Consider the following 72,089-nt stretch of genomic DNA (forward strand, 5'->3'; position numbering starts at 1 on the left):
CAAGCTGACAGGGAAAATTCTCTATCAGTTACAGCATTGAGAGGATCACAGCATTGTGTGTGGAGTAGAACTAGATTGTTTCCAAGCTTTCTTTAAGTGTAAAAGTCCTGTTTGTTGCAACATATTTGCTGTTCTTAAATAGTGGATGGGCTTAGCCTCATTGATCAATTTACTTAATGTCGGCCATGTAAAAATTAGTGAAAAACTACCAAAATATGTGTTTGAATTTAGAATAATTGACTTAAGCCATACCATCTAGGATTAGCTAACTTGCTATCTATCTTAGTCTGTTCTGTTTTTGCTATACAGCAATACCTGAGACTGGGTAATTTATAAAGAAAAAAGGTTTATTTGGCTCACCAGTCTGCTGGCTGGAAGATTGGGCATCTGGTGAGGGCCTCAGGCTGCTTCTACTTATGGTGGAATGTGAAGGGGAGCTGTGTAGACATCACACAGAGAGAAAGGAAGCGAGAGAGAAGGGGGAGGTGCCGGGCTCTTTTTAACAACTAGCTCTCATGGGAACTAATAGAGTGAGGGGTCCACCCCCATGGCCCAGACATCTCCTATTAGGCCCCACCTCCAACACTGGGGATCCAGTTTCCACATTAGATTTGGTAACATCCAAGCCATAGCACCTTCATATTCCATTGTGTCTTTGCATGACTCCCAGAAAAAAAGCAGTTAGGTCATGTAATTAGCATAAAGAACAATGCTGGAACTTCATAGACCTTACAGGAATAAGTGGAATAACTATATTTGTACTTGTTTGTTATAAGATGTCGGTATGTGCAGCAAAGTTTTACATGAGAGTTGCTTTTATTATACCATAGTGCCTAGTGATAAGGTTGTAGAACTAGAGCTTGTGGGGCAAGGTTGTAAAGTCACAGATCCCCCACATGTGCCAAAATTACCTGACAATTATAAAGAGCCAAGTTCCCATTCCTGAAAGTTTTTCTGGAGTCTTTTCTGAGAGATGGAACACAGTAAAACAGTATTGGTATCCAGCTTTCTGTTTGTAAACAGTATTATTTTAAAGAAACAGATTATAAAATGTATTAGAAAAGAGAAGACTTGAGTTTTTAAAACAGAGTCAATAAATCCAAAGATTTTATTTTGAGGTAATCAAAGATTTTAAAAAATATAGAGTAGGCCATACTTCAGTGCCTATTATAAAAACATATTTTAAAATTTTGGTTTTAAGATTTGGCAAGGTCTTGTGCTTTCAGCACATAATAGATTTTGCATCAGAGATATTTTCTGGGATCAGCAAAATTTGTGTTATTAAATACAAAACAGGAATAACAATTCTAGACAAGTTCAGGTTAAAACATTATTATGTGATTGAAAATAGAATAGGGAACTCCAAAACTAACTCCTTTCACTAAAGCGATGATTATGCAAGCAAAAGTTGTTACAATTAGCTTTTTCATATCTCTGGAATTTAATTTAAAAACTTACAACAACAAGGAGAATGATTAAAGAAGGAAGAAACTGTTGAAATTTGTGAAGAGATTGTGGTAGCATTTCAACACATCTGTCCATGATCCTTTGTTCCAGAGCATGGCAGTAGCCATGAACACAGAACCTGTGTTCATGGTGCAGCTTGTTGGTGCTAGCTAGAGCAGTGTGGGCTTGTTCTTGGAGAACTGTGTAGGTGGACATTGATCTGCCTGGTGGCTCCCTGAGGGATTCGTCCATGGGGCTAAACTTTGTTTTGCCCACCATAGAGTTTTCTCAGAGATAAGTGGCTTTCCAGGCAGTGTTTGTCAAATGCATTTAAAGGTAAATATACTAGAAGTAGCCCCTAAAGGGCAGGCAGCAGGCAAGCCAAAAAAATCTTGGAAGGAAGGAGTTGGGGAAAGGGATACACAGGGGAACAAAGGCTTTGAAAAGCTCCCATGCATACCAAGGAAACTAGAAGGATATACTAATGCCCAGGACCAGAACTATGTTCACGAAAGACCAGAAAGGACCCTAAGCTTTTACTTCTGGCTGCTTCTATGCTCTGTGCAAGCAGGAAGTGAGGGCTAAGGCAGAGTTGTGAACAGCCTGGCTAAACATGAAATGAGTTCCCTCAACAGAAATCAATCTGAAAACCCAGGAGTATTTTTTTTTCTTAGTGGGGGGTTGGTGTTTTTTTTCCTCTGGGCACTTAGGGAAATCTCTAGCTAACAGCTAAGCTAACAGAACAGACACTTCAGTGACCATGTGCAACAAAGAATGCAGTCTTTACAAAAATAGTTTGGAAACATGTCACTAAACAAACCACTCCAACCCATAACAGGCAGCAAAAATAAACCCTGGGCAAGGGTAAAAATCTGATTTCCAGAATTATCACATAATATTTGATATATCAATATTTGAAATACCCAATTTGCAACAAAAATTATGAGGCATGCTAAGAAATAAGAAAATAGGGCCCATTCACAAGAAAAAAGGAAATTAATGAAAACTGTCCCCAAGGAAAGCCAGACATCGAACTTGCTAGACAAAGACTTTGAATCAGTTGTCTTAAATATGCTCAAAGACATAAAGGAAATGAGGAGAATAATATCTCACCAAATAGAGACTATCAATAAAGGGATAGAAATAAGAAAAGAAACCAAGTAGAATTAGAAATCCTGGAGCTGAAAAATACAGTAAGTAAAATGGAAAATTCACTAGGTCAGTTCAACAGCATATTTGAGATGGCAGAATAAAAAAATCATTGTTCTTTTTAAAATTTTTTTTGTTTTTGTTTTTAAATAAACATAGAAATTAAGAGAAAAAATCAGTGCTCTTGAAGATCTTTCAGTTAGAAACAGTCTGAGGAGCAGAAGGAAAAAAGAATGAAGAAAAATAAACAGAACCTAAGAGACATGTGAGACACATACCAACATACCAATGTATACATAATGAAAGTCCCAGAAGGGCCAGGCATGGTGGCTCATGCCTGTAATCTCAGCACTTTGGGAGGCCACAGCCGGCAGATCACCTGAGGTCAGGAGTTTGAGACCAGCACAGCCAACATGGCAAAACCTCGTCTCTACTAAAAATACAAAAATTAGCCAGGTGTGGTGTAATCCCAGCTACTCAGGAGGCTGAGGCAGGAGAATCACTTGAACCAACCTGGGAGACACAGGTTGCAGTGAGCCAAGATCATGCCACTGCAGTCTAGCCTAGGTGACAAGAGCGAAACTCTGTCAAAAAAAGGAAAAAAGAAAAAAAGTCCCAGAAGGGGAGAAGAAGTAGGTAAAGTCAGAAAAAATATTTGAAGGGAGAATAACAAAAAGGAGCAGAAAGAATATTTGAATAATGGCCCCAAACTTCCCAAATATAATGAAAGATATGAATCTACATATCCAGCAAACTCAATGAACTCTAAGTAAAAGAAACTCAAAGAGATTCACACTGAGACGTTATTACATGTTGAAAGCCAGAAACAGAGAAAATCTTGAAAGCAGCAAGATCAAAGTGACTAGTCACAAACAAGGAGTCATTAATTAGATTATCAACTTATTCCTCATTAGATACTACGAAGGCCAGAAGGCAGTTCGATGGCATTTTTAAAGTGCCAAAAGAAAAAAAAATTGTCAATCAAAAATTATAAATTGGCAAAACTATCCTTCAAAATGAAGGAGAAATTAAGACATCCCTCGGTAAACAAGGCTAAGAGAGTTCAATAGTAGTAGACCCACCTGCCCTACAAGAAATGCCAACATGAAGCCTTCAAGCTGAAATGAAAGAACACTAGATAGTAACTGTAAGCAACATGAAGAAGTAAAGAACACCAGTAAAGTTAACTACCTAGGTAAATATTAAATCCAGTATTATTATTTTTAAAATTTGTAATGCCTCATTTTCCATATATAATTTTAAGAACAAATGCATAAAACAATAATTATAAATCTGTTTGCATAGGCACACAATATATAAAGATGTAATTTGTGACAATAACAACATGAGGGGAGCAATATAGATTCAGAGTTTTAGCATACTATTGAAGCTAAATTGAATATTAATTCAAATTAGATTGTTACAAATTTAAAATTGTTAATTGTAAACCTCAGGATAACCACTAAGGAAACAAATACAGAAATAATAATATGAAGGAAATCCAAATAGCACACTATAAAAAAATCAATTAAACACAAAAGAGGGCAGTAATGGAAGAATTGAGGATTCTTTTAAAAAGACATATGGAAAACAAGTTTTTAAATGGCAAAAGAAATTTCTTTCTTATTAGTAATTACTTTTAAAGTAAATGAATCACGCTTTCTAATTAATAGTCCAAAATTCACATAATGGATAAAGAAACATGCTCCAACTGTATGCTATCTACAAGCTACTCGCTTTAGATATAAAGACACAAATAAGTTTAAAGTAAAAGGGTAGAAAAAGATATTCTGAGAAAATACTAACCAAAAGAGAGCTGCAGTGTCTATTCTATACTAATAGAAGATAAAATAGACTTTAAATAAAAGTTGTTACAAGAGACAATGAAGAACATTATATAGTGATAAAAAGTCAATCCATAAAGAAGATATTATAATCATAAACATATAGGCACACAACAGAGCTCCTAAATATCTGATGCCAACATTGACAGAATTGAAGGGAGAAATGGACAGTTCTAGGATAATAGTTGGAGATTTCAATACCCCACTTTCAATAATGGATAGAATAACTGGACAGAAGATCAGTAAAAAGATATGCAACTTCAACAACACTATAAACCAACTAGACCTAACAGACATATATAGAACTTTCCACCCAACAACAGCAGAATATACACTCTCAAGTACAAATGAAATATTCTTTGAGATAACAATACGTTAGGCCACAAACAAATCTCAATAAATTTTAAATGACCTAAATCACACAAACTACATTCTCTGACTACAATGGAATGAAACTAGAAATCAATAACAAAGGAAAACTGGAAATTTCACATGTACATGGAAATTAAACACAAACTTGAACAACCGATGAATCAAAGAAAGAATTTCAAGAGAAAATAAGAAAATACTTTGAGACAAATGACAGCAAAAACACAACATACCAAAACTTACAGAAGGCAGCAAATCAGTGCTCATATAGAAATTTGTAGATGTTAGTAGCTACATAGAAAAGAAAGAAAATCTCAAATCAATAAACTGTAGACTTTCAGGAACTAGAAAAACAAGCTAAATCCAAAGCTATTAGAAGGAAAGAAATAAAATGATAGAATAGGAAGAGTGAATCAACAAAAGCAAAAGTTAGTTCTTTGAAAAGATCAAGAAAATTAACAAACTGAAAAATAAAAAGAGAGTAGATTCAAATTACTAGCATTAGAATTAAAAATACAACCTTAAAGAAACAAAAAAGATTTTAAGGCAATACTATTAAAAAGTGTAGGCCAATGAATTAGATAATCTAGATAAAATGAATTAATTCTAAAAATAATAAACTATGAAATCTGACTCAAGGAGACACAGACAATATCAACAGATCTAAAACAAGTAAAGAAATTGAATCAGTAATAAAAAAACAAGCCAAGAAAATCCCAGTACCAGATGACTTCATTGGTGAATTCTACCAAACATTTGAAGAGTTAAAATTAAACTTTCTCAAATTCTTCAAAAGGTAGAAGAGAAGGGAACACTTCTAAATATTTTATGAGTTCTGCATCACCCAAATACCAAAGCCAGATGAACATGTTACAAGAAAAGGAAACTACATACAAATCCCTTACAAATACAGGTGGAAAAATCCTCAACAAAACTCTATCAAGCTGAATCCAGAAACATATTTAACAGATTACACGTCAAGATTAAGTGGGATTTATCCCAAAAATGCAAAGGTAGTTCAATATAACAAAGTCAATCAATATAACACACCACATTAATTGAAGAAAGGAAAAAGAAAACAACCCATATAGTCATCTCAATTGATGCAGCAAAGGTATAAGACAAAATCCAGTGGTCTTTCATGATTTAAGAAAGAAAGCAGTCAGCAAAACAGGAATACAAGGAAACTTCCTCAAGATGGTGAAAGGCATTTATGAAAAGCCTCACAGCTAACATCATATTCAACTGAAAAACTGAACGCTTTTTCCCTATTATCAAGAACAATACAATAATTTCTACTTTGACACATATTCAACATTTTACTGAATGTTCTATTCAGAGCAATTAAGCAAGAAAAGAAATATAACACATTTACACTGTAAAGGAAGAAATCAAACTATCACTATTCACAGATGACATAATCTTATATATAGACAATACTCAAGACTCCTCATAAAAATTATTAGAGCTCATGAATTCAGCAAATTGCAGGTAGAAGACACACAAAAGTCTAATATATGTCTGTACACTAGCAATGAACAACCTGAAAGGACATTATGAAAACAATTCCATTTACAATAGCATTAAAAAGAATAAACTAGTTTGGAATAAACTTAACCAAGAAGGTGCAAGATTTGTATACTGAAAACTATAAAATATTGAAAGAAATTAAAGAAGACCTAAATAAATGGAATGTATCCTGCATTTACAAGGTGGAAGACTTAATATTATTAAGATGACAATACTCCTCAAATTGATCTACAGATTCAATACAATCCCTTCAAAAATCCCAATAGTTTCTTTCTTTGTTGTTGTAGAAAAACAAAAGCCAATCATGAAGTTCATAAGCAATTGCACGGGACCCCAAATAGCCAAAACAATATTTAAGAACAAAGTTGGAGGACACACATTTTCCAATTTCAAAACTTACTACAAAGCTACAGTAGTCAAAACAATGTGCTACTGGCATTAGGATATACCATAAAGGTGTAGGTTAGATCAGAAACATATGGATCATGGAATGTAATTAAGATTGCAGAAATAAACCCAAACATCTATTATCACTTGATTTCAACAAGCATGCCAAGATCATTCAATGGGAAAAGAATAGTTTCTTCAATAAACAGTGCTGAGGTAACTAGATATCCACATACAAAAGGATGTTGGACCTTGATCTCACATTGTATACAAAAAATAACTTCAAAGTATCAAAGATCTAAATGTAAAGGCTAAAACTATAACACTTTTAGAAGAAAAGATAGGGGTATGTCTTCATAATCTTGGATTTGGCAGTGGTGTCTTGCCTATAATAACAAAAGTACATGCAACAAAAGAAAAAACAGAAAAATTGGGCTTCAAAATTAAAAAGTTTTGTGCATTAAAGTGCACAATCAAGAAAGCTGGGCATGGTGGCATGTCCCTGTGGTCTCAGCTACTTGGGAGGCTGAGGCAGGAGGCTGAGGTTGGAGGATTACTTGAGCCCAGGAGTCTCAGACCAGCCTGGGCAACACAGTAAACTCTGTCTCCACAAAAAATTTTAAAAATTAGCCAAGCTTGGTGGCACATACCTGTAGTCCCAGCTATGAGGAGACTGAGGCGGGTGGATCACTTGAGCCTGGGAGGTGCAGGCTGCAGTGAGCCATGATCACACCACTGCACTCCAGCCTGGGTGACAGAGTGAAACCCCAACTCTTAAAAAAAAAGAAAGGGGAAAAGACAGCTCACAGAATAAGAAAAAATACTTGCACATCATATATCTGATAAAGATCTAGGATACAAAATATATTGAGAACACTTACAATTCAACAACTAAAAAACAAACAACAACCCAACCCAAAAATAGGCAAAGAACTTGAATAGATATTTCTCCAAAGAAGATATACAAATTGCTAGTAAGCACATAAAATGATGGTCAATATCACTAGTCATTAGGAAAGTGCAAATTAAAGCCACAATGAGATACTACTTCACAACCATTAGGATGGCTATAATAATAATAAAAAAAAAAAACTGAGACTAACAAATGTTGATAAGGACGCAGAGAAGCCAAAACCCTCATACACTGCTGGTGAGAATGTCAAATGGTAAAGCTGTGGAAAACAGTTCGGTAGTTTCTCAGTTAGTTAAACATGGAACAACCCTATGACCTAGCAACTCCACTCCTAAGTATACACCCTGAAGAACTGAAAACGAGCATCAAACAAAAACTGGTATATGAATGTTCATAGCAGCACTATTTGCAATAGCCAAAAGATGAAAACAACCTAGATGCTCATTAACTGATGAAGAGCTAAATGAAATGTTGTCATCCATACACTGGAATAGTATTCAGCCATAAAAAGGAATAAAAAGTCCTGATACATCTATAACATGGATGAACCTAGAAACATTATGCCAAGTGAAGAAGCCAGAGAGAAAAAGCAACGTAATGTCCGATTCCATTAAAATAAAATATCTAGAACAGGCAAATCATAGAGACAGAAAGCAGATTAGTGGTTGCCCAGGGCTGGAAAGTGGCAATGGGAGTGACTGCTTAACGGGCACAGCATTCCTTTTGGAGTGATGACAATGTTCTGCAGCTAACTAGTGGCAAAGGTTGCATAAAGTTATAAATGAACACTGATTGTATACTTTAATATGGTTAAAATGCTGAATTTTATATGATTTTAACACAGTAAAAAGTTATTACTCAAATGGTTATTTATAAACATTGTCTTTGTCTACATCAACTATATGTTAAATTTTTCTGAAAGTGATTAACTTTCAGAAAAACAGATAACACATTGCCTTAAATGATTATTATTTCTGTTACCTTATCATCAGTATTCAATTGCAGCCTCTTGGGAGAGGAGTCAGTACGTATTAATCTCCGTAGTTCTCACAGTGCCTCTTTCAATGTCAGGTATGTAATAGTTCCTAAAGTAAAATGACTCATGGTGAAGAGGAAGGCGTCAAAACCACAAGATGCGCCATGACAAGTTGCAGAACATCACCCTCTCAGAACTCCTACTTCTTAGGCATCTACCCTGTACCATGCACACTCACTTCTAATCTCTGTATCAACTCTGTGGGTAGGTCCACCAGCATGCCGCAGGGATAATAGTTGGTCTGCTAAGAAAAAGAGTGAGTTGAAGTGAGAATACCATAAACAAACAGTTTCAATATACATTGAATATTTTATTTTAGTTAAAAACATGTAAACATACATTTATGCATCAATCTTTTCATAACAGACCAGGAAGATATCTTGGCCCATAGTTGTACCAACTTCCTGCATACATCTCACTTGTAATGCATGGTCTACAATTTCCAGTTTGAGTTTCTTCAATGAGAAGGGATAACTTAGAGACATGTGTGAAATCATTAGAGTTCAGATTCCTTCTATATTTTTACATTCCTCCACCTCAGTCAGTAACTAACAGTTGTCTTATTTATATCTTACTCAATAGCGATATTTTAAGTCACTTTGCATATCGTCTTTCCATCACATTCACCTTGGGTTTCACGGAGACAACAACTTTCTTTACAAAATAAATAAATAATTATTTTATTTATTTATTTTTTGTTTTCATCCAAAAATTAACTTTTAAAATTATTGTACAATTATAACAAAAAGAACAGCAAGCATACAGAAGCTTGGGAATTAAAACTTACTATGAAGGGGCATACAACTTAGCTGGTGGCAGTAGAAGTACCTGGGTGTGCTGGAGTCAAATCCTGCCTCTCCATCTTTCTTTTGCATAGGAATCCCCTAGAGAGCTTAATGAAATGCATATTCTGGTTCAGCAAGTCTGGAATGAACCTGAATTTGTGCAATTTTAACAAACTCCCAGTTGCCGCAATGCTGCTGGTCCAGGGTCTGCAGTGTGGGGAACAAGTTGCTGTATCAGGCCGTGCACAGCAGCCAGCATACTTTTCTGCAGCAATGGGAGTGCCATTAACCCAGAAAGTTGGTCAATGTAAGTCCAGCTTCTGTTCTACTGGGTTAAGAATCCCATCATATAAGTGAGGAAGCTAAGCACAGAGAAGCCGAATGACTTACCAAATGGGCAAGTGCACAGTGTATGAGCAGGAATTCAAACACGGGCCTGTTTGGCTCCAAAGCCCATACTCTTTCCACTTCACATCTAAGAAAGCCAAAAACAGAGCACCGAAGAGCCCAGGCATCCACAGAGGGACCTGGAGGAAGTGGATGGCAACCCTGCCCAACTCCCTCAGAGAAAACAGCAAAGGGAGAAACAGGCTCCAGGGCAATAGGTTTTACTTGCTGGCCATCTTTAATCATTGTAAGAAAAAGACTTCACATTATCTTCTTCTATTTATGTATTGTCACAAGAACTTTGGGCTTGCAGAATTCATATTGCTTTTTAATTATTTTTATCACCACCATTTCCTCTAACATCCTGGTGTTTGTCAAGTGATTTGAAACTGAAGTTAACTTATTGGCGATCTGTTATTTGGGAAAACGAACAGAAACAAAGCACAAGTGTTAAATTGGGCACAGTACGGTGATATTAGTGCCTCCATCATTCCCTAGGAGAAAGGTTGTTCCAGAAATAGAAAGTATTGCTATTTTTTTAAACTAGGCTGATCATATGAATTCATATTCAGTGCTTTATTATACTGAAAACTGCACATGACTTCTTTGGATCTTTGGCTAAATAATCACTTTGATGTTTTATTTATTGATGCAAAAAGTACTTTCCTTTCAAGTTTGTTATCTCTCATTTCAATGGAATTTTTCAAAGTATTAAGAAACTAGTTCCACAGTACTGTCTATCCAGTTTTAAATTGGCACAAGATTCTAGTGTTACTAGTGCCCCTGGGTGTTTCCTGCCATTTAGTTTCAAGCTAATAAGGAAATGCAGAGGTTGGCTAGAATTTGCTATGAATACTGTAGATAGACATTTGTGCTGGAACACACTCAAAGAAGGTTGAGAGAATGCATTTTATCATACCAGGCACTTTGTTTTTTTGCCCATTGAAATGATTTGTATTTGGAAATCAGAGCTATTTTTTGTCTTTGGCCAAATCTTTCATGAAGTCTGAACTTCCATGTTTATGAAATCCATCTGTGACATCATTGAGTGGTTTTCACAGTGAAAAAGTAATTGTCAAGGAAGACAATATGAAATGTAATATTTTTTGGGAAAAATGTTTATTCCAGTCTCTCACCCATTCTTTCAAATAAAGTTACTTGGGTTTTGATGGTTTGTTCTGCTGTTGCTATTGAGTGTAGGAATTCTTTATATATCTTATTTATGAATCCCTTATCTGATGAATGGTTTGCAGATATTTTCCCATTCTGTAGGTTGCTTCTTCACTGTGCTCATTGTTTCCTTCACTGTGCAGAAGCTTTTTAGTTTGATGTGGTCCCACTTGTTTATTTTTGCTTTTGTTGCCTATGCTTTTTGTGTCACGTCCATGAAATCATAGTCAAGACCAGTGTCATGAAGCTTTCACCAATGTTTTCTTCTATGTGTTTTACAGTTTCAGGTTGTATGTTCAAGTCTTTAATTTACATTGAGTTCATTTTTGTGTATTGTGTGAGATAAAAATCCCAATTTATTCTTTTGTATGTTGATATCCAGTTTTCCCAAAACTATGTATTGGTGAAACTGTCTTTTCCCTATGTGTACTCTTGGTAGCTCTGTAGAAAAGTGGTTGACTATATATATATGTGGTCTATTTCTGGTCTCTCTATTATGTTCCATTGGTCTGTATGTCTATGTCTTCATGTCAGTACCATAGTGTTTTGATTACTGCAGCTTTGTAACATATTTTAAAATCAGAAAAAAAAAATGCTGCCTCTAGATTTGTTCTTCTTTTTCAATATGTTTTGGCTATTTGGGTTTTTTTCATATAAATTTTAGGTTTGCTTTTTTCTACTTCTGTAAAAACTGTGATTGGGATATGGATAGGGATTGAATTGAATCTGTAGATCACTTTGGGTAGTACGGATGTTGTAACAATATTACGCCTTTCATTCCATGAGTAAGTAATGTCTTTCTATTTAGTTGTGTCTTTTTTCCTTCATTAATGTTTTGTAGTTTTCATTGTATGTCTTTCATCCTTAGTTAAGTTTATTCCTAGAATAAAAAGCCAACCTACAGAAGGGGAGAAAACATTTTCAAGCCATATATCTGATATACAGATATATAAGAAATTCCTAAAACTCAATAGCAAAAAATCCTAATAACCCAATTAAAAAGTGGGTAAAATACTTGAATAAACATTTCTCCAAAGAAGACATGCAAATGGCCAACAGGAATATGAAAAGATGCTCAACATTACTAATCATCAGGGAAATGCAAATCAAAACCACAATGAGATATTACCTCACATCTGCTAAAACGGCCATTACTTTAAAAAAAGATAGCAAGTGCTGGAGAAAATGTGGAGAAATTGGAGCTCCTGTGCAAGGCTGGAAGAAACGTAAAATGGTGCGGCCACTATAAAGAACAGTATGGAGGTTCCTCAAAAAATTAAAAATAGAACTATCATATTATCCAGAAATCCTACTACTGGATTTCTATCATACTGTCCAGAAAAACTGAAATCAGATCTTGAAGAGATATTTGCACTCCCCCTTTCATTGCAGTATTCAATATGTAAGATATGAAATCAATGGAATTGTCCATCAGTGGATGAATGGATAAAGAAAATGTGATCTACACACACAATGCAATATTTTTCAGCCCTAAAAAAGAGAAAATCTTGTGTATGTGACAACATGGACGAACCTGGAGGACATTATGTTAGGTGAAATAAGCCAGTCACGGAAGTACAAATACTGTGTTTTTCACTTACACGAGGAATCCAAAATAGCCAAACTCATAGAAATAGTGAAATGGTGGCTTCCGGGGGCTGGGGTGGGGGTACTGTTCAAAGGGTATAAAGTTTTGTTATACAAGATGAGCAGGTTCCAGAGATCTGCTGTACAGCATGGTGCCTATAATTAACAACATTGTCTTGTGCACTTAAAAATCTATTAAAAGGGTAGATCTCATGTGCAGTGTTCTTACTACAATAAAAAAGATGTCTTTTTAAAAAACACACTAAATGTCTTGTCATTGAACTTTTCACATTGAAAATAAGAGTGTTGATTAGTTCAAAGTCATAGTGATGCTATACATCATTTTTGGGAAGATTAATAAAAAATGGAGACACATAGAAAATAGCTTGGGGTAAAAACATGAAACTTAACCTGAATTATCAGATATATAGTCTGCCACTAGAATAGAGAGTGAAGTTTACATAATGTGGAAAATATTTTTCATCAAACTTGTCCATGTGGAACCTGGGCAGTTCAGCTTGTTGTGTGGCATCACCTCTTCTCTACTGTCCATTCCTCTTGCCCAGTAGCTGACCTGCCTACACGTTAACAGGGTTTGTAAGTGCAGGAGAGGTGACTTGGGGTGGAGACATGCACCAGAAGATTGCGTTTGCTGAAGAAGGATTTTACTACTTATGAAATGAAACACATCCTCAGAAAGTCTGGCACCAAATTTGAAGCAGGAAGTCCTCATCTGAAAAAAGTGATTCTAGCTTATATTCACTTGTTCCCTCTAATAAAATCAGATATGCTACAAAGAGAGAAAATCACTCAAGAGTCACTCATCAAAAGGGAAAAATGAAGATTATTTACAAAAGTAGGGACCACAAATTTAGAAAAATCAACTAAAGCTAGTGCAGTTCTCTAGGGCCAGCAACAGTGGGAACCAATATATCCAAGACCTGAAGGGGCAAAGGAGGAAGTGGCTGTTGGTAACCTAGACAGGGAGGTCTTGTGGAGAGAACCGTGTGATGGGAGTGGGCACCTCTACCCTCTCCTCCTGCCAGGGATCACCCACCTACACCCTGTTAGCTGAATCCAGTTAGAAGGCAGAAGGCAAGGGAGCCCGCTGCTATAGTCAGTGTGGAGAAGGAGGATGGGAGGGGGTGGAGAGGAAAACTGGAGGGACCGGTAGGAAATATCTTCATAACTTACTATGGAGAGCATCACCTGGATTTTCCTCAGAGCCTATTCTGCTGAGCTTGGCCTCCCTTCCTGAGTACTTCATCCTCAAAATGTCGGCAAGCCTGCATATTTGAAGTGACCATACCATGGCCCAACTCACAGCACTGCCTTGCAGATGGAAGCAATGGCTGGATGTTTGACTTGGGTGCAAACATTGGGAGAAGTGACGGAGGGTTTGAGTAAGTGATGACTAGGCAACAGATACTTTATTAACCATGTGCAAATGTGGCTTTACACAGAAGGTAGGACAGGCCAGGGCCAATATGAGAGTAGTGTGCTAGAACAATTCACTAAAGTATACTGGTGGCCCAGAAGAGTGCAGACATGAAAGGGTACACACTTCTGCCCAGAGGATCCCTCACATAACTGTGTGTCCACAACACACAGTTATGTGAGGAGCTTCATTAAGGACATTAGATATTTCTCCAGCTTGACCTGAGATGTTCAAATATTTGTCACTTGAAATGGAAAATCAAGTGTGTGCGTGTGTGTGCAGGAGCTCACCTTGAAGACACCTTCCCTCACTGGCCTGGACACCTTGGGCCAGGAGAGATCTGGAAGGAATTGTTCTTGGACTGGCTCAGGAGCTTAGGGTCACTCAAACCTGAGAATGTTTGAATGGTGAAATCGCCCACCTGCTGTAGGAGGGCACCCATTGTTCTGCCTGGACAGTTTCTGGGAGGAAACAGTTTCCTCTGACTTTCCTCAGCCTGGATCAAGGGACTGAGATTGGTGATTCCCACTCTCATACTGAAAAGCAGAGTCTGAGGCCCCACCGATCTCTACTTTTTCTCTCCCCAAGTCAGGAGCCAGGCCAGAGGCTTTGTAAGCTTCACTGAGTTCACATGCTCTGGAGGGGTCAGCGGTGGAGGCCTTAAAAATAAAAAGCTGTTGGGGGTTGGGGCGAGAACATGGAAAGTCATAACCAGATTTTTTAGTAAGAATTTAAAATTGTAAAGTATCTTGCTGTAGTAAGTTGTTATGAAAATTAATCAAGTATGCTTGTATGGAACTGAGTACAAGACCATATGATTAAGTGTGCATTCAAGAAATGGCTGTTGTTGCTGTTTTTGAGAAAGCCAGGCTAAAATTCTGGGGCAAAAAAAGGAGAGCTAAATCAATGCTCTTTGGCTCCTTGGCCCTTAACTTCAGAAAGCTCCACTTTTATCATCTATAACATGAGATTAATGATCCTTGTCAGTTGGTTAAATTTTCCAAGGCATTCAAGGCAGTATTCATTAGCCTTATTTTAGTAAATATTTTAACAGCTAGCCAGATTTGTTGGGCTATGTAATCCAGTGCATGTAGTGAAGAAGAGTTGTTTTGTACATTGGCGAAATACATATGCAACTGCAAGAGGAAAAGATCTTCATGTCAACAATGGACAAAGGTCTAAACTGGAGGTAGGATGCTGCCTGCTTCTCTTCCTACATAAATGGCAGAGAATGCTGTGACAAATAGTATTGCTTTTTAATGGGCTCTAGTACCTGCATTGCGGTGCTCTCCATTTGATATTAGGAAGAAAACACCTCCTAAAAGTTGTGCAAAAGCTGCGCAAATGACTGTCAAGACAAACCAGCCCCATGTTTTACTAAGGTGCCTTTCATGTTTGTCGGGCATAGTACAGCAGCAGTGTGGGAAGAGAGCTATCTTGTTACAGTTCTGTTTCTCAGACTGTCTACCCAAACTTACCCTGCCAAACTGCTTACTTCTGATATAACGGGGTATTCCCTCTTCTGCATTAGAACCCATAGGAGACTATAGGGTCTTTTAAGAGACTTTAAAAAATGCTATGAGTTAAGGATACTATGAAGCTGATGAACTATTTTCTTTCATATAGGTAATGCTAGACTCTAGATATAAAATAGCTTTATTTCCTAAATGAGTTGGAGAATAAAACTTCAACATGCAACAGATATCTCAGTTTTTCAATCTAAATAAACTGATCTCAGGGCAGATGTATTACCCTAGTCCTAGCCTGTGAGAACTTGGACTGTTTTATTGAGGAGACAGAAAGATGTTCTGTACGTGAGCTCTCTTAGTAGATAGTGGTCCTCACTAGTTTGCTATCATCTTGATTTTCTGAAGGTCAAAATCTCTCAATTGTCTTGCATATGTAGCCTCATCAGCTGCAGAAAGAAGACTAGGCCTCAAATGCCTAAAGCCCTTGGAAAATACAATTTCCAACCTTCTGGAAGTTTCTCCTCTGCCTTTCATTTCACTCGAGAAGAAGCAACTTACTGAGAAAAAGGCTGGAGCAACTCCTTAGGGGCTGGCAAGAGTGTCAATCCTTCCTCCAGCTCAGGAAAACAAGATTTTGATCAAGACAAGACTTTGTTTCAGAGGCTGAGGCTGCAAAGCATAGCAATTTGTGCCCACAAACTCTATTGTGTTTCTGAATTCCAGTGTAACAGCTGCATGAGATTCATTAAATGAAGAGGGGGTAGAAATGCTCATGGAGTGTTTCAGAGGCCGTAGGCCGTGGAGGTGGTTGTTCAATAGACATCAGAAACAAAGCGACCAAGCTGAACCTATGGAAACCATGGCCTTATTCTTGGAATGGGAGGCTAGGAGTCAGACACTGCAACCTGCTTTCAAGAGCAACTGTGCATTGGAGTAAACGAGGCGCATGTGCGTGCAGTTTCACAGCTTGGGTGGTGGGCCACTGGGCCTCAGGTTGGTCTCTCTTGACTAGGTATGACTACATAAAGTGCAATGTGTCAATCTGATCACATCTCAGCCAATGGAGAAGTTGGAGGTCATACTTCTCTAGCTTTTTTCCAAGACAGTGTTACTTCTGCCTAGTCAAACACCAGGAAAATGGGATTGTGACCAAACAGGAGCCCAATTTTATATTTAGAGATTGTTGACCCAAGCCAGGAACACTCAGGAACAGTCTTAGACTTGGGGATTTGAAGAATTTAATTCTTTTATTTAGGACATGTGATTCTTTTACTGGTAAGAAAAGAATACTTGGCATTTTCTCATAAATCTAGAAATTGGTGGAAAACATTGATCCAAACTGCATTTGTTCTTGATGCAGATATTTCCATGAAAGATGTTTGGACTCATGAAAGCTCAGATGTCTCAAGAAAGCCAGAGAAGGCTGTATGGGTTAGGGAAGGTCTCTGCTTGTGAGTGGACCCACTCTCTCCCTATCCCCAGGCTCTTGGGCATTTTCCTTTGAGGATAGTGTCCCGCAACGCCTAATTAGATGCTGTCTGTTGGCTTTGGTATCCCATCGCTGTGTTCCTAGTTTGTCTTACAAGGATTGGGTGTACCATGTTAAGACAAAACATTGCAATGTTAAAACACAACATTGTTGTGAAGATCATCTTTGTTTTCAGAAAGTATTTTAAGAGCTAGTGGAGCAGAAAATGGCTGGTTTGTTATCAGTAAAGCTCTTCCTTCACCCAGAAACCACAAGAGCCTGACAGTCAAGTCATTCCCACAGGTGCGTGTGTTCCCTATCAGGGATGTGCTGGGCTGCCAGCCTCCCTGACAGGCCCTTTGTGGTGGCGCTGCTCAGTTACCCTAGCATGCCACCATGGGATCAGACTACTGCTGCAGACTGTTACGATGACGTCACCCGGAAGTGGCAGGCCTGAGCGTGAAGTGTGATCCTGCTCTCTGACACAGGAACTTGTCATGTCTGAGCAAACTGGCCTTTAGTTCTGTACCAGCTAGAGTCAGGAGGCCAGGAATTTCCTTTTGAGCCCCAGGTCAACTTGGATTGTATGAAGTAGAAGTCTAAGTGACACCCAGATTTTGCTATTGACCAAAGAACAGCTTTCTGACCTGGCCCTCATCAGCCTGCTCCCCAGGGGAGGAAGCCTGGTCCCAGCAGGTCTTCTTCGCTCTTCACCACCTTCCCTGAATCTGGTATTCCCACATAGAACGACCTGCTTCTAACTGAGGGGGAGGCTGGCCAGCACTGATTGCATGCTGTGTACTTTAAGCTCGTGATGGAATATTTAAGGGCCAGACATGCCTTCCTCAGATGGAGCGCCGTGGTCTTGAGTTAAAATTTCTGACACTCAAACCTGAATGGCTCTTAGAGATCAATCGCTGTTTCTTGGAGGTGATGGGAAATCCCGTAACGTGGAGATCACTGTGAGACACTGGGGAATTTAGAGTCTTATTTGTGCTAACATGACACAACCAAGATAAGATGGAGTGTATGTGGGTGAGATGGCAACAGGCAGAAAGCTAAGGTGCCAGTGATCCGTGAGTAAATTCTATTGTTTGTTGTTGGTAAGGATTTATATTGTATCAGAAAGTGGTAAGGCCACAGGAATTTCATATCATCCCTAATAAATATATACGTACATTGTATACATGTTAATATCTATATATTTGGGTATATGTGTATGTGTGTATATGTAGCATATTTTTAAGAAGCACAAATAGCTGAGTCTAGGGGAGTGCTTGTGAACTGCATTGTGGTAAATCACTGAGGTATTCTTCAGCAGTGAATACAGTTTTTCACATGATTTTATAATGTCTTTTAAAGATAGTATCAGTTGTATTTCTGAGAGTATTTTTAACATCTTTGTTTATTGAACTTGGTAGACATTGTTAGTATTTTCATTTTGAATAAGCCCCCTCAGTCTGCATCACAACTTAAAATATAATCTAAAGCACTTTGGTACTCTATGTGGTCATTATAACTTAATGCCACACTGAATGCTGTGGCATTTCATAAACTTACTTCCTTTTTTTTTTTTGAGATGGAGTCTCGCTCTGTTGCCCAGGCTGGAGTGCAGTGGCACAATCTCAGCTCACTGCAAGCTCCACCTCCCAGGTTCATGCCATTCTCCTGCCTCAGCCTCCTGAGTAGCTGGGATTACAGGTGCCCGCCACCACGCCTGGCTAATTTTTTGTATTTTTAGTAGAGACGGGGTTTCACAGTGTTAGCCAGGATGGTCTTGATCTCCTGACCTAGTGATCCACCCGCCTCGGCCTCCCAAAGTGCTGGGATTACAGGCGTGAGCCACTGCGCCCAGCCAAAGTTACTTCTTAAATACAAGGATGGCTCTTCGCCGTGATCATGGTTTCCATGTTTGCTTTCGTTCCATCTGGCTTTCAGTTACTCCCGTTTCCCTTTCCCAGTCTTTGTGAGCAGTAACACTTGGTACTGGATAGCGTCATCCGCGATACTGCAAAGGAATGGGCAGACATGGACTCCTGCGCCCTTCTAATGTCCTTGGGAAAGAAGCACACTGACCCCGAAACTGCCAGCACAGAGCCACACCAGCAGCAGGAAAGACACTGAGTGAGCCAGCATGTGCAATGACAGGACGGCTTTACACAAAGATTTTGTTGCACGCCAAGTCAGGGTGTAATGGAGCAAGCCCCCAGGGCAGACCATGCTCACTGCACTCTCTCTGAGCAGCTGAAGTTCTGTCTCTGCGTGTTCATCTTAGAAGGTGGCATGGATGCCAGAGTGCAGCTTCTTCCGCCTGCCCCTAATAAGACAGTGTGAGTCAGGGCTCAGGTCCCCCAGGAAGAGGAAACTGCAATGAACGGGTACTTTATCATTTGTGTGGCATGTACCACACTGCAGCCACCCCTCTGTCACTGCTCCTGTGTAACAGGATTGATGTTGCTATTTTCCCAATCATCCTGTCTACTGAGAAGGCTAGGAAGCCACATGCCTCCTGTAACAACCAGAAGCCAACAAGCGAGTCTCCTCTCTCAACAAGGTAAGACAAATGATGTAAAAATAGGTTAAATTACTTCGAAACTTTAATTACAGATACTTTTCCACGCAACATTTCTGAAACGAAAGCTTTGATTCTCCCCTTTTTTTTGCACAAAGGCTGGGAAGGTGGTTTAGCCAGACCGTACATCTTTTTGTATATACATATCTACACCTGTGTCTCTTCTTTATTAATAAAAGGTGTCTTGATCACAGTCCCAAACCAACTCTGCATTGGATTCCAGCACATAAAACTCAGAGAGTAAAACAATTTCAAAGGAAGACAGGCTGCAACCACAGGAAAATGGCAGGGAAAGTTGCAGCTTGATAGTTGTTTCTTCTAAGTTTAACTCAGAAATATAATAATAATTCAGAGAAAAAAAAATAAGAGGCCCTAGCTTTCATCCCTGCTACCAAACACGCTCATCCAGAACTCTAGGCTGTCTTAAAGTGCAATTACTGTTGTGAAGTCGCTCAGGCCAGGGATCAGGCTGGACAGAGTTCAAAGCAGAAACTTCAAACACTCCTTGCTGTTCATGACTCAGGGGCTGGGAGGGAGGGAGAGGAGAAAAAGAAGGACAGTTCTCTGGCATTCAAGTGCATCAAAAGAATAAATGTCTTTTCTTTTGGTAAAGAAAATCTGTCAATAGTAAGGAATCCTGGTTTGGAAAAATATAACTTTCTAAAACTTCTATCTGCGGATGTTCCAATGCAGCAGAGTGACAAGGCAGGCAAGTGCAGCCAGCAGCAGGGGCCAGGTGTGCCTCCCAGGGGCCCGGCCATACAGGCTGCTTCCACTGTCTTCTGCGAGGTCCTCTGCCCTCGGCGAAGAGGAGGCACACTGGACCAAGGGCATCTGGTAGGACGTGGCTCTCTTCTCTGGCCTGTCCGGGCTGGACCCGTCGCTGGGTCTCTGGCCGTTGAATAGCAGATAGCGCCCCCGGGCATCCTGTTCCATTTTGAAGATCTCGTACTCCGTGTGAGGTAGTTTGATGCCCAGGGCCACGCAGCCATTGGTGTGGGTCACATCCTGCTGGATGCCCACCTGCCAGGAGCCCTCGGCCCCGCACTCATTCCCGTTGAAGACGTTGAGCAGTGAGGCTGTGGCCGCATCCATGGGGGTGACCTTCATGTGATTCACTGCAAAGGAGAGAGGAGAGTTCCATGACTCCAGGGAGTAGGCGTGGGATCCAGAAACCCACCCAAAAAACACTGGCCACACACTAACTAGACAAGGCTTTCTTTTCCAAAAACAATCCCACCTACAGACCCACCCATCTGACCGCAGTAGTCATCAAAGCACTGTCAGGCAGAGAAGAGTTTAACCTGTTGATTTGAGTGGCAGTCACACCGATATGCTGCAGGTGTGGCCACGCAACACAGACCATCTGGTGTAGAAACACTGAGCCCAGAATACAGCTGGGAGTGCCTGCAGGCAAGAAATAAAACTACAGTTCGGAGTGCTCCTAAGGAGTTTTATTTGGTGATGCTGACTCCTTGGGATTGAAAAAAAATATTCAACAAAGGCTGGAATTTTGCTTTTATCAAAAGGTTTTCGGGTTTCTAAAAGTTTTGGTGTCAAACACCTATTCTAGTTGGCATTCTCACACATTCCTATGGGCCCATACATCAGGCATCTAAAATAAGTTAGGCTGCAAGTAAGAAAAATGTGAGTGAATAAATACAAATCCCAGCTTTTGTGGAGAATTGCTTTTGAAGGTCCCTCTAGGGGGCCACTTCCGTGTATAACACGATGAGCTTCGGGGTGGAGTCAAGTAAAGATTGCTTGCTTTCAATTAAGTTTCTCAAAGGGCCTGTATTCCTGAAGCAAACCTTGCTACCCAAAAGGAGGGTTAAAGTCTTCCAGGACTTTCTGGGTTAACAGAAACATTTTATAGTAATGGGACTGAACCCTAGAATGCCATCCTGGAGGAGTCACCTGGGATTGAGGCTATCCCTCTTTATTTGGCATGATAGGGCTGACAACATTTTACAAAGATGCTCAAACTTAAAAAAAAAAAAGCAACCTTTAAAAAATAGCAACCACAAGCCCTGCTTTGTTGCTAGCAGCCTGGTGCAGCTCCTTCCTCCTCTCCTCGTTTAGTGATAAAGACACAGCCTGAACCTTCCCACAGATGCTCCCACCTCCAAGCAGGTGACAACCTCTCCATTACATGACAAGCTCAGGGTTGGAAAGGACAGCTCTGAGCACCTGAGGTGTCACTAACACCTCTTTACTGCTCACTCAAGAAAGCACTGTGGCACGCAAGCAAACGCGGTGTTATTAGAGGGGCAGCATGGAATCCGTCAGAGTCGTGTATAAAGAACACAAAGTGCAGACTTGAGATTTCTTTTTTTGTGTTTTAGAGACAGGGTCTTGCTCTGTTGCCCAGGCTGGAGTACAGTGGCACGATCATATCTCACTGTAGCCTCAACTTCCTGGGCTCAAGAGATCCTCCTAGCTCGGCCTCCAGAACAGCTGGGACTACAGGCACATGCCACCACATCCAGCTAATTTATTTTATTTTTTTATAGAGTTAGGGCCTCACTATGTTGCCCAGGCTGGTTTCAAACTTCTGGCCTCATGAGATCCTCCTGCCTTGGTTTCCCAAAGTGTTGGGATTACAGGCATGAGCCTCTGCACCTGGCCAGAGATTTCATTCCCAGCAACATCCTCCCTGGCTGGCAACTTCCCACATGCAGTGGCGTGGACTCCTCCCGCATTCAGGCCTGCAGGTGGAGGCTGTCCGCCTGATCCATTTTGAGCAGAGAGAAACTCAGAGGGTGTTGGGAAGGACCGAGGCAGAAATGACTCCCCAATTTCTTTCCTAGGAACTCAGGCAGAAAAGAGGTCCTTTCCCTCAGCTCTGCCTCCACAAAAATGTCACGGGGCTGTTTATCGGCTGTGATACTGCGACTCGAGATGGGAATCCTACCTTTGAACACGAACTCGGTGCCTCCCATGACCCTGGAGGAGAGTACGCCGCGGCTGTAGCGGCCCCGGGCGTAGATGGAGAAGGTGGGGTGCTTGCACACTGGGTCTGAGTAGTGGTGGTAGTGGCCCTCCCAGGTGTTGTTGTTGTCATGGAAGATGAAGTGGCGGGTGAGGAAGAGGACTTCGGGGCGCACCTCACAGCGCTGACTCACCCACTCCCCGTGCAGGCCGATGGTCAGGTCCGCCTTCGGGGGCAGGATGGGAGGGTGGTGCTCGTCTGACCGATAGATGATCCGACAGGCGATGCAGGCGTGGTCATGGTTCTGAAGCCAAGAAACAAACACATTCAGAGGCCTCTATCTTCCCAAGGGAGCAGTGCACACATGCTTCCAGCAAATGGGGTCTCACCAGGTACCAGGTCACCATCACTGACAAACTCGACACCAAGAACCAACTGGATTCATGCTCCGGGCACAGACAGAGGTGAGAGTGATGTGTGCCTGTGTACTCACAAGTGCACACGTGTTTGCCTGACAGTACAGACCTATGCAAACATTTCAGATGTGATGTGGACTCTTTAGAATCCTATGAAGTTTTCAGACCACACGCACTGGACACTTGATTTCAAAAAGAAATGATGGCAGCACCTCACACCCATTAGGATGGCTACTATCAAAAAATGCTATCAAAAAATCACAAGTTGGCAAGGATGTGAAGAAATTGGAACCCTTAAACACAGCTGATGAGAATACAGAATGGTCCAGCCACTATGGAAAACAGTAACATGGTTCCTCAAAAAACAAAACAAAACAAAACACAACAAAACAGAATTACCATATGATCCAGCAATCTCACTTCTGGGTATGTACCCAAAAGAGTTGAAAGCAGACCCATGTTCTCATGGGTTATTTACAATAACCAAAAGGAAGAAGCAACCCAAGTGTCCACTGACAGATGAATGGATCAACAAAATGCAGTCTATCCATACAACGAAATACTCTTCAGCCTTAGAAAGGCAGGAAGTTCTGACACCCACTACAATAGGGATGAACCTTGGGGACATCGCGGTAAGTGAAATAAGCCAGACACAAAAGGACACTGTATGATGTCACTTATATGAGGTTCCTAGAGTGATCAAATACATAGAGACAGAAAGTGGAATGGTGGTTGCAGGGGCTGGAAGTCGGGGGACAAGGAGTGGTTTAATGGGACTAGAGGTTCAGTCTGGGAAGATGAAAAAGTGGATGGTGGTGATGGTTGTATAATAACATGAATGCGCTCAGTGCCACAGAACTGTACACTTAAAACTGGTTAAACGATACATTTTACATTATGTGTATTTTACCACAATTAAAATTTATTTTAATAAAAAAAGTTAGGAGACACAAAGGAAAAAAAAAAGGCCAGCACTCCACTGGCTGTGGATGAAATGGAGTTGTGTAGGAAAGGCAAGGTCATTTAAAAGAGGGAATGGAGGAGGCAGCCTGCAGGGAGAGCTGGAGGCCGCAGAGCAGCAAGCACACATGCACACTGCCCTCTGTCCCGGTCTGCCCGCCTCCAGGTTCAGAAGGTTTCTGCGTTCCTCATCTGCTTCCTGCTTTCTCAGCTTTAAGCAAGACAGCCACAGCTCTGACCTTCCAGAAGACCCTCTCTTGCCTAGTCTATTTTATAACACGAACACAGCAGGGAACAAGGGCTGTCTAGGTTTGTGGCACAGAAAGTCCTCTCTGGTGAGGGATGCACACGTCAGAGATGCTGGAAGTCAGGGCACAGGGTGCTTGAACACAGTGCCAGTGCCTCGCTGTCTGACCAAGGTCTTCAGACACCTCTGAGTCCGGGCTGCCTCCTCCTGCACCTGGGTCATCCCTCCGCTATTCTCCTCCCACCCAGGGGGTGAAAAGCTGGTAGGCTAGCAGAACACTGACCACTAGCAGCACGTGCCGATTGGATCAGGCTGTGGTGGGGAGGTAGAAGTTGGTAGCTCAGTGTTCTGGGGACAGCTGGGCCACCCCAGCCCTGCGCTCCCATGCCCTCAGTTCATGGCCTCACATCTGTCCTGCGGCCAAGGCTGAGGGGCACCCACTGACTGGGCAGGCACACACTTGTCCTCTAGCAGTTCTCTAAAGTTGGAGATCTCAATCACCAGGGTCTTTGGGTTTACAGCCCTCACTCAACATGTAATTTCGTTGTGGTCGCTGTTTGGTTTCCCAGAGAGGGGAGGAGGAGCCATGGGCTTCCCAGCTGCTGCTCGCTAACTTGCGCTGCTGCTGTGTGCATTAGATGGGCATAGAGTTGCACTTCATGCGAGAGAATGTTTCCTTTGCTAACGTGGTCTGTGGCTTGTAGACAATTGGATCAAATAGCTCCAGCACTGAGATGAAGGCCAAGTCCTGGGCGTCCCCAGGCTCTACGTGCATTTTTTGGCCTGCGGTTTCCTACAGACGGCTTAGGGGCACACGGAGAAATTGCCTGCAACCTGTGCTCAGCAGTGAGCTGCCCTCTGCATGCTACAGGAGAAATGGAGACGAGCTCCTGCATGAGGCCCATTAGGCCAGTGCTTAATTACGTCACGGAAAGATGTCTCCGGCCAGTTCCTGGGGGCCGAGGCCAGCCCTGGCCGCTTCACAGCTGGTGATTTTGGGCAAGTTATTCATTTCTCTCCATTTCAACTTCCTCATTTATACAATGGTGATCATTATACTTACTTGCATAACTGCTGCAAGAAATGAACAGCAGATTAAGGTGGTTCCCACTCAGTGCACCCACTTGGTGTGAACATTAAATAAAGGCCTATCTGCCACCCTATGTGCCACTATCTTTCAAATGCACCTTAAGGTGAAGAAAATACAAACTGAGTTAAAAGAAAGCATCACTGAGTACAGTAGCTTTGCCTTTATGTCTCCTTGGTCAACTACTATGGGGTAAAGGTTCCAGAGTTTTCACCTCAACAAGAGTTCTGATATTCAAAACACAGGGTGGAAAGTTAATACGACATAGTGTGCCCAGCCCAGGGCTCCTGCATAAGTGCTGGAACAGTCGCCATTGAAATCAGGCCTGTGGTCCTGGTGTGGGGACCAGTGACACCCCCTCTGACACTGGCTGGGAACCTGGATTCAAATCACGAAAACTTCACAGCCAGGAAGGTGGTGTTCTCCTGTGATGCATGTTATCAGACACAGGCTGTGCAGGAGCCGGCCCCTGGCTCAGCTCCACCTACAGGTGAGCTCAGCACATGCTGAAATAAGAGACGCCACATGGAGCACTCGTACCATCAGGGTAAGAAGAAGCGTGGAGTCAGATCTTCCCCAGTCAGCCAGGAGGAGCTGCGCACTCCTACCATTTGCAGCTCATCGCTGGTAGTGGCTACCCTCTCCGCCTGGGCAGGTCCCCAAAGCCTAGCTGGCAGCCCCGCTTCCCCAACCCCAACCTTCACCTCCCCTCTGCGCCATTCCCCACAACTTGGTTTGCCACCTGTAATTTGGGAATTTAAAAACATCAGTTGCGACTCCTTCATTTCTGGTCATCCTAAGGAGGTGAGAGTCTCAATTCCTGAAGATTTAATTCCTCAAATACCAGGATCAATTCAGGAAGAGCTCAGAGAGCTTCTAAGTTGGGGGTGGGAGAGAGAAAGGAAATAAGGGATGTTAGTTCTTGCAAGAGATGCTTCTGGGACGACGTTGAGGAGCAACTGCTGTTTGGCTCAGACAAGGAAAAGGCTCGGGGGAGGGGAGAGGGCACTGTTGTCACCCGGGCTGTTCCAGAATGAGTGTTTTCGGAGGTGCTTTCCTTTAGGAATAATGAGGCCGGGGTCCTGAGCTCCGAGATGAGGACCCAGTGGGACTTGGTCACTTCAGGAGAATGATGGTTCTGGCTGAAGTGTTGCTGTTCCGTAGCAGAGAAAAGCAGGCCAGGCACGGTTTTTGTGTTTTTGTTTGTTTGTTTGTTTTGTGGGGGGCACAGGTGCAGGGAGGCTTGTTTTCCATCAGGCGGGCCTGAGAATTTAGGGAGGGTGCAGGGAGTGGGAGAAACCTGGCTCTTGGGTATTGGTCTTGCCAAATCCCTAAACTAGATGCTTTTTTTAAAATTATTGTGTTAAAAAAAAAACCTAACATAGAATTTGCTATCTTAGCCATTTTAAAGTATATTCACACTGTTGTGCAGCTACCCCTGGAACCTCTTCATCTTCCCCAGCTGAAAATCTGCACCCACTAAACACTAATGCCTCATTCTCTCTCCCACCCCTGGAAACCTCCATTCTCCTTTCTGTGTCTGTGGATTTGACTATTCTAGGTGCCTCATCTGAGGGGAACTATCACTATTTGTCTTTTTGTATCTGGCCTGTTTCACTTAGTATAAGCTCCTCAAGTTTTATCGATGTTGTAAAATGTGTCAGAATTTCCATCCTTTTAAGGCTGATATTCATTGTATGAATATTCCACATTTTGTTGATTTATTCATCTGTCGATGGACATTTAGGTTGCTTCCACCTCTTGGCTACTGTGATTGATGCTGCTAGGACCATGTTTGTTCAAGTCCTTGCTTTTAATTCTTTTGGCTATGTACCCAGAAGGAGAATAGGTGGATCAATTTGGTAATTCTATGTTTAATTTTTTGGGGGAATCACTGTACCATTTTCTGGAGTGGCTCAATCATTTTACATTTCCATCAGCAATGTATAAAGTTCCAATTTCTCCACATCCTTCCCAACACTGGATATTTTCTAGTTTTGATTGTTTTGTATTTTGTAATAGCCATCCTAATGGGTGAGTTGATATCTCATTGTGGTTTTAATTTACATTTTTCTTTGCCAATTTTTTTTATTTTTTATTTTTTTTGGTTGTTGACTAGTTACCTTTTTTTTTTCTTTTTTTGAAACAGGGTCTCACTGTTAGAGGTGGGAAAGAGAAAGTCTGGGGGTTGCCCACGCTGGAGTGCAGTGATGTGATCTCAGATCACTGCAACCTCCACCTCCCAGGCTCAAGCAATCCTCCCACCTCAGCCTCCCAAGTAGCTGGGACTACAGGTGTGCACCACCATGACTGGATAATTTTTTTTTTGTATTTTTTGCAGAGACGGGGTTTCACCAAGTTGCCCAGGCTGGTCTCAAACTTCTGAGCTCAGGGCAATCTGCCTGCCTCAGGCTCCCCAAGTGCTGGGACAACTCTTTAGCAGTCATGAAGAAGCCAAAGTTATCATAACAAGCAGAGTTGTTTCTGGCCTCTGTGGATACTGTCAACGAGGGGACAATTTTAGCTACCATTGAATAAGGAGACACCTCTGTATTGTAACAAATTTTAAAAATATCATTTATGCTAATTCTCATAATCTTTGGCCTGAATAAAAATTAGAGACCTACAGGCACAACTACAGAGAAGCAGAAATTAAAGCCTGTATATTGTATTCGTTCTAAAGTTTCTCTTTTCTAAGATGTTTTTCGGAAACAGTATTCTTCCAAGATGGATACATGGAAAGAGAATTACATATGCAGTTTTTAAACATGATGAGTGATTGGTATTGTGGAGTATCATTTGCTCTGTAAAATTATTCCCTCTTTTTTGGGGATCCATGTTCCAAGACATGACTCTCATTTGAGAAGTGTCCTCTCCCAGGCTCACCAACTTGGCTTCCACGGCATCCCCTTTCCCCGAATCTTAGAAAGGGCTATTTAAAGCCAGAGCTTCTGTACCCAGAAGATTTGAAGGTTAAAGCAGAGGAACCAGAAAGTGTTTCCTTGTTGCTATTCTTTACACACACTATAAAAAGCTTTCATCAGAAAGGGGAAGGGAGAAAAAAGATCCTATGCAAATAATCTCTGGAAAAAAAATTAAACTTATTCTAAAAATGAGAAAGAAACTTATACTTTATAAATGAGCAATGTTTTAGGCAAAGAGTGGCGTTCTGCCTACTCTGCTCTCTGATTCCTGCTTAGCTCTGGGTAACAAGTTAAATAACTACAGCTTGCATTTACAGGATATTCGAGTCTCGGAGGCTCAAGTACAGCATCTCCTTAGACTTTACAACCTCCCAGGAGACCATGGGTACATTTTACAGACGAGGCAACTAAGGCATCTGGAGAGAAAAAGTCAGATGACTTTACAAACCCAAAGTGGGGCCAGGATGGTAATTTGGTCTTAGTACTTGCTGAGTGCTGCCTCCCGGCCAGAGCTGCCTCACAGGCTGCAGAGAACAGACGTTTCCCCAGCAAGGACTCCAGCCCAGGAAAAGGTCTTGTCCGGCTGATGACTGATGGGGATTCTCCAGGCTTTCTCTGTTCCCTGCCAATATTTATTTCTGGAAAGGTGGTTCGTCAACAACATTTGCTGACAGTATCTGCTTGTTTTCACCATCTTCCCGGAATGGAAGAAATTACTTGATGTGATCTTGTGAACAGATCAACTAAGGAGGTAGGCTGCATGAAACACAAGTCTTCAAAAGCAGTGTTCCTTGAGCTAAAAGTTTTGTTCAAGAAGGGGGAAAAATGGGAGTAGATGATGGAAACTTCCTTTCCTAGGGTTTTGTTCCCTAGGATAAAACACACACAAATGTTTCTCACAAAGAAAACTGCAGTGGCCAATGGCCCACATTGAAAGCTTTCTTTGTAACTGCGATGTGCCAAGTATTTGATTAAATTTCTGCTGTAGATAACCCTGCAGGTACATCCTTCTCAGGTCTTCTGTATTACGAGTCCTTTGAGGCCAAGACCAAGTATTCTCTCTTTGTCATATTTCCCATGACATCCAGGAGAGAGTTGTACAGGGTTCTCGGCTAACAGGAAAATGGAGAGAAAGCTGGCACTGGACATGTAAAGAGTTAAATGGAGTAGCTAGCATTCATCACAAATGATGGGCACCCTCCAACTCGGGGTGCTTTTCGTATCTGGGATTCTAGGAGCTTGTGAATTCGGGCTCATTTTGATCACCTGAAGGGAGCATGATGATGCCACTTTCAGAAGGAAGTGGGTGAAGAGCTGTAGCTTTAGGTACAGATTGCCCAGGCAGGCTTGCTGTCTATCCAACACACTGAATGTTTGTGTCCCCTCAAAATCCATGTTAAAATCCTTACCACGAATGTGAGGAAATTAGGAGGTGGGGCCTGTGGGGGGTGACTAGGTCATGACGGTGCAGCCCTTAAGAAGGGGATTAGTGCCCTCATAAAAGAGGCCTGAGAGTTCTCCAGCTGTCTTGCTGCCACATGAGGATACAGAGGGAGGTCAGCAGTCTGCAACCTGGGAGAGAGCCCTGACCAGGATTCCAGCCTCCCACCATGCTGGTGCCTTGATCTTGGCCCTCCAACATCCAGAACTGTGAGAAGTGAGTGGCTATCCCCAGTGCATGCTGCTTTGCTATGGCAGCCTGGATGGACTGAGGCACCTGCTGCCCAGCACCCGCTCTCCGCAGGTGAGGGCAGCCCCTCAGTGTACAGACCCCGTGCAGCTGCGTCATCCCTGCCAGGATGCAGGCACCTCTGTGGTGCCAGGGGGACTCAGAGAGCCTCAGGGAGGCTGCACAGCCACCCCGGGCCTGTTACCACTGTCCAGGAAGAGGCCTGGGCCAGGGGGACGAGGGAGAAAAGGAGAAACCAGGCTGCTAATTCCTGAGTCTGTAGTTGGCTACGAAGCAGAGGGGAGCGAAACTCAGCCAAACACTTCTGCGCCCTGGAGTTCAGCAGGGGCAGCTGATAGGTCCTTAAGAGCAACATTAGCCTTCTGGAAATGGGCTTCCGAGGCAGCTTAGAATCTGAGAAGTGAGCTCACAAAGGTCTTTTCTGTTTTAGTTAACATTAGAATAATAAGAAAGACCATTTTGCCTCTACCTTTCCTATACATTCACATGATCACTGACCCAGCAGCTGGAGAAAAAGGACCCTAAGAAGATGGTTCTTTAAGAGAAAAAGACTTTAAGAATGGTTTCAGAAAAGAATTTTTATTTATTTTTACTTGTTTCTTTCTTCCACTCCTATGCATTTTGATTCATTTAAATAATTAAAGTAGACTTATTAAATCTGCTGTAAATCCACTGGGCACTCCTGGCTGGCCCATCCTCTTCCTTTCTCCCCTGGGGCTCAGCGAACACTCCCTGGAGTAGGGACCTCATGAGTACTTTTTAAATGGCCAATTTCCTGCTTTTGCAGGCTTTCCTCATGTCCTCTGAGCTTTCTTGCCTTTTAAGGGATAAAATGTTTACCACTTACATTGTCCCTGACAACAAATATTTCCTGGTCCCCTAACTCCTTAAATAAAGCAACCTTGCATGCCTGTTTATCTGCTGAAATACTCTGGAGTCAAGAAATATAATGAGCTGTTTCTGCAATAAAAGTGTGTATCAGCAGCCTTGTAGCCCAGCAATTGTGACACTGCACACCTCGGCCCAGATAAAATGTCCACAAAAGCAACCCCTTCAGGGTCAAGACCCCCTCAACCTATCCCAATTGCCAGCTCTGTTTTTTCATAGAATTGTGCAACATTTGCTGCCTTATAGGAAACACCTGGCTCCAGGGAGCAGTCACAGTTTTCTTCTAGAGTTCTCCTTCCTGTAAGACTAGTTCTTGAAACTGTCTTAGGTCATGACTTCTTGAACTTCTGGTCGTCTACCACCTCCTCCATCTCCCATCACCTCTGCAAATCCACACTAGCAGAAAGAAAAGTGGCACGGAATTCTTCCACAAGCACCTGGCTCTTTCTATACCCCAGAGACGCGGTCGCCCACCCATCCAGGAGCCACACCAAGCACATGCTCAGGAGACGTCCCTCCATGCTGGCTCCTGCAGCTGGGCTGAAAAGTCCAGGCCCCAAGGCCACCTGACTCAACACCCCCATGGTGTCACTGATATCAGGAAGCTGCACAGGTCACACATCCTCTAAAAAGCCTCTGAGAGGCAAGCTACCTCAAAAACATATGCTGGCTCACAGCCTAGCGGCTCCTAAAGAATTTGAGAGAGAAAGCGCAGCATGCTCTTTTCCTGCAGTGCTCAGGTACTCCCAAAGCCCGGTGCTTTTCTCCCTCCCGTGTGTAGCTCCCCTGCTGTACGTGTGCTGGGATCGAGTATTTCAGATGCGCAGCCTGGGAAAGGCTGTCTGGTTTTCAGACAGCCCCTTTGATTTACGATCCTGTGGTTAAATCAGTGCAGGATTTTGGAGAAAGACCAATTCCATTTGCTTACGAGTCTGATCCTGAGGCTCTGGCATCTCTAACGACCTTGGCAATCATTTGCTTTTAATTACCATTTGATTCCATCCCTGAAAGAATGAGCCTGGCTTCTACCCCTCCAACTGCATAGTTCTGAAGAATCTCGGCAGAGGATTATGGCTGCTCTGATGCTAAACTTGATTCAGGCAAAGCGTCTTCTTTCAGGGTTACTTTAGGCTGTCTTGACTTTTTTATAATGAAGAGTACCAATTCCATCCTGAAGGAACCCTCCCAGCACACCTGAATCTCTTCAAACATCACTTATTTGCCAAAGGACTCCGGACCTCACAGCAAAGCTGCATAAAGCTTAGAAAAACAAGTTGACTTAAAGTTTCTATTTTTACACGGTGTCCTGTTTCTAGAGGGGCTGAGGCTCGTGGTTTGAAACTCAATTTAGCATTTAAACTAATTTTCAGCTTGGTCTCTATGGACCAGCAATTAGGGAAGGAGAAGAGTTCAAAGGAGGAGGTTCCAGCCTCTCCTGGGCAGGCGTGTACGGTCTTTGAAGACCTTCTCCCAGCCTTTCTTCCTGTCTCCGCTGGCGGCCACAGACAGCTCGGACAACCTGCTGTGGCTGGGCCCGCGTGGGCACACAGTGCCCAGTCTTTCTGGTGCCTGGGTCTGGAAAGACACCAATGGCTGAGTCCATTTTGTTCCTTCTCAGAGCTGTCCTGGGGAAGGATCTGAAAACTTCCTGAAGACTCCGCTGCACACTGCAGGCCAAGAGGTACAAGGAGAGAGACAAGAGAATAATGGACCCTTTCAGCTCCCAGAGCCACTCGGCCTTCCACTGACCCCCCCAGCCAGCCATCTTGTGAGGCAGCCGGGCTGGCTCAGGAAGCCTGGGTCCTCCTCCCAGCTGGGCTGCCACCTGCATCTGTGGCCACAGCATTCCTCTGGGTCTGGGAGTGTTTGCTGGCTTTTTTTTTTTTTTAATCTAAATTTTCTGTGATGACTGTGCTTAGGTAATAGAAGATCACAGCACAAAATGCAACAGGTACCAAAAGTGAAGTCTCTGTCCGACCATCCCAGATAGACAGCTCTGTCACTTCCTCTGAGGCAGTCATTAATTTCCTCCATAAATATCTGATTCCTTTGCAAAGAGTCCCTCTTCTTCTCCTTTCATTATTAGTTTTATGCACATGGTATCATATTATTCATGCTATTTTGTAACTTCCTTTTTTCCTACTTAACAATATGTCTCGTGTAGTATCTAAGGTCCTAAAGCTCTTTCCACCTTAATTTTCTGTCATCAAGGAATCAGGCCTGGGATTTAAAGAGTCTACTTCTTAAGAATCTGGGTAAATGTTCCCACAACTGCCTTAGCAGAGCAGGGAGGAGAAAATGGGAGGAAGTGTTTTATGGCTAGGCATCATGAAACACTTTGATGTTCCCTGGTCAGTCGACATTGTCATTTTCATTCCTCTCTGAGCCATTGGCCCAGAAGGGCGACTTACTCTAGGTTAAGAGAGATGGAGCTTTGCATTCAGGCCCTATCCTGATGCCCACAGGATTCTGCACATCAACCCTATTGATTCTTATATTTTTGCCATTTTACAGAAAAGGAAAACGAAGTCTCTAGTAGGTCAGATAACTACCAATGCCACACGGCTGATGACAGCAGAACTGGCTTCCAGGATTGGTTACTGTTTCTGAAGTCCACATACTTGCCAATTTGTCCAAAAGGTGTTAAATTCTAAAAAGGTCAGCTTTACAATTGCTGTCTTTAATTGCCATGCCAATATTTAATCATTTTCACTTGCAGGGCATTTTCCCTCCAGGAGCCACAGACAGGTCTGCTGAGGGACACTGACGGGAATGAAGTGTCTGCTCCTGGAGTACCCCTGGGCGCCAGCCTTAACAATGCTGACTGGGTTTTCAGACTCCATCTGTGGAGCCATACCCAGGAGTGCAACGGGGTAGAGAAGCAGGTAAGAAAATAAACGTGGTGATGGTTAATTTTTCCCCCAGTACTAAAAAGAGCAAAAGAGATCAGAGCCCATGCAGGCGCATGAAGGTGAGGAAAAGGAACCAGAACTTGAGTGGGTGCAAAGGACTAGTCCAAGGTCAGGTTCGGAGCCCACAGCCCGGCCCACGCCGGCCCAGCAAGTTCCCTGGCCGCACCTGCCTCCTCACTCAGACCTCGCACTCAAGGCTCCCGTGCTTTTTGGTGTTTTGAAGCTCCTTGGTGTCTCTGCTAGAGGGTGGGCAGGCTCTTCCTATTCAGCAGACCTTCACAAAGGCCCCGAGGGAATGGCGGGTTGTGGGGATGCTCCTGGCTAACCCCAGGTTTCTGGATTATCTGTGGGCCATTTTTATTCATGACATTCACACTTTCCTCCCGTTACCTGAGATCATTTGAAAGATGGAGGCTGGGGGGACGGTGGCTTATGCCTGTAATCCCAGCACTTTGGGAGGCCAAGGCAGGCAGATCACTTGAGGTCAGGAGTTGGAGACCATCCTGGCCAACATGGTGAAACCCTGTCTCCACTAAAAATACAAAAATTAGCCGGGCATGGTGGTGGGCGCCTGTAGTTCCAGCTACTTGGAGGCTGAGGCAGGAGAATCGCTTGAACCCAGGAGGCGGAGCTTGCAGTGAGCCAAGATGGTGCCACTGCACTCCAGCCTGGGCGACAAGAGCAAAACTCCGTCAAAAAAAAAAAAAAAAAAAAAAAAAAAAAAAAATCCCAGAAACGTGGCTAGACTATACTCAGAGTGAGCCAAAGGTAGGTATGAAGCCCCTTCTGCTACTATCTCCAACCAAGTGGACCTGGCCAGTATAAAACAAGAGAAATGCTATGCAGCTATGGTGTCCAGTGCCGCCTTTGGGCAGTGCTGCCAACCAGAAAGGTCCCAAAGTATAATTCGAAGCCCGTTATTCCTACCCATTTTCCCAAGACACCCACTCAAGCCTGACCCAGAAAGCACACCTCAGTCCAGGTATCACCCTATGAGCCGATTCTCCTTCTGATACCTGCCCTGGGGAATCAACATGTTGAAGGGCAGAGTTTTGGTCTCCTTTCCCTGTGTCCCATTCTAGGAAAACCTCTGAGACCCCCTGACAGCAGCATCAGAGGCTGCCCTCCCTCTCTGCCCTAACTCATGTTGGCCTCTTCAGTGCATTTGAAACTTACAAGGCAGAATGAAATGAGCCCGGCTCCTGATCTGTGTTGGAACAAACCCCCAAGGGCATCCTGAGCCAGCAGGAATGCTGGGCCTGGGCACATGGGCTGAGCACAGGGCTTCATCTCACATGCGGGGACACAGCCATGAAAAGATTCATCCAGAGGAAGCAGCCTCTACCAAGTGGGCTTTCTCAGCAGCTATTTCATACTTATAATAAGAGCCACTTGCATTGCACAAGCTCACAATAACATAGATTTAAAAAAGATAACACGGAGCAGTCTTTGGCAGAGGAAGTGCCCTGTGATACCTCTATTGGTTATGAGTAGTCTTGGAGGACTAATAAGAAAAAAGATTTTTAAAAAATGAAGAAATCACCAAACAAAAGTTAAGCAGGGCTCCACAGTTACAGAGCCACTGTGCTTGAGAGGGTTCCACGAAGTCAATGGGGATGGCTGGGGAGATACTCCACAGAGACCTGCCCACCGCCCACCTGCAGCAGGCCCGGGTCTGCACGTTCACACTGCGCACTGGGCAGAAGCCCACTCCCCTCCTGCCTGGGACTTCACAGGCTCTGCGGGGAGATGGTGGAGGCGATCGAGTTACACATGCGCATGTACTCTAAGATTGCGGGAAGGAAATGCCTTGTGAATTCCAAATATAATTACTAGGATATCATTCAAGGAAAAGACATTATAAGGTTTAATTGTTTCCTGCCCTCCTTAGTCCCCTCTTCTGATTATGGTGACTTTATATTTTCCTTAGTGAAATGAAAAGAACGTGGGGTATGGAAGAAGGACCTTTGGACTCATGGTCCAGCAGGAAAACTCAGCTGCGTGGCCTGGGTAGGAGCCATAACCCCTGGGACCTCAGCAGGCTGTTCTGCCTAAGAGTGTCGGGACTCACCAGGGTGACTCTGGTGGACAGTCTCCGTGGAGTCTAACACCCCACACAAATCCCACTGTCACCTCCCCTTTCTGTCCCTCCCCACCTCCTCCAGGGCCCGGGTAGCTGCTATTGTTTAGTATCTTTTCCAGGTGTGGTTATGACATCGCCTTCACACTGTCCTCTTGGAATCACTGAAGAGGTTCCTGGGATGGGAGAGCTGAAAGGAGCCTTAGGAATTTTCTAGAACCATCATCCCATGCCACCACCCACTTCAGTAGGATAACCAAGGTTCCAAGTCACAGAGCAAGTTGGTGGCCGACCCAGGTCTCCTGACTGGCTACAGCCCCCCCCAGCCCCAGCCTTCCCCATCTCCTCCCACCTTGCAGCAGCCCCACCTTGGCCTGCCCTGCCATGATGCAGAATTCCCCCTTTCAAGGGTGCCCTAGAGCCCCCATGGCAAGCCTTTAAGAAGGATCACCCACTTTACTCAATAAAGAGGAGAACACAGAGCTCTGAGGTACCTTGGCATTCTGCAGAGGGGGCTGGTAACTGGACGGCCGGTAGAACATCCTCTGGGTGGCATCAGTGTGAATGTCACCAAGGAAGAGCTCCTCGACCAGGTGGTCGAGGTTGTGGTGAAGGTACTGCTTCTCCACCCGGATGAGCTGAAGCTCATGCATGGCAAAGTTCACGGCCTTGGTGCACTCACAGCCATTCTCCTCTCGCCAGAGGTCATAGGCCACGTCCTGCACCCAGGGACCCCCGTCTGCGAGGAAGCCCGGGCATGTGCGGTTCACCTGCTGGCCGAGCTTCTCGGCCACCGCCTCTGTGTGGCAGATCACCTGGACGTTGTGCAGCTGGTAGTCGGCTTCCGTGCCCCCTCGGATGATCCAGGAGGCCTGGCGGAGGCGGATCTTGCCCCGGATGATGAGAGTATAAGTGGGATTTGTGCACCGGTTGCTGCCATAATAAAACTGGTAGGCCTTGAAGGTGTTATTGTGGTAGAATCTGTAGGACCTTGTGATGAACTCTGGACCTGACCTTACTTCACAGCTGGGAAAGAAAAGGGGAAGAAGAGACCTTCATAAGCCTGAAGGTATGGGAAAGAGATTCATTATAGTATTAAGAAATTATACAGAAATAATAATAAAGTGCTGACGATGGGCCAGACACTGTTGTCAGCCCTTTATAGATACCAACTCATTGACTCCTCACAAAAACCTAGGAGTTAGGTATTATCATCACCCAGGTTTTACAGGTGGGGAAACTGAGGTTAGGGAACATGCCCAAGAGCACACGACCAGCAAGTATCAGAGCCAGTCCATGAATCCAGGCAGCCTGGCTCTGATGCTGTACTCCTAATCACTCTGCCTCAGCCGGCCTTCCACTCGCTTCACGAGCAGGCCAGGAGGGCAAACACCTGCTGCCCTATGCAGGCATTTCTTTCTGGATAAGGAAGATGAGTGCTGTGCTGGCCTATAAAAGAAGTTCCCTTACGCTAGTGCAAAAATGTTCGACTTCCTGAACACTTTTATTTTATGGACCTTGTCTACAGTAGGCAGGTGCAAAATGTCTGTCATCCTGAGACAGAATCTAGTCACCTAGCATCTTCTTGTCCATTCAAAATTAATTTTCTCTCTAGTAGAAAAGTAAAGGGGCAATTAACTAAAAGCAAAGCTGGCACAACAGAAATAAGGGTTCCTTTTATTTATGATGGTTGCCAGTGTGGCCTTAGATGAATGCTAGGTTCCTGAGCCAGAAGCACTAAGAATCTACAGAGCGTAACAGCAGCAGGATGGAATTGAGGGATCTCACAAACGGTTCTGTCAGCCATTCGTATATACTAGCTGAGGCTGCAATGGGGGTACGGGGAGGTACTCAAAGCCCTGGCCAAATAACCTGGCCTTAGCCTTTTGTTAGCTCCTAGTCTCAGTTACGCCATGACTTTCAGCTCATCAATTCTGGCCTTCCCAGTCTGCTCTCATCTATGATACTAACACAGATTCTGGTTTGAACTGACGAAGCGTTGCTAAATCAAGCAGTCAGGCTAAAATGCCAAACACAAGTGGTTTTCAAAATTGCTAACATTTTAATTTGTTCATTGATGGATTGCTGAAAGATAAGCATTATTTAGACGGGGGTACCGTTGCTATGTAATGTTTGACAACTGATGTCGAGTAACATCCTATGGACATAAAGCACTCAACAGTACCTGGGGTATCTGTAATCTTAGAAAAAACAGAGAGCAAACACCCCAGATTTCTCCCACAAGGAAAGAGAAGTTTAGTGTAAATAGTGATTCATGTTAGATGAGGTTTAGAAAAGAAGATCCCTTTTGTTTAATTTTTTAATCTAAGCATCAACAGTCTGTTGATTCTGCCTGCCACGTACAGTGGATCTCAGGCCCACTCACTTCTCAATTGTTCCTGCAGCTCCTCTTACCTAAGCCTCTGTGCTCTCTAACCAGAATGGTTGCAAAGGTCTTTTAACTGGTCACCCCCAAATCACTTTTTCTCCCGTCCATTTGCCAAACAGCAGCCAGAATGCTCTTTCAAAAAGCTGAATCATGTTTTAAGCATGGCCCCTGCTGAAAGCTCTTCAATGATTTTTCAGTTCTCTTAAGTTAGAAGATCTGGTCTGCAAGATGCCTTAGAGCTGGCCTACCCTCCCCAGCAGCCTCATCTGAGGCTGTCTGCCCTGGTTTACTGCATCCCAGCCACAGGGCTCTCAGCCAGCCGGTCCTCCAATCTAGCCAGCCTCTTGCTCACTCTGCATCTAGCCTGGCTTCTGGTTCTTTAAATACAAAGCTCTTCCCACAGTCTTTGCACAGCCAACAATGTCTCAGCTCAAGGGTCCCCTTCCTTGGTAGGCTTTCTGAACTCCGCCCTGATCTTAAAACGGGGCCCCCTGGTATTCTCTTTTAGCACCTGTTGCTGCCCCCACCCCTCCACTTTCATAGTACTTCTTGTGTATTTACTTATAAAACCCTTGAAGACAGGGACCAGGTCTGTTTTGTTCACTGCTATATAAACAAAACTTAAAATAGTGTTTGGCATATGGTAGGCACTCAATAAATATTTGTTGAATAAAATGATAAATATTTTAAAAGTATGTAACATGAAGGTTGTTTATACAAATTGTTTATCGTGGTTATTTTGAGAGACCTCATTTTTTGAAATAAAATTCTGGGTCTTCATCATCTTATACAATTTCTTTTTTTCTCTTCTCCATATTCATCTGATCCCTCCCCAAGGAACTTGGAGGGTGCTATCCATATCCCGGGAACAGCGCACAGGGAGAAGTGATCAGATCCCAGAGTTAGTCTTGTTAATTCTCAGCAATTTAATGGGTAGAAAAAAAAATCGCAGATCTGCCTGTAGGCTATTTTTAAAAGCTCTAATGGAAGATAAGCCAGAGCTCAAACTGGGATAAATCTCAGCTTCATAGCATGGAAAACAATCCAAGAACTGCACCCTGGCTAGTAGAGGTAGCTTTTAACTTACTCTTAGAACCCTGAAGCCATATATTAAATTACCAGAATATGGCTAGAATATTTAGACCATCCGAAGCTTGCAAGTCATGTTTCAGGGTTGGTGAAACACAGACTCTTAATTTCACTTGCTAATGGTTTCTTTTTATACACAAGTGGTCCCATAGAGTTCAGTAAACAAGGATCTATTCACTCACACTGTGTGGTTAACGGGAGTACAATATAATCTCTGCTTTAGCATAAGATTTCTACAGTACTTAGCTCTTTTTCTTAACCAACCATAATTTCAGAGTGGTTTGGTTCTTCATTAGAACTTAGACAACACCTAAATCATTGTAAACGATATAAAGTCTCTGCATCTGAGAACCCATAAGAAGGGTTTTCCATAGTGGTGTGTTCTCTGGCCTCTCCCAGACCCCACCTGTCCTCTTACCCTGTAGAGACCCAGTGGCCCTCGATTGTAGGTGGCATCTGCACTGTGATCCTTGCACCATTGTGGAGATGTTTGAGCATGTGATGGCACTGTGACTCCTTAAAAGCCCTCCAGGCACTTTTCTCTAAGGACCTAGGATGAGACCTGCTGTCTGGATGAAGGAGGGCAGAACCCTCTCCCAGCCCTGAAAAATAAAAGTGGAAAGTTAGCCAAAAGAAGAAGTAGCAGCAGACATGAATCAGGCCAAACAATCACCTCTGCAGCAGACAGTGGCTGAAGGTGGGAAATGATTGTTTATTCTACAAGGTGTCATCACAGTGCACGCTCTCGTGTAGGATGCACATTCCAAAGTGGCAAATGTCATTGTAGATCAATTCCCTGGTGAGAAAACTGAGGTCCTTGGAGATCACCAACATAACTTGCTTGAGGTCACTTAGCTAGTTCCCGGCAAAGCCAGAGATCAAATCCATGCATCTATGAAGCAACAATGAAGGTTGTGCATCTAAGGAGTGTTTGTGCAGGGCGGCCAAGGGAATGTGATTGGCACTGTAGGAGAGAGAAATGAACATGTTCTGGAGTCACCAAAGTGGAGGAGGTGGGGAGAGGTGAAAGAGGTGTCATCAATAAGGGTGAATTTACACAACGACAGATTTAGGTGAGGAAAGGAAAGAGCAAGGAGACCAGCCTCAATGAAACTGCAGCCTGGGCAGTGATGGAAGGAGAAGGCCCAGGGGACTAGGAAGATTCCCAGCTGGGATGTGCTTGCTGGCTTGGTTCCATCTGCTTACACCAAGCCATGCATCTTCTGGTTCTCTGTCTTCAAGTGGATGCCCTCTACAGGGCTGCTCACCACGTGGTGTGAGCCTTGCACCCTCCTACAATAGGGATGTGGTGTGACATTTCCCCCCCAGTTATCTTCCAAGTCCAGCCTCTCACCCTCACAAGGCCAGAAACAAGCTAAACATGCAATACAGGGCTTTAAATTAAGAATAATGGCAAGAAGATTACATATGTTAATTTCCCAGGGGTGAAGACATACTAGCAGTAAACTTATCTTCAGAACGAGTCATGCAGGTTGGCCACAATCTATCCATGCAAAATTACCACTAGCCTAATGTTCAGAATAAAGCAATTAAAACTGGTGGAATTATTATCTGAAAGCCACAGTCTCCTCTGATATTCACTCCTGAAGTGATTAACAAATCAACAGGCATTTATGGCGGACCTACTACGTATTTAGCCCTGTGTTAGCAGAAAAGACACTAGTTAGACAACTGTACAAACTTTTTTTAAAATACAAAATAAGTAAAATGTACCTGTTAGAATGCTACTGGTGAGGAAGCAATTATATTTTTTAATCAACACATAACTAGGTTCATAGAGAAGGCACGGTTTCTGAGAGATGATTTGAAAATGAGAAGTTAGATTCAGAATATAGTCACTTAGAGCAACATGATGAAAATCTGCCTGGATAAACTGAGACCTGCAGGATGATAACTTCAGATATCTGTTAAATATTCAGATATTTACCATCATGTGGACAAAACATTCAAAAGACTGAACTAGTTTTTGATGGAAAGTCTTGGTGTTGAGAAGACAGAATTTTCCATATCTGAACTCCCAGATTTTCCCTCTAAGTAGAATTCTGACTTTGAGATGGAAAGACAGCTTCTGATCGTTCTTACAGATTTTACATGCAATGAATGTCAGTGAGACAAATATACCTAAGGGTATTACTCAACTAAATGAAAATTGTGAAAAGAGATTCTAGACAAAAGAGGACAGTGCCATGTTCAAATTAAAGGCAACCTCACTCAGCCCTGTTTAGCCAAGTCCCCTGATTCTGGCCTGAGCTAGAATGGGGCAAACTCTAAACATGAGAACTCTGCCTAGTGTTGTTATTATTCATGGTCATGCTTATTAAGCCAGGGCTTCCTTTCCTGAGGCCTCGAGTTCCATCAAGGGAAGTCGTCTCCACTAGAGTGGTACTCCTGGGCATTCCCTCCCCATCCCTCATTCTGCCCTCCCCTGGTGAAGCCACATGAGTTATGGAAGTGGAAGCAAGCGTGCTTGATTCAGTCATTTTTCTCTTTTCAAAACCAGCCTATTTACAAAGCACACGCATTTTGATCAGCTCCCCCAGGGGATGAGGACCATGCCCCTTTAGTTGTTCAGCTGTGGCACTGGGCCAGATGGGAAGTCTGAAACATTCGGGGGGAACTATGAGCACTCCTATCATGGGCACCCATCTACACTGTGTCTTTTGATTAAGTATTTATCACTGCGCTAACGTTTTAATCCCCAAGTGCCTCGCCCTCCTGTTGAACGCTCCCTTAGCTCTGAACCAGAGTAGGGGAGAGGGGACTGCTTACTGGACCTCTGCCAGCCTCAACAGTTGTAGTTATCTTGATAACTGTCAACATTTCCTCAGTGTCCCTGCTAGGCAGTCAAGGAATGAAACTGAGTATAACTTGCTGTCTGGTGGGTCAACAGTATGATCGATTTTGATGTGACTAACTTAAAATAGATTTTAGCTAAAGTTATAAGGTATTGGGAGTTGGGGAAGATTCTGCTTTAAATGTGCTACTAAGCATTCAGTAAAGAAGCCATCTCTCACTATCAACCAAGCTGTCTTCTAAAACTTGATTTGTAAACCTCTACACCCTGCAAGTGTTTTCCCATGAAGATAATAAAAGCCAGGAGTGTAGTGGATGTGGATTAAAATCTCTATAGCTCAGCTGCTCGAGTTTGAAACTAGATCTGCCACTTGAAGGATTGCATTGATCCAAGACATCAAGGAGTGTTAAGACGTATCATTATTTTATTATCAGTGACAAAACACGCACATTTAAACAATGACATGATGCCTTAACAACAGTCATGAGATACCCGTGCATCACTTGCAGCAGCCTCCGATGGCACTGACATTTCTGTATCTAGTCAAAGACATTTGGCAATTTCTGTTGCATTTGGTGGCACTGCTGCACGTGTGACAGATAATCTGTTTGCTCTGTACGTACTTCAGTAACAAAACAAAAACAATGCCTTATATATTTTTTGGGCATTCTCCTTTCCAAGTAGTTGATTGATGCTGTGTGAGAAAATATGGAGTTGCAGTTATTCTTCCAGCAATAAATATTTGCTTCACTAATGTCACATTAACACTCCACTGCTCTATTAGAAGATCTGTCTGATTTTCACTGTGATTTTTCTTTTCAGTGCTGAGAGTGTAATTTATGAGTGAGGGAGGAAAAAACCCAAGCATGCTGACTCAGATGTGTACTCTCTTGATGTTCAAAACCAGCCTATTTGCAATGAATCTCCAGATGAGTCCCAAGGATGGACATAAAGGAAGTGATGTGGGGACAGCATGACCATCTGTGTTTTGGTTCACACAGGCAAAGGGAATGTCACCCCTCACGGCTACTGCCTGGAGGCCAACGGAGACTGGGGCCCCCACTGACTGTGAGATGCACACCACCTGCAGAGATCTTAAAGTACGAAAAAGATGGGTATCTTGCAGTCAATAAAACACAGTATTAGCGCAGTGACCTTAAACAAATCACTTAACTCTCCAAGCCTCTGTCTACTCATCAGAGATGAAGGGATAAAAACATCACCCACTTCTTAAGGTTGGTTTCAGTTTAGCAACCTCCCTTTCATTCCATGTTGGTTGGTATTATTTCAAATAATGATAAGGCTCTTAGACCACCCTCAAAAGTCCCCTCTAACTAACAGAACAGTTAAAATCATGGTAAAGTCACACAGAGGGGCCAGGCTCACTCTGAGCTCTGAGGAGGACAAAGTGTAAGGACATAGGGCCTCCAGGCAAAGTTAAACAATGACCCTCAATGTAGAAGAGAGTGAGGCCCAAAGTGCCAAGCTCTGCAGTTGCTTCTAAGTTCTACTCAGTTTAACAAATACCTATCAAGGAGGCTGGGCACAGTGGCTCATGCCTGTAATCCCAACACTCTGGGAGGCTGAGGTGGAAGGATGACTTGATGCTAGGAGTTTGAGACCAGCATGGGCAACATAACAAGACCCATCTCTACAAGAAAATAAAAATAGCCAGGCATAGTGGCACATGCTTGTAGTCCCAGCTGCAAGTCAGGAGGCTGAGGCGGGAGGATCACATGAGCCCAGAAGTTCAAGGCTGCAGTGAGCTATGATCGCGCCACTGCACTCCAGCCTGGGTGACAGAGTGAGACCCTGTCTCTAAAATAAACAAATAAAACATACCTATTAACCTTTATTTGCTATACTTTAGGAGCCAGAAGCATAAAGACTAACAAAGATGTTTTGTGTGTGTGTGTGTGTGTGTGTGTGTGTGTGTTTTAACTTTGAAACTTTTAAGGTCTCACTGGCCTGGATGTCAAAGAACAAGGGTCAAAATGATGAAGGAGGTTCTGGGAAGGAAGTTAGGGAGTTCAAAGGTGGAGAGAGAGGGAGTGGTGGTTAGCATTTGTATGGATCATTCATAAGACTAGAGTCACACGGGAAAGGAGGCCTATAGTTACGTTTTTAACCAGTGATGGAAGAAATAAAAGCTAAGAACCTCCAATACGCAAATCACTGGAAAGCAGGAAGAAAAAGATATTAAATAGCCCAGGGTTCCTAAAGATCAATATCCATTTTGCTATTGCTCACATTTGACAATGACCACAGCTCAGGAACCCAGCGAGGCTGGCAGTGCAGCCAGGACACCCATGTGAGCGGCCAGATGGAGAACCCCAAGGCTGGCACAGCTCCCCAAGGACACAGTGACTTCAGGCTCACACTCTAGGGTGATATTCTATTTCTAAGATGGAAAAATGGGGTTGGTATTTATTCCATTTTTATCTTTTCCCTTCAAAGTACCCAACATCTTCATTACTCTTAAGGAGCAAAATTAATTTTACTCCTAAGGAGCAAAATTAAATGGGTCAAGTGAAAGAAGCTGCAGTAAGGCAGGAGAAACTGACTCTTAGGGCTTCAGTTCACCACTGCAAGTGGTATCCAGTATTTACTTGGCTCATCTGATGTGGCAAATGTGGATGACTTTCCTGTGAGTACTACTTCTGTTAAATGGCTGGGAATTAAAAAGTCATTTGAAGCACCAATTTCAGCTGCAGCAGAGGCCAAGCATCAAAGTTAGACCGGTAAACCCCAAAGCTTCCTTCTCAAGAATCAGTCATGGTGTGCCCTCCAAGGACACTCGTCTTAGATTTCTGGTCAACTAAGGAGCTCCTGTGTTTATTGCATCGCCTGAAGTAAGTCAATTCCAAATTTGGGACTAGAACTAGTGAATCATTCATTCATCCAAACAGCAAGGCTCTGAAGGGCCAGGCACTGTTCTGGACATAGCACCTACAAACATTTCGCCCCAGGGAGTCTCAGTTGGGCAAGAAACTGTAGGGTTGTAGAGGACTCTACACAGAGGGGGCAGGGTCTGAATTCTTCCTTGAGGGTTCATGGAGAGGCATCTCTGTCTTGAATATGGAACAGAAGTGGTCTAGGTGGAGTGTGCTTGAGCACACTCAAGCATGGGGGGCAGGAGTGAGAGATTCGCATAGGAGGCTCTAAGAGAAGGGGGCACGGGGCGACCTAGGACAAAGGGCAGAGGGAGGCAGGGCCACAGTAGACAGCACCACACATCTGTTACGCAGAGTGGGGACTTCACTGGAAAGGTGAAGGGGGGGGCCACCAAAAGATTTTCTGCAATGTCCTGGTGTGGTAAGAATTTTATTTTGGAAAAATTGCTTTTCTGGTTTTTTGGAGGGACATGGGGGACAGATTGGAAGCAGGAAGATCAATGATAAGGCTACTGCAATGGTTCAATCTTGTATGATTTATTGACTGGATAAATGAGAAAGATAAAAGACGGGAACAGCTCCCAACAAACTACGGTAAATCTTTTTTGTAGTGTTGGACAGGCATTGACCATCTTTTGCATCTTGTGGGGGAAAGAATTACCAAAAAGTTATATTAAAAAAGGAAGGAAGGAAGGAAGGAAGGTGGGAGGGAGGGAGGAAGGAAGGGAGGGTCACAGGAAGGAAGGAAGGAAGGAAGGAGGGAGGGAGGGAGGGAAGGAGGGAGGGAGCAAGGGGGAAAGGAAGGAAGGAAGACAGGAAGGAAGGAAGCAAGTAATTAGCAGTACATCTGCATCTGGAAAGGAACTTTTGTAAAATATATATACAGCCTCCTTTAATACATTTTAAATTGCATAAATCAATCATCCCAGTGTTTAGCAATGCAAAGTTCAAGGACCGCACTAATAATAACCGTTCCTGTGTGAGTACACCTATTATTTATAATAATAAATGTGCTTATTATATATAATGCTACGTTTTTAAGCCCCTCCACTTAATTGGATTACTTGTGTAATTGGAAGTGTTGGTTAATCACAATATTCAGTTGTTGAAACTTCTGCCATTGTGTGTCAAATGCAGTTTGACCTTATGACCAGGCACTACCGTGCCTGTAGAATGGGGCTGTGGATAAAAAGGTATTGGAATGAACACGTAACAACGCTGTGTAGACTATGGAGTTTTTTCCCTCTTATTTTACATATAAAACAAGAGTTAGAAACCATATACTATATGTGAGAGTACACACACAAATAATGTCAACATTTTGATTAGTTGAAGATTCTAGATGTTAATTAAGGGGACTAGGGAATGGAGTTCCCATTCACTAAGATTTTGTTGAGAGTGAATCTACAAAAAAGAGTTATCTGAAAGGATTAAACAAATATTAAGAAAATGGCTGTGAGTTTTTGGTCTTCAAAGTGGTTTTGGATAAGTCATCTAATATATGCCTTTCTTTTTCCTCTATAAACATAATGATCATGATGATAATGACTAAAGTTTGCATTACACTTGACAATTCACTTTAAGTATATATCATCTCATTTGATCAAATGCTAGCTACTATACAGGTACAGAGGCACTCTTGATTGAGAATGCATAAAGTCAGTCCATGGTACTATCTAAAGTTGAAGCTCTCCAGGGACTGTTCCCAGTCCAGAGGAATTCTGAATAAGGTTATCCAAATGATTCCACCATAAAATGGTCTCAAACATTGGGGGTCCAATGGTCTGGGCCCTGATAAAATTATTATGGCAAAGGGAGTAGTTTCTTCCAAATGAATGTCAGAGAATAAAGTAGATTCTGGAAGGAATGGCTCATCTGTTAGAAACAAATTAAGCCCTGTGTGCTTTAGGACATAATTTTATAGACAACCATGTCCAGAGCACTAAATGAGATCCTGGAGCCCTGGAGGGCTTGGTGGTATGTAAGTGTGTGCACCTGCATGTGTGCACTAGTGATTTACTCCCAAGGAATACATTACCCCATGACAGTAATCCTAAATGACTGCACAATGATTGTAACTACAATCATAATCACAATAGTCTACCAGAGAGTGAAAATTCCCAAAGATATCACATTTTAAAAATAGAGTCATCTAAATGAAAGGAAGCACAGGGTTGACCATTTACACGGAGGTTTATGCCCTAAATAAAAGGCCTGTGTGTCAGGTTAACTGTTCACATCCCCTGAATTCACCAGATCATGCACATAGAAAGCAGTCCTTGGCATAGTTTCCAAAGGGAACACACACAGTACTTCTGCTAGAGCCATCCACAGCAGATCTCATTCCTAAACCCATGATGCACTAAGCAAGCATGCCAGTGTACCCGGAAACCAAACAGAGCCTTTGTAGACAGTGAGAGAAGAAAAAGGGTGGGGTGCCTGCTGGACTTTTGCAAGTCAACATTCATTCATTCAACAAATGGTTGAGTGCCTACTATGTGCTCAGGTATCTCTTAGGCTTGAATCATTGCGACATATACAGGAAAAAGTGAAATAGGACAGTATATTCCATGTCCAAGTCCCTGATTTTTCAAAAAAGTTTTTTTTTGCTTCTTTGTTTTTTGTTTTTTTTGAGACAGAGTCTTGCTCTGTCACCCAGGCTGGAGTGCAGTGGCGTGATCTCGGCTCACTGCAACCTCCGCCTCCTGGGTTCAAGTGATTTTCCTGCCTTACCCTCCCAAGAAGCTGGGATTACAGGCATGCGCCACCACACCCAGCTAATTTTTTTGCATTTTTTTTAGTAGAGACGGGGTTTCACCATGTTGGCCAGGCTGGTCTCCAACTCCTGACCTCAGGTGATCTGCCCGCCTTGGCCTCCCAAAGGAGGCCCTTGGCCTGGGATTACAGGCGTGAGCCACCGTGCCCGTCCTCAATAAAGTTTTAACAATCTGAATTATCTAGATGAATATATTCCATGGTTTTTCACCTGCCTATCTATATTGACTGAGAAATCAAAAGTTCCGATCTATTTTACACATAATAAAATGTAAAATTATTTGGGAAGGAAACAATAATTTTCAAGCACACTTGGGGCTAAACTAATCTTTGATCAGGTTAATCTCTATACATGTACTCTGAGGCTTAAGGGAAAAAACCTGAACTTGAAAAAGACTAAGTATAACGTCAAAACATCAACCATGATGGAGAGCTTAAAATGATTCTTTTCTGTTCATTTTGCAAGTTTCTGTACTTTATATAATGTGCCCTGTATACTTTAATAATCAGATTGAGAAAAGTGTTCTCAAGTTAGAATTGTTGTGATACATAAAATGTGACTGATTAGATTAAATGCAGGTAATTACTTAGCCATGAAATTGCCTGCCCAATTAAATAAGCAGTCATTACTGTAAATGTGTGCTTTGAAGTGGGTGCTGGTAGATAAACTCCAGCACAGGTTTCTATTTTTTTGAAATAAAAGCATGTACGTATTGCAGACTGTACTGAATTTTACCACCATTGTGGTACTTCTGCTTATCAAGTTCTTGTTTTAATTTCCATTTTTTTTGCAGTAAGCTTGCTGCTTTTGCCCATCTTGAAATCTTCATATTTAAAAGTCGTCTCTCTTTATGAGAAATATAATAAGGTCAAGTTTTCAGATTCCTGGCTCCATTTGACTTTAGTTAAAAACAAGTTACTTTTCTGTGCCATTTTGTAGTGCCATAGTCCTCAGGGTGGACACTGGTGCTGAACCAGAGGTTGCAAAGTTTGCATGTTGGATCTGCAGCTGACTAGCCACATCCACCCTCATCAGCACAGTTGTGGTCTCTGTGTGTGTCTGTGTGTGTGTGTGTGTGCACACTTGTGGGATTCCCAGAAGGGAAAATAGTGCAATCAACTGCAGTGTGCCATCCACTCAGCTCTGGGGCTCTACAATCAGTATGTCTTCCCTTCCCTCACCTAGATATTCTTCAAGAATCCTCAAGGAAGGGGGAATGCTCCCTTTCGGCCAGTGGACCTGGCAAGTGGTGGCACTTGGCACATAGTAGGCCCTCATAGATGAACTTACTGAATAAATGGTTAGCTGAATGAATGAAACCGGAAAACCCTTACAGAACAGAATATCCTTAATAATTTTAGGGTAATACCATACCCTTTCTCCAACCTTGAGATGTACATACCTATCACATGACTTTCCAGAATAATTTTATTCCCAAATTGGAGAGGACTAAGCAATGGCCTGTGTACACAAAACCAACCCATTAAGAACTCATATGTGGAGGATGGTAGTGGATTTTTTCCTGGTTTTCCCTGCGATCACTTCAACTCCATGGGAAGAGTCTACTGAAGACATGCCCTGCTGTGTATCTTTCAACTGATGTAGACAATCACTAACACATCATCTTCTATTTCTGGTCTGAAATGTTTTATGCCTCCCTTTGATTGATTATATTGTCATCAGTCTGTCCCTAAATAGTAGTATGTAATTACACAGACATATCACCCACCTATATTTAGTTCTTTTCTCATTTAAGGGGAAAAAGAATGAACTTAGCTAGTATAAAAGAATGAAATTGGCTTGTCAATCTATTTAACAGAGGATATTTAACATCTGTCTAAGACCCTTGCCCCTGCTGGGTACAGATGAGTCATGCTTCTTTTCAAGATTTCATTTTCTTTTTATGACTAAGAGGAGGGAAAAAAGTGCAGGAAAGAATGTTTTCTTGGTCACAAAAACTGTCCTTAGTAAAATAGTTTTTCAAAGATTTCTATTTTACCCTGTATAAACGTTTCCTCACATTATGTCGGTTAAACTCTCATTTGGTAATCTGCAAAGTTTTTAAAAGTCTTGACAGAATAAGCTTTAATGAAAGGAGAGAGCTGAAAGAGGCTTCACCTCTCAGAAAAGTCAACGAATGCTACAAAAGTAAACAGGGTGTGAGAATAGAACATCTCTCCCAACATCAGCTCCAAAACTCAAAATCAAATGTTTCCATTAGCAAAGAGAATGAGGCACTCCACTGAGGCATTACAGCCACACTTATTCTGGATACCTCATGCTAATCTGTGTTTTGGAGCTGAATGATTTCTAGAATTTGACATCTGAAACTTTTGTGGCTTTTATCTAAGCAAAGAAAACAGTGATAATGGACATCTTCCAGCTGCATACCTTCATGACATTAAATAGGCTTTATGTGGATTAAGTACTGCAATTGTTTTCAGAATTTGAAGAGGAGGAAAGTAAAACTGACATGTATACTTTTATGCCATCAAATTTTGAACTTGGGCCTCGCACCACATTTGCAGTCTTAAATAAACAACAGGCTCAAGTCTTGCCAGAGCCTCATTTACTCACTGATAGGATTTAGGGGTGATTTATAAGTTGCAATGAATTGAAATAGAAGTAGCCACAAAACTGAACAAAGACTGGATGCCAAACATAATGGTGCACTTCTTGCACTTCTTAACCTGACTTGGTGGTGTAACAATCTCTAAATGATGTGTGAAACTAAATTTATTAAAGTTTGTCACAGGAACATTCAACACCATAGAACAAATGCTTTTATCTACTAAGTTGACCCATAAATAGACAAATGGTATCCTATGGTTAGCAAAATAAAATGCCTATTTATCAGGAAAAAAAAATCATTAATTCATTAGAAGATTTCAAGAATTGCCTTCAGATTTATAACTTCTATTTAAATATATGATCACACTCCATCTGTTACTACAGAATTCTTAAATGCCTGCAAAGCACCTATCAGTTGAGTAGGACATATTCAGCAAACCATTCCCTTGGTTAGGTTGAGTAATACCCATTTGCTGTTAAAACTACTTCAATCAAGTAGATCTCATGGGGGAAAGGGGAAAGGAAGAATATCCCATTCTTTTCTGGTGCTTTACATTATCCTTGCTAATTATGGCAAACCTTTCTTAAATCCTGAGGATTTATAACTCGAACAATGATTTCCTCTGTTTATTTTCTGTACTAGAGTCTGATACTCTCTGCTGGATCTAAGCAGATCTTTGAGCAACATTAGTTTTAATAATTGTGCCATTGCAGATTCATTCTGAAATTGGATAATTTTTTACAGGTTTATCCATGTCATCCAACTCAACTTTGCAAACCTCCCTTTTTATCTTATCTTCATATATACATATGCACATATGTGTACACACACATGCACACACACATACCAGCGCGCACACGGTCTGGCTCCACTGTGCTCCCATTTATGGCTCAGACTGCCCTTCCCAGTTATTTCCTTGCTCCCCAATCCCCCTCCCAACACCATGGGGTCTAGGGAGCCCTCCTCCCCCAGATCCTCGGAGTTATGGAAGATTCCAGACTCAAATTCTCAAACTCAGGAGATTTGGGGCTCCTGTCCTCATTGAGGATACACTTGCGCTCTTGCTACCTGTCAGCCATTACTACCCCAGCTTGGACTGCTAAATAGGAAGTATAATTACAACCCCTACCTCTCAAAAGAGGGAGAACATACATGTTCAGAGTTACACTAGGTTGCATCTCTGAGGATCACTTTTGTAGTTTAAAAGGCAACGATTTTACCCCAAAAATGCTGTTCATGCCAAGTTTTTAAGTAATTTTTTTAAATTTTAAAATCATTTGACCATACTATCTTTTTTCTTCACAGATACTACAACAATTTTTTTAAGGGGGACAATTTTTCCTGTTTCATCTCTCTCTTTTTTCTTGTGTGTGTGGCAGCTGCTGTTTGATCTGTTCATTGGCTCTGATTTGTTTCATGTTTCAGCCAAAGATTAAAACTGCTCTGTAATTCTAAGCAGATGGGCCTAGGAGTCCAACCCTATAATTATACCTTCTCTCTTTTTGCCCTCGAACTGCAAGCCTTCCATCCCGACTGTTAAAATTCTGGGATCACTGGGGTTCTCAGTACACCTTGGCAACTGGACAGGTCTGGCCCAGCCAGACAAGTTCACAAAGCCTGTGGAGCTATGCGAGCCATCCACCTGGGGCAGGACTACAAAGAAAACAGTATCCGGGTGGCTGGTGGGTTAACAATTCTTCCCTTTCCTTGATTCTCCGGAGGTAAGGTCCTCAGCCTGACTTTCAGTCCTGGCTACCATGCATTCTGAAGCCAGAGCCGCTACAGGTCTGGGGTGGCTGTGGTGGGTGTTGAGGAAGGAGAGCCGTGAAGTCATGCTGTTGAAACGTCAGGTGTCTGACCATTAGGGACAGTTTGCTCAGGACATCCACATCAACACGACGTGATCTGCAACGGCCTGTCAGGATTATGAACCCGACGTGCCATAAAACCTGCCTTGTCCGCCCCAAAGAAATTCTGTCTTGGTGTTTTCAGTGCAATTTCTGGAACTCGTTGAAAGGGCTGATGTTCTCTAGCTAAAAGTTTGCTAGAACCCCTGGGGAAAAGTGGCACAGGAAGCCCAGGAAATGGGACGTCAAGTTGGGGTGCACCTTAGGAGACTGGTAATAATGATGAAATCTTGGCTAACAGGAGTCCCCTGTTTCTTAAAATTACACCCAGAGAACACAACAGTCCACTTGGGAGAAAACCCCACAACCCCGCCTCAATCGCTAGGCAAAGTGCAGGCAGACAACAAACACTAGTTTTCAGAAGGCAGACAGATGTGTCTTTCCCAAATGATCAGTTTCTCTTTCCACTCTCCTAAAAGCTTGGAACACATCAAGAGCCTGCTGCATTCTGACATTTTGGAAAAAGGCTCGCAGAGCCGGCGATTTCATGGCAGTGTACAGTTGGAAAATCCAGCAGAGTGGACGAAAGTTTCCCTCGGACTGGATGCAACGGATTCTGGACATAAAAGGTGTCTGCGTGGGAGAACTTCCACCCTTCCAAAAAGAACAGTCCCGCAGCAAAGAGCTCCGGGTGCCCTGGGGGAGAGGGGTCCCAAGCCTAGGAAAGTGGGCAGAGCCCCCTCTCCCAGGGCTGAGACGGCAGGCGCGGGGCTCCCCTCGGACCCGCCCCGCCAAGGGGACAGTCTAGACCGTGCCGCGATCCAGACCCGACGCCTCCGCGGGCTCCGCGGCGCCCGGGCTGCCCCCTCCGGCTGGGAGCGCTCGAGTGGCCCTCGGGAACTCACCGTGAAGCAGGAGGGCCGGGAACAGGTATCTGAGCAGGAGGTGGCGCGGCCAGGACATTTCCAGTCCTGCTCTGGGCCCTCCCGCACGCCGCGCTCCGATTTGGTGCCCGGGCAACTGGTCGCGCGCTCTGCCCTCCGCCTCCGGCCGGGTGCGGCCGGGCCAGGCCGGGGCTTCAGGCGGCTGCGGCGCGCCCCATGCCCGGCGGGCGAGGCGCGGGGCTGCGGGGCGCGCGCTCTCTGGGCGCCGTCGGGCGGCTGTGGGCGCCCCGGCCCGGTCCGCGTCCCGGCCTCTCTGCCGCCCGCCCCGACTTCTCCGCGCCCGGCCCCGCGTCCCGCCCCGGCCGCCGCGTGCGCCGCTCCGAGCTGCAGTGGCTGCCACCGCCACCGCAGCTGCAGCGTCTCTTCATATTTCCAGCGCGCCGCCGGCGGGGCAGCCTGGCCGCGGCACGGAGGAGGGGCTCGGGAGGGGGCGGTCGGGGGAGGCGACGCCGAGCCACCGCCCCCGGGCAGCCGCCGCCTGGGGGGAGCGCGGAGACTTGAAAGGGCGCGTCGGGCAACGCCTCCCCTCCTCCCACTCCGGCCGCCCCTCCTCCCCCCGCTCTCCTCCGGCTTCCCTCCTTCCCCTCTCTCGCCTACCCCTCCTCTTCCAGCTTCCTACCCCTTCCATCCTCCCCTCCTCCTCTCCTCCCTCCAGGCCCCTCTGCCTCCCTCTGGCTCTGCGCACCCCTTTCACTCCTCCCCGCCCCCCATTCCGGGCGCGCTTCCTCCTTGGAGGGGATGGGAGCCTTTGGCCCCGCACCCCGCCCACAAGGAAAGAGAATGCGCGGGTCACCCTCCGGCCTCCGCCCACGCCACTGGGGAAAGGTGTTCAAAGGGGGTGCGGGCGGCGAGGCTGGAGGCCTCGCGTGGGATCCAAGCAAAGCGGCCTGCTGAGCCGGGGTGTGTGCCAGCGCGCAGCCGTGGGAGAGAGGGGAGACCAAAGAGAGAGTCCTGGAGAGTTGCTGGGGGTGAGGATGCCTCAGTGCTGGGCCCCCTCGTGGGTGCGGTGCAGGTCTTCACTACAAATCGCCTACCCCGGCCTGGCTCCTCTGGGGAGCAGAGAGAACCTTGTCACAGGCCCCAACCTGCGAAGGGCACGGTGTAGGAGGCAGGAGCCCGTTCACTTTTTCCTCCCCCTTCCACGAGGCAAATGACTTGTTGAAACGGGAGAAATCTCCGAGAAACGCTCCCTGTCAGTCTAAGAACGTGCACTTAGGCCCCTTTGCCGAGTCCTCTTCTCTCCCAGAGCAAATTGAATCACCACAATCAACGCTGATTTTATTTGTGTTCGCGGTCTTGTGGGGGAGGGGGGACTACATGGGCGTTTAAGACCCAAAGGCGGGAGAAGAGTTTCCCGTGGGGTCCTTCGTTCTCCAATGCGGGTACAAGGCAGTGGCCATCTGATTTACCTGGAAGGTCCCTCCTCTGCCAAGGGCCTGCTTGAGCCCTTCCCCTCTCCCAGCAGTTTTCCCTCTCCTAAGGTAAATGTCACCTCTTCTCCACACTAGGATAAAGAGCAGCCAGGAGACCCAGTGGAGTCTAGAGAACACTTCTTGACGCAACTCTGTTAGTGTTTTTCATTAAAAAAAATTAAAATAAATGCCTGATTTCCCAAGAGAATTCTCTGCCCCTTTGAACGATGCAATAATTCAACTCCTTATGTGTTAGACTTTCAAAACTAGTTGGATCTTAGCAACTGTATAATAGTAAAATAGATGAGAATACATTTGACAGTTTCCACTTTTCTTTTTTTTTTTTAACCTGAGAAATCCATGGGTGTTTTGATGTGATAGTGCTGACGCTGTTTGATGTGTCTTAATTTTTATCACCATCATTATCATGTTTCCATCATTAATACAGAGGATCATAAAATGTACCAACTGCTCAGCTCACAAGGATGTTGTGAAGATTAATGTGCTACTGTTTGCAAATCTTGAAGATGAAAGAATACCTGTGTGGGCAAAAAGAAGATCATGAAAACGATGCCTATGAGCGCAGACATTATTTTGCATTAGTCTTGCTCTGCCACATCTTTCTGAGCCTGACTTTATACCTGATCATTCGCTCATCCTGGTTGCTAGGCTTGGGTAGCAGACTATGATTTGTAAGATTTGAATGTTTGCCAAGGGCCAATCAAATTTTCATTTTAAACCAAGAACTTGACTTCTTCACGAATGTTGGGCAGTTGGAAACGATGTAAACAGCATACTTGGTTGGTTATGCAGAACAAAAGCCTTGTCACCAAGAACACATATGAAGCGGTGTTTAGTTTTTCAATGTCTTTTAGTCATTTGATGCCTTTTAGTCCATCAAAGAATATTTGAAACAAGCAAATGGCTAAGAGAGTGTTAGGGATGGTGCATTTTTGTATAAGCAAATTGGTTGACAGTAATGGAAAAATGTTTGGGTTATTCATCACATATTAGAAGAACAGTTAGGTCATGTATATGCTTAATTTTTTGATTTTGTTATTTAAAAAAGGATAAAATCAACAGGTCAGCTGTAATTTGGTGTCATTTTGACAGTCAAGTTGCTTCAAGTTTTGTTTTTCCAACTGATTTTACTGGTGTGGTATAAACGTAGCCAGAATGAAGTCAGCAGTTTGAAATTTGTTTTGCCAGTTTATTTTCCCCATGTAGTGTCATAGATTTAAATACTCGACCCTTAGCATAACATCCTGCCAGAGTTACTACTTCCTGAAAATGTCCCCGCAACGTCCAACAGTCGAGAAGATCTAGATTTGTCCGAGGATAGGGTTCATTTTCTGCATTACTTTTTACTTCTGCTGTTAATGTACCTCCTTCTGGAGAAGAATAATGAAAAAGGAAGACATGTAAACTTGTCTTAGAGAGGTTATTTGTGGATATATGTTTAGAGTAATAGAACTGGGAAGAAGGCATTGCTAGGGAGGTAATGAAGTGGCTGTTAAATCCAGCACAGAATCGGGACCCCTGAAATAAGCACAGGGAATTCCCCAAACCATTTATGAGAACCCAAGCCTCAAGCAGGAACATGTGGAGCCCAGGTCCTGGTGATAATGGGAGTGTCTTTGGCAGGGACAGCTGAACAGGATCCCCTTAAGAGCATCAACAAGTGTGTTAGAATATCCAGAGCTGTTCATAAATAACCTTGGCCATACTGATGGAGAAGAGGAAACTCAAAGGAGCTAAGTTCCCAGCCACACAACACATCACCAGTGCTCTTGGAACGCCTGTGATTTGTTCAGTCACCAACTCACGAGGCCTGTCACATGTCTACCAAACGGTCTTTTTCCACAAATGCAGTTTCCCTATGAGCCTCTATAATCGCCTGTCTTTGAGTCAGAACCAGTCCTTTGCTTTTCCCTAGGAACGCTCAATCATGAGTAAATTTCCTGGGATGTAGAGCTTGGGTGATCGCCTTGGCTTGATTTTCTTAGGAGGGTGTCTGTACTCACCCTTAGGAGGGTGAGTACAGAGTAGTAGAACACTCTATTCCATTGTTGTCCTGGGAGGCACAAGGACCAATGCCCCTTAAAACCTGGGCCACAGTTTGGTTTTCTAACGCAGTCATTGTGAAAATTGGTATAAAGTTGGGCCATCGTGCAAGTCATTTAGTCATTTGGAATTTCTGAGATTCTAGGCCTTTTGGTTCTAAGAAGGGCCAGGGTATTTAAAACATGGATTCTAGAACACGGTCAACTATGAGTATGGTCGAAAGCATTTGACTAACCTCTGAGTCCTCAGAGCCTGCAAAATGTCACCAGGAATAGACTTTTCTTGAAACTTGTCAGATATCCGTTCCAAACTTGTGAGGTTACATTAAATTCCCACAGACTGGAAGCATCCAAAGGCCAGGAGTGGTTGAGTCATCACCATTCCCCTTTTAGCACCTAAGCCAGTATTTCCAGTCTTTTGCCCACAGCAGGACTTTGAAAAATGGTAGATATAAAATTTCGAAAATCCTACATGGCTCCCTGAGAGGCAAAGACAATGAAATTATCCTGAGGGGCCCTTAGAAGGGGGCATATTTTGGAGTTATATTTTTTAAACACGCTAACTAGAACAAGCTCTATTTTGAAAATAAAATGCAGTTTAGATATATCCCTGAACAACACAACCTCTGAGGTTAAGAAATTAAATGTTACCTTCCGTTTTATACTCCTGGCGTTTATCAGAGAAAACAAATAAAATGTTTGTGAGCTTAGCAAACATTCATTCATGTTTTGACCAACTGGTGAGTATCAGATACATACGTACAACCACCTGAAATTAGGAACAGGTACGTATGAAGGGGATTCGGCGTAACTGTTCATTTACCCTCTGTCACGAGTCTGTTTGGGGGACTGATGAGAAGACTAGGGACCCTTCCCACTGGAGGAAAATATGAGACGACCTCAGGGACAGGAGACACTCAAGGACCTCAATAGCATTTTTGTCTGTATCTACATGTGACTTAGAGACGACTCTTCCTTCTAGTGCTGATTACCTTCTATGTGCAACTGCTTTATCTGCGCAACTAAATTATTTGGCCCTTTGAAGGCAGGAAGAAAATCGGGTATTATGTGTGTGTCTCCTCCCCCAGCCCCTTCACAAGTCCTTCCATAATGGGCATTTGTTGGACTCGTAAATGAGGCAGGATAAGATCAGACCATCAAAAAAGGGTCTTTATGAGCCAACACCACCCTAAGCCACTTTGGCACCCAGCTACAGAAACAGGAAGACAGAAAAACTCTGGTATTCACTCCAAGCATACCCGAGGTTGTTATGGCACACATAGCAACACTCAAACAAATGCAACAAATAAGAGGCAGCCTGGCACAATTGCTAAGGAGCCAGATTCCCTGGGCACAATCTCTCAGCTCTATGACCCTGGGCAAGTTACTTAATCTGGCTGTGCCCCAGTTTCCCCATCTATAACATGGGGATAATAGCAGCGTATACCTGCACATAGTTAAGCGTTACATAAGTGTACCCTAAATAACAATTCACTGACAATAATGAGTTTAGACTAGACCGTACATTCTCACCAATAGCAAAATTGCCCCCAAGGGAGCAAAAATTGGTTCTTAGAGGGGGAGGTGAAAAAACTTAGATATTACAATGATTTATAGCCCTCCAAAAAGACAGTACTTAAACAGATGTAAAGTGTATCCATGGTACTTACAATCTAATGGGATGAATAGAAAAAAATGTTTAAAAAGCTTCCTTCAGGGGCAATAATAAAAAGGAAGTTCGAGAAACATTGTACAAGATGAAAAATTATAAGATTAGTCGAATTACAATTAATCATGTATCAAACATTTTAATAACTTTGTTCCTTTAATTCACTATGTTTTGATTATATGAAATCAAATATGTTTTACTTCAACTGACCATCTGGGGTGGCAATCTACCATCTGATTACATCATTGTAACATTACATTCAGTGTTGTTTATCTTTCATTGAGATAATTCAGCTATTACTAGTCTCTCTTTGCAGATAGGAAAACTGAGGCCAAAGAGTGGTTTGCCTAAAAGTCACAACTTTAAAGGGGTAGAGTCACTGGGTTTTCTGGCTCTCAGTAAGGTGCTATTTGCAGCTCTAAGACTAGACCAAAAAAAAAAGTAGAAAGTAGAAAAATTGATTTAGATGTATTTTGAGACATTAAAGCTAAAGGGGAAAGGTAGGAATGTTACATAGGCTATTTGGACATTTATTACAGTTGGTATCTGGTACTATAGTTCATTATTTCATGCATAAAATATTCAAATGTTTTAGTGTTTAAAACAGATTATTGCACTCTGTAAGATAGGCAAGTGGACCAGCTAACTACTAAAATGCTGTCCACTGTCATGAATCTCTGAAATTTTCAGTATTAGGACTTAACTAGTCCTTTTAGAATGTACACATTTGTGTGTGTGTGTTTTGGATTGTGCATATTCAGGGAGAGGAGCCATATAAAATCACATTTCATCTAGCTGAAGCTTAGGTCTCTTAAGCAGAGCTAAGCAAAAACAGAACAGTCCTCTGGACCACCAAATTCAACATCACAAAGTTCACATGATGCCTAATCTCCATAGTTGTGTAACACTTTGAAATGCTCAAAAGATTTTTCAAATACATGGTGTCTTTTGATCACCATGCCATTTTTTTGAGGGTCAGAGGACAGCCAAGGCTGTTTAATGTGGAGATGCAAACTTGAAGTTCAGAGAGTTTTGAGATGCCTCTACAGGTGCTGAGAGTATGTACCTTCTGTTCTGCGAGAACATACCAGGCACTAACTTAGAATGTGTTTTATTTTCACATACAGAACTTGGTGACTTTGATGCTTCTGTCCTCAGAAAAAGAGAAAACTTCTATAAACAGACACAAACCCAAGGCTGGAGGATTGCTTGAGATCAGGAGTTCGAGACCACCGTGGGAAACACTGCAAGACCCTGTTTCTACAATTTTTTTTTTAATCAGCCAGGCATGGTGGCACATGCCTCTAGTCCCAGCAACTTGAGAGGCTGAAGTGGGAGGATCGCTTGAGCCCAGGAGGTCAAGGCTGCAGTGAGCTACGATTGCACCACTGCACTCCAGCCTGGGCGACAGACAGAGATCTTGTCTCTAAAAAAAAAAAAAAAAAAAATGCCGCAGAGTCAAAAATAAATTAACCCTATAAACCTAAGAAAACCTTACATGCTTGTCTTACATATTGTCTTACAATGTGTCTCTAGATTTTTCATAGGCTTTAGCCCAGTGCCTAAATTAGTAACTCTTCATAGACTCTTGATTGATTAGATGAAACCAAATGTTTTACTCCAGCAGACCCATTTGAGTTAGATGAACAGCAGCAAATATGGTGGCAAATCATACTGGAGAAGAGACTAGCATCATAATGTGCACCATGTTAAGTTCAGCTAGGTCTGGGAATGGCTTAGCCTTACTTGTGCAAAGCATGAACTATCTGCTGCTTCTACTCCCAATCCCTGTGTTCTTGGAGAGCCTCTAAGTCTGCATACTCAGCACACGTTGCTCTGCAGTGGCAAGGAAAATTTCTTGAAGCAGGGTCAAGGACACCAACCAAACTCTGGAGAATTTATAGAACAAAAGATCAACATGGCTATGAGCTCATCCAGAATGAGCTACAGACAGCAGGTTTAGGCAGGAGTCTCTGGGCATAAGAGGTCAATCAGTTGGCTGATCTTATGTCAGTGGGGATGGCCATACAGCGGTGGGCACAAAACATCTCCCCCTGTGAGATAGCTGGATGAGCACAGTCTCCATCAGATGTGGTGTCCACAGGGTGCCCCAGAGATGCAGCAGGTGGTAAACTGTAAAGCTGCACTGCTGGCATTTAGACCAGACTTTTGTGCTTTTCTCTTGGAACTCAAGAAGGGTTGAGCAACTCCAAAATCATCAGTAGAAGTAGATGCAAGCAGCACTTAGGTGGAACTCTTCATCTTGCGGAGGTGATGTCCACCCGTGATGGGTGGAAGGGAGCCTTGAGTCTCAGCGGAGGGTTTAGGGCTACAAGGAAACTGAGACCCCTTGAAGTCAGACCTTCTCCTGAGTATGAGCTCTTATTTAGATTCCAGGTCTCCTCATCTCATTTTAGGGCCTCTTCCACCTCCACTTCCACTTCCTGTGCTTCAGGGTCATATTTTATCTCTCATAATGGTTAAAAACTTGGAAAGCAAGGGCCTTATGAAACATTATGTGTATTCAATTAATTGAATGCCAGATTCCTGTTAAATGTGTATACCACATCACAAATTCCTTTCTTCATTGCATCAATTCCACCTTTGCTGCTTCTAAAGATACATTAGGCTTTCCTGTTCTGGTATTCAAGTATTTTCTACTTCACCACAAGCCCCTGGTTTCTAACCATTATACAGTCTTTTAACACAGTAAACTAAGCAATGTCAGTCTTACCTGCGGTACTTCTGGGTGTTGTTTTGTGTTGTGTTGGCCTTGCTCGTGGTAGCTGTTTCCTTTGTGCCCCTCTGTGGGATGTGCTTCCATGAGGGTGAGCCATGGGGAAAACATTCCAGAAGAATCTATTCTTGTTGCAGAGCAGGCCTGGATTGTCTGGGAGAGTGATAGACAAGCAGAGACATCAGAAACCACATTCCCGTGTGCAATCTGCCATACTTTGTAGGTCCTCAAACTGTCTTTCCTGTATTTTAATGCAGAATAAAGTACAGAAAACGTTCTTTGCCACTGCATAGCTGGATGTGCAGAGTATGCTAAGACTAGTGGCCCTCCAAGAATACAGGGAGGGGACGATAAGGGCAGCAGTTGTTCATGCTTTATGGAAAAGAGACGAAGCCATTCCCACCCCAAGCTGAAATTAACTTGGTGCACATTGTCACCAATTCCATGGAAGCCACTGTGGCAGACAGACCTCATGAAAGCAAACACTCTTCAAGGTGGGTCGTCTTGTTATAAAGCCATCTGAAGACGGCTGACCCAGCCTATTGTACTGAATTCAATAGCTTGGGTTTTAAATCTTGACCAATCACCTGCACAAAACTTTGCTTTAAAGACCCTCCCCTATCCCCTCCCACACATTCACCTCCCACTCTGCCAGAAAGAAATCCCTGCCATGGAACCCAAGCATTCATTCATGCAAGTCTGACCCCTGGGGTGTAGAAGATGCTGGAATGGAAGAACTATAAAGTGCTTCCAGTCAGGAGTTACTACAACTACCACCAGAGGACACATCCACGTATGTGTTGTCCAGCTCCAAGACCTAAATCCTCACCTTGGATAATAAGTGATGCTGACAAATATGCTCTATTCTATCTGCTGCTGGCCAGGTTAGCTCCAAGAGATAGGTGGCTGGTTAAGCACGGCTGTGGCCAGAGACTTCCAGACAAGCAAAAACTGAAACCATCTATTACCAAAATAATTTGAAAACAAAATTATCTCTCTCCAACCAACCAGAGAATAGGTAGATCTGAGAATAAAGAAGAATAAGGAAAAGAAATATTGCAGCACAATCCTTGAAGAATGCTGTATACAGAGAGCCAAGCAGTAAAGAGAGAAGCATGTCAGACCTTTTTTTGTTCCACAAAGCTTTACTGAGAACCAAATCTTCTTCTTCCTCTTACACATGTATGTTTTTGAAAATTAAGATCTCTACAGTGACGAGTCTAGTCACATGTGCGTGGGAACTACTGCTGGCAGATACACTCTTCATTTGAAAACCAGTGGTTTTCCAGAATTTCCCAAGAGAATCTACTGAGTTATATCTAAGGTCTTGCCAAACACTGGTGATAAGAGTTGAAAGAATCATAATATATTTTCACTTTTTCCACAAGAAGGGAGGCAGCATCACCTGTGGTTAAGAGTATAGGCTTTGGGGTTTGTCAGAACAGGATGAAAATTCTGATTCTATCACTTGCCACCTGTGACTCCTTGTGCAAGCCAGTGGTCCTAAGAGCGATGTGAGTTGCTGCTTAGAGTCGATGGTGGGTTAGGGAAGCGGATGATGGAAAGTACTTAATGCACTGCCTGATTCCTGAATGTTCTTCATCCATGGTCAAGTGGGGTGGCCCAAGGGGCTGCAGCTCTGATTGCCTCCGTTTAAGTCCTCCCACATTCTATGCCACCTATTATGACTATTGCTTGGGACGTGGACATGTGCTTTCCATGTCTACTTTGAGTCACTCATACATTCAATGAATATTTACTTAGCATCCACTGTATTTCAGACACCATGTACTTAAGTGCACCACTACTTTTATTAGGAAGGCACATAAGAGCATCCAGACTAGATGAAAGACTCTCAGTGAGAAATACTTCCCAGCTTCTCTCACTCCCAGGTCCCCTGCGCTGTGCTCTGCTTTGCAGGGCTCAACATTCATCTCTTTGGGCTTCTTTTTTCTGCCCTCATCCTCCCAAAAGATACCAGAGTATTCTTACGTCCTCTGTCTTTCTTTCTTAACAGAATAAGAATTGATCTTATAAATGCATTCATGCTAAAATATAAATAATTTGTAAGTCCAAAAGCATTAGCCTTTATCTAGATTTTTGCATTTAAACTGCAAATGAAGCCCTGAGCCAGAAGAGACCTGGAAAGGTGGAATTCCATGGCACTCACGATGTGTCACTGTCACCTTTACCACCGGTGAACCACTGACCTGTGTTTCAGAGACCGCCCTCCCCCTCTTGGGGTGTGAGTTTGGAGGGAGTGGTGGAGACTTGGCTTTGCTGTGTTTATCTTGAGCCCTGGGCCAGCCAGATTTCTCTTTCATTTACATTATAGCTGTGGTCGTTTTATTTATTGATTTTAGCCGGGGGTGGGGAATTTGGTAACGTCACTGAGTGTTGTCTTTTGGTTCTGTTCTAACTTGTAAATGTTATCTAGTTCTATTCTGTTTTCCACTTTATGTAATATAGATCCAGGATCTCAATTATCTGAGCCATTAATCAGGTTGCAAAACCTTTCTCTTTCCCACGTGAAAGCAAAAAGGAAGAGTGGGACTTGTCTACAGATTGCCACCACACCTGTTAGTTGGATTTTTAGGATTGTCTGCTTCTCACATACAGTTCCCTCCCTCACTCTCCCTTTCTTTCCCCTTCCTTTCCCTCCCTCTCCTCACTCTCCCCTGGGAGAGAGGGGATATAAAGTGTTACTGAGAAAGACTTCACATGCAGGGCAGTAACCAAAGACTACCAACTTTTTATTCCACGCTTTGCCTTGATCACTCTCTTCCATTTCCTAGTGGTGATTTCTCCATCACTAGCAAGCTGGGGATCTGTGATTTCTAGTGCTTGTCCCTGCTGGCCTGTGGCCCCACTCCTGAGGTCCTCTCCAATAGATGAGCAGTTGATGCATTCCACACCTGGCAAGAGCTGGCATTGAATACGGTGATGATCCTCCTTGTTGTCCAAGAACACTGTGAGATGGAAAAGGCTGAGGATACTTGCAAGTAGCAGGCTGTGTCAGGATGGATTTTGCAGGCTCTAGATGGATCTCAAGATGTGTCAAGGGCCCCAAAATTGGTGATAGTGGCCTGGGGCTGGGTGGAGTGAGTGATGGCTGGCCCAATACCCAAACAAATTACTCTGGAATTTCACTATTATCTAAGGAAAAGATAAATAGTCTATCTTTACATTTGGGACCTTGATCTCATAAATGTCTGCCATAACAAGCTTATTTATAGCTCATTATGAAAATTAGTGTACCTGGCTTAAATAAATAAGTGGTACAGACCTTGACAGACACCGGAGGATTGCTAGAGGTTTGCCAGTCTTGCAGATGAAAGCAAAGATATGTTTTTACCAGACTTCCCATGCAATTTTTTGCACTTTCTATTCCATTTAGATACAAAACTCTTTGAAGTTAAAATAAATAGAAACAAAAAGACAAAAACAAACAAAAAACCTAAAAACATTTCTCTGGACTGCAGTAAGCCTCATGACTCTTTAAAAGACATGGGAAATGCAAAGAGAAGTTTCTTTTAGTCCTACTGAGAGATGTATTGTGCATGTTTATTTGAAATTTCCCCTTTGTTTATTTTCTTCTTTCGAAGTAGAACAACTTTTTCTAGCACTATGAAGATGTGGTGTCTTCGACCCATTAAATTAATTTCATTTCAAGTGGAGATACAAGTTCTTACGAAGTTTTTACAAAACTTCTGTTACAAAAGCAGAAATGGGATGGTTTAGCTTTCATTTTCTTTTTGGGGTGCAATTTAATTTAAAGTTCGTAAAATATGCAGAATGACTAAAATACAGCCTGAATTTACACAGAAAAAATGGTATTAAATGACATTGTATATTATTACCCGAATGAAGCCATCTTCAGGCAGCTGTTAAACAATCAAGCTTTGTGTGTGTGTGCACGTGTGTGTGGTGCCCACTTCATACATTTACAAAATACACATGGTAATATGAATAAACTGAATAAGTTGGAGAAAAACAAAGCAGAATTGGACAAAGTTAATACTGCCAGCCAGTTTACAATCTTCTTTGAGCATTTTAACATGAACATTCATACAAAAAAGGACAATATTAAAACCATAAAGCCCAGAACCCACTCCTTTACATAAAGTGGAGACGTGTCACTAGATTAGACAACATGGCTTTGTAACACTAAAACAAACCATCTGTTCAAAAAGACCCATGCACAGGGAGGCATTATTAGGCCTTGTATCTGCATTGAATGAGCATTCAGAGCACTGATTTTCTATTGTCCCAACTCCATGATGGCCTTGCCCAGCCTCAACACAGATGACAAAAGAGATTTTTAATGATGTAGCACCACGGTAGTTAGGACCCACAGGGCCAAGGCAGAGAGGCAGCTGATCAGAGGCACAGGGAGGATTCTGATAGTGTTTCACGGTCTGGCAATGTAAAACCACTAGACTGCGTTATCAGTGATAGGGTGTTTGGCCTCTAAGGCAGGACGTTGCAGCAGGCTCCCAGGAGAGAGTGCCACAGACTGCCTAATGGTGGAAGAGCACTTTCTATTCTGTTCCTTAAGGCTAAGTACTCAACAGTTTTTTAGGCAAACTTTTTTTCAGTCACATTGAAGATCACAGCTGCATTTGACATGACTTGAACTGGCTGTTTGAGGTGTGTCTCAAACTTGTGCTGTTGGCAGCAGAGGTCTGAATGTCTAGGTTGAAACCTGTTCCCCATTTTAAAATCAGTTCATGCTGGATCAAAGGTGAGACCTCTGTCAGGGTTAGCAACTAGTTGCTGATCTGTGTAGTAATAAATAGCTCTGAGTCTGGGAGGAATGGCTGGTGAGACTGGAATGCTGATGCAGGTAGAAGTGCGGATGTTAGCGTCTGATGCGCTGCAATGAAGTTTTCACTGTATCGGTGTGACTCTGATGCATCGCTGGATCTCTCTCTCTATTTTTTAATTTAATTTTATTTTTTTGAGATGGACTTTCCCTCTGTCTCCCAGGCTGGAGTGCAGTGGTGCAATCTCAGGTGATTACAACCTCCACCTCCTGGGTTCAAGCGATTCTTCTGCTTTAGCCTCCTGAGCAGCCGGGACTACAGGTGTGCGCCACCACGCCTGGCTAGTTTTCATACTTTTAGTGGAGACAGGGTTTCACCATGTTGGCCAGTCTGGTCTCGAACTCCTGATCCCAAGGGATCTGCCCACCTCAGCCTCCCAAAGTGCTGAAATTACAAGCATGAGCCACCGCGCCCAGCACTGTCGCTGGATCTCTTGAACGCCCACTTTCTCCTTTGTAAAGTGGTAGCAGCAGCAGAGCTGATCTCTGAGGGCTGCTGTGAAGATTCGATGAGATGACCATAGAAAGTTCAATCGTGGTGATGGGTGAGCAGCCCAGAGAGAAGCTGAGCAGGTGAGCTCCTCCCAGTGCTGGCCCTTGCCTGGGCCCATGTCCACAGCCAATTATGAGAGCAGACTGCAGTACTCCAGACAGCCTTGGATCCACTTATCAGATTGCACAAGCTAGGAGGGCCCTCAGTTGTAGAGCAGCAGAGGCTAAGTTTGGTTAATTTAATCACAAAGCATAGAGCTGGCCTTGTAAAGACATAGTCACTGCACCGTCAGACCAGACAGTGCAGATTGCCTCACAGACACCACTGACATTGGGCTCTGGGAATAGCCACTAGAACTATGGCCTTGTCCCCTCTGACATGGTGGCTGGCTGCCCCTGCTGCCCCCACCCATAGCAGAAAGGATTCCTAGAGAACCTGTCTTATCACCACAAGCTTATGATCCAAACTTAGGGTGGATGGGCTGTTCGGCAATACCTAGATCTCATGCCTGAACCCCCTACCTGCGAAGGGGCAGGCATTTTTAGCTTTTCTGTGGGAGGTGGGCTCCTCCACTAATCACGTCCATGGAGTTCATGAGATGGGAGGCCAGAAAAAATGACAAATGACTACTACAAGGACCCTGGCAGATGTCCCTAGAGTTTCCTGTAATTGTCTACTTACTGTCTGCACACTCAGCTTGTAATAATGAACTGATTCCCTAGAGGCCAATGATAGACTGATATTTGGAGTATTTGACAAGGCAGAAAATTTTCTCTCATATCCTGGATTATGTTCATTGCTTTTATGCCCAATGTGAAGGGAGTACCATTTCCTCACAGCCTCAGAAGTGGGAAATGAGCTCGCATGTTTAAAGACCTTCTACGTATCTGACAGTTGAGACAGAGCGTGGATGGCGGAAAGAGGACTGGACAGAGTCAGGAGGCCTGGTGCAACCCAGGCTATCACTTACTAGCTTTGTGAGATTACTAGCTTTATGGGGTCGTTACAGCAGATCTCTGGATGCCAGTTGCTGTATCTGAAAAATGAGCATCATCATCATAACTATCTAAGGGAACTGTAAGAATAAATTACATGATGTTTATGACAGTCCCTGGGACATAGTTGGCATTCAGTGCCCTCAGATGGTTTGGTCCTTGAGCTTTGATTACCTGCAGAGATGATGGTTAGAATCATGCCTGTGTTGTTGGAGGGTCCTTAAGATTCCTCTCCCATGGCCTCTTCTTGTACTTCTTAGCACGCTTGAAGAATAAATCCTTTATGGGAGCCTCATGCTCTGGGTTTGGGCTTCCTGTCTCCAACAGAATCCAAGTGTTCTTTGATCATGAGAAAAGCTGTGTCCTGAACCAGGAAAGAGGTCAAAGATAGGAGGAAAAGACAGAGAAGGCATAGAGTCCAGGCATGGGGACACGAACCGAGAGGCAATGGGGCTTAGGCAGGGGCTGGGTCTGTGCAACCACCTCACAAGACACAGAAATGAGAATTCCTTTCTTACTAACTGCATTAGGCATAGGAGGACTCCCTTTGTGTTCCTGGGGGCTTTCTGCCTTGGGGCCCCTTGAAGTTACTCAGGCTTTCTGCGTGGCTGCCCCATGGGGCTGCCTGATTCTGCACTGGAGCTCCCGAGTGGATTCCAGCCCCTGCGACTGTGTCAAGAGGAAGCCAGGTTTGAGGACTGGCTGATCCTGGGCTCTGCAGGCCCACGTGTTTTCCTTTGACTCAACCCACCTGAAACTCCCTCCATCTTCTCTAAAGCTCAGAAGGAGGAAACTGGCAGGCCTCCTTATAGAAAGTATCTAGGAGATGAAGCCAGGGAAAACAAATTGGGAATAGAAAGTAACGTGTTGAGATGTGAAGATGGAAGACAACGCTGGACATTGAGACGAGAGGTCAGACAGGAGAGCTGACTCAAATCTCCGGCACCTGGGACTGTGGTTCTGAGAAGTCGGGGATGCCTGGGTTGCCGGGAGGTGAGCTCAGCGTGTCATATTCATTGTCACAGGCTCAGGCCTGGGCTATTGGAGTCCCAACCCTGTGTACTGAGAGAGGTTGAAGAAACTCCCCATGCCCCTCCCTGTGCTCAGAGAGCTTTTTCTCCCAGGTAAGCCCTGCCAGCAAAGTTCATGGAACATCATCAAAGCTTTCCCTAACCCCAAGTAGGTAGAGGTTTTCTAGGGAGAACATAGACTTAGCTAGAGCTTTTTAGGGTATCACTGGCATGTGTTGATGTTACATCATTCAATGCATCTATAGCTTTGCCTCTTCCCGGGCGGAAAGTAGGTTGGAGACTGGAGGATAGAACCACAGGGCATGACTGGGAAAGCCAGGGAGGAGGTTTCCAAAGTGGTGGGCGTGTGCCTCCTGCCTTAGTCAGGACAGGAAGGAAATAGTAGTACTTCGCCTTATTATTATTCTTATGTTAAAAATAAAAAATACTGAAGATTCCCTAATTTTTAATTCATAGGCTGGCCCATGATCCTCAGTTGGTCTGTATGTCAGGAAGTCTCGAATCACACATCAAATGTTGTGTGCCCATGGGGACCCCCACACAGAAGGAGGCACCTTTCTTTTCTCCCTGTTCCCTTCCAGTCCATGACAGGTGGTGTGTCATCTGCCTAGGGTGTCAGCCACTGACTCTTTCACTAATATTCACTAATAATCTTTTTTTTTTTTTTTTAGATGGAGTCTCTGTCTGTTGGCCAAGCTGGAGTGCAATGGTGTGATCTCGGCTCATTGCAACTTCTGCCTCTCAGGTTTAAGTGATTCTCCTGCCTCAGCCTCCCAAGTAGCTGGGACTACAGGCATACACCATCATGCCCAGCTAATTTTTGTATTTTTAGTAGAGACGGGGTTTCACCGTGTTGGCCTGGCTTGTCTCGATCTCCCGACCTCAAGTGATCCACCTGCCTTAGCCTCCAAAAGTGCTGGGATTATAGGCATGAGCTACCATGCCTGGTCTCACTAAGAATTTTAAGTGGAAATACTTACAATATTTTGTAACGAGATTCTGAGTTAACATGAAAATCTTTTGTACCACACTGAAGTTTACTGCTATTTTATGGTAAAGTTCTTAGAAAAGTTGTCTAATATACAAATAAGTAGTGCATTATTTCTTATTAATAAAAGGCAACATGTTTTAGAAATTCTGACCTTTTCTATAACAAAAATTCATTCCATGTCAGTGGAGAGCTACCTAGCAGGGTTTTTGTTGGGTGGGCAGTGGGAAGCTATCTCCTAGAGAAGCAAGCCTCAAAAATAAATAACAGTAAAAGTGACTTAAAAGCGACTTAAAGAAAGAAGGAAGGAGGGAAGGGAGGGAGAGAGGCGGGGAGGAAGGAAGGAAAGGTTTCAAAAGAAACACTTGCTGTAGAAAAAGATGAAAATAGATGTTTGTGATTATTTCAATCATTATATGATTTTGTTACTAAAATAATACAAAAACCTTCAAATCTCTACTCTTCCAAACTCTTCCAAACTCTTTTCAAACAGTTGGAAAGAAAATTCTCTAAAATGTCCAATTTAATGCCCAAAAATTAAAGTGCAAAACTTTCTGATTAGTTTGCAAAGAAACAGAACACTGCAAAATCTTGATTGAGATAAGGAAATGAAAACTTTTTATGTAAATTTCTAAAACACTGATAAAATTGGTGAATGGGATTGAAAAATAAGTGTTGTGATTTAGGATGCCCAGCCAATAGAGTTTCTTCCATTTGTAGCTATGTAATGTGAGTCTTGCCGCCACTATAGCAAAGAATCAGATAAATGAGCTGAGAGCCAGATATTTAAATCACTTTATCACAAAGTGCTAAGGCAAGATTTTCAAAGAAGCATAGTCAACCATGAAGGAACAAGATTTATGTATCATTGATAACCTTTAAAATATTGCTTGGTTTACCTTCATCTCATCATTTAAAAAATCTTAGTCTTCCTATATGTCTCCTTAAGGAAATAGCAGTGTGACACTTTTTTTTTCTTTAATCAATAGGACTAATGTGGTAAAAAAAAATAGTGATAAGAGACTTCAGCTCTAACTGTTTTATAAATTTGGAGAAATTTGATTTCTTTCCTTCAGGCGAGGCAAATGGAAGATGATCTCTTCTCCACTGAACTTTCTTCTAAAGTTAGAAGGTGCTTTAATTGCACCATATAAAATTTAAAGCTAAATTTAAAACTTCAAGGAGATTACTGAAATTTGCTAATTTCATGTCTCAAATAAGAAGTGAAGGACAAAGAGTATTAACCTGAGAAAGTATGTATAATTTTAAATGTTTAACTATTTATAAACATATTGACTATGAGATTTTTAACATTACATTAATAAGCAAGGGTCAAAAATAGCTGATAGCAGTACATGAAAAATCATACAGAAATTGTTGACCACTTGAATATAGTAACCTGTTTAATTTAATTGCATTTGTCTTAAAAGGCTTATTTCCAGCCTCTAATTTTGATACATTTTAAATAATTGGTTTACTAAATAATACCAGTTTTTTTTTAAAGGGCTCATATAAATGATATGCTCTAAAGTGGAATTTTGGTGAATGTTTATGCCACAGTAACTTTAAACAAAAAACCTTTGATTTTAAGTTTAGGAATACATGTGCAGGTTTGTTATATAGGTAAATTGCATGTCTTGGGGGTTTGGTGTACAGATTATTTCAACACCCAGGTAATACGCATAGTTCCCAACAGGTAGTTTTTTGATCCTCCCACCCTCCACTCTTAAGTAGGCCTCACTGTCTGCTGTTCCCCTCTTTGTGTCCCTGTGTACTCAATGTTTAGTTCCCACTTATTAGTGAGAACGTGCAGTGTTTGGTTTTCTTTTCCTGCATTAGTCTGTTCAGGATAGTGTATGCCATGTTAACTTCATTGCAAAGATTTGCATATTCTGTATGTTCACTGAAATCTGGTTATTTTAACTGAGCTCTTTATGATTAATATTTGGTTGATTTTAATTGCATACTCCTGTGGCGATAATAATACAGCAGCATTTGAATTTTCAGTTTGTTTACCTGCCTACTTTTGATTCACCAATATATTGTCACTTCCATCTAGTTTCTCATTAATCACCACCCCAACATCTATCTACGCCTTTCACTTTATGGCTCCGTGAATATATAATCCTAAAATATTTGGTCTGTTCAACTCTTGGGCACAAACTTAAGTTAAAAAGGCAATATAATAAAATATACTATCTGTTAGGAATTCACAATAGTTGAACAGTTACAAAAAGATTTAATCTGTGGAGCATCTAATGGACCCAATCACTGTTTCAGTAATGAACACATAAATTAATGAATAAATTAAAATGCTCAGCTGTTCCATCATAAAGATAGAACATTTCCTGGATTAACTATATTGTAGTTAATTGCATGATTGCATGTGGGCTTATTTTGTGTCCATTCAGCAAAAATGGGACAGCTAAGCTACTCGATTGAATGAATTCCAGTCAAAAACCCAAACTTTGTTGTTAACGGCTTTAAGATAACTTTAAAAGTGAATCTTCCAAGTTATGACCTTACAAACCATTTACCTAGTTTTGACCCTGTTTTCTGAGTCCTTCGGAAAGCCAAGGCCCTGGCATAGGATTTGCTTCCTACTGAATATTGGGAAGTCTTGCCCTAACTGCTTCCAGGTGTCCTTTCCGGACCCATCTAGCCCTTCCAGAACATTAGCACTTGTTTGGGGGAGGAAAAATCCTTTTGAATCAGGATCTGTTTTTTGAATGTTCAGCGCATGAAGATTGGCCATTTGATGTGGTCGAAATCACATTTCTTCTTGTGTATTTGATGAATGTTAATTAGTTGTTTTAGGTTTTCTCCTAATGATTTACTTTTAAAAATCATGCCAATTGTATGCT

The 72,089-nt window shown here is 43.1% G+C and overlaps 1 protein-coding gene across 1 annotated transcript; it reads right to left on the minus strand.

Annotated features, from left to right (window-relative positions):
• Positions 1-19,557: 19,557 nt before the first annotated feature.
• On the minus strand, positions 19,558-53,105 carry APCDD1 (APC down-regulated 1). The gene is made up of 5 exons (XM_054461336.2): positions 52,974-53,105; positions 39,583-39,766; positions 36,181-36,712; positions 22,465-22,786; positions 19,558-20,668 (listed from the first exon to the last, which is right to left on the minus strand). Exons 1-5 carry the CDS (start codon positions 53,029-53,031, stop codon positions 20,220-20,222), a joined length of 1,545 nt encoding a protein of 514 aa, XP_054317311.1. The 5' UTR covers positions 53,032-53,105; the 3' UTR covers positions 19,558-20,219.
• Positions 53,106-72,089: the final 18,984 nt, after the last annotated feature.

The sequence above is a fragment of the Pongo pygmaeus genome, chromosome 17 (assembly GCF_028885625.2).
Source record: "Pongo pygmaeus isolate AG05252 chromosome 17, NHGRI_mPonPyg2-v2.0_pri, whole genome shotgun sequence".
NCBI lineage: Eukaryota > Metazoa > Chordata > Mammalia > Primates > Hominidae > Pongo > Pongo pygmaeus.

Excerpts from the sequence above, each read along its gene's own strand:
- APCDD1 (XM_054461336.2), bottom strand. The coding sequence starts at position 53,031 with ATGTCCTGGCCGCGCCACCTCCTGCTCAGATACCTGTTCCCGGCCCTC. Across the intron at positions 36,713-39,582 it reads GGCCACTGGGTCTCTACAGG|CTGTGAAGTAAGGTCAGGTC; the intron begins GTAAGAGGACAG and ends TTTCTTTCCCAG. Across the intron at positions 20,669-22,464 it reads CACCGAGTTCGTGTTCAAAG|TGAATCACATGAAGGTCACC; the intron begins GTAGGATTCCCA and ends TCTCCTTTGCAG.